The sequence below is a fragment of the Stigmatopora argus genome, chromosome 20 (assembly GCF_051989625.1).
Source record: "Stigmatopora argus isolate UIUO_Sarg chromosome 20, RoL_Sarg_1.0, whole genome shotgun sequence".
Classification (NCBI taxonomy): domain Eukaryota; kingdom Metazoa; phylum Chordata; class Actinopteri; order Syngnathiformes; family Syngnathidae; genus Stigmatopora; species Stigmatopora argus.
Window position 1 is genome coordinate 11457414 of NC_135406.1, and position 72089 is coordinate 11529502.

The 72089-nt window shown below is 39.8% G+C and overlaps 3 protein-coding genes, 2 non-coding genes and 1 pseudogene across 5 annotated transcripts in view; 4 read left to right on the plus strand and 2 right to left on the minus strand.

The window, feature by feature from the left end:
- Positions 1-4059, plus strand: part of LOC144065542 (uncharacterized) — a 4511-nt gene extending 452 nt beyond the window's left edge. Inside the window, exon 2 of the mRNA XM_077588498.1 lies at positions 1185-4059. Within this exon, the coding sequence (XP_077444624.1) occupies positions 1185-3001 (1817 nt within the window). The 3' untranslated portion in view covers positions 3002-4059. The remainder of the gene's footprint in view (positions 1-1184) is intronic.
- Positions 4060-21614: 17555 nt separating this feature from the next.
- Positions 21615-21696, minus strand: trnal-uag (transfer RNA leucine (anticodon UAG)). The gene has a single exon. It is a non-coding gene; the product is annotated as a tRNA-Leu (tRNA).
- A 1280-nt stretch (positions 21697-22976) lies between these two features.
- LOC144066375 (U2 spliceosomal RNA) lies at positions 22977-23167 on the plus strand. Its single transcript, XR_013297548.1, has one exon. It is a non-coding gene; the product is annotated as a U2 spliceosomal RNA (small nuclear RNA).
- Positions 23168-25459: 2292 nt separating this feature from the next.
- Positions 25460-42050, plus strand: LOC144065584 (uncharacterized). Its single transcript, XM_077588560.1, has 2 exons — positions 25460-26047; positions 27449-42050. The coding sequence occupies exons 1-2, from the start codon at positions 26045-26047 to the stop codon at positions 28982-28984; spliced, it is 1539 nt and encodes a 512-aa protein (XP_077444686.1). The 5' UTR covers positions 25460-26044; the 3' UTR covers positions 28985-42050.
- A 10805-nt stretch (positions 42051-52855) lies between these two features.
- On the plus strand, positions 52856-55762 carry LOC144065579 (uncharacterized). The gene is made up of 2 exons (XM_077588554.1): positions 52856-53173; positions 54130-55762. The coding sequence occupies exons 1-2, from the start codon at positions 53062-53064 to the stop codon at positions 55602-55604; spliced, it is 1587 nt and encodes a 528-aa protein (XP_077444680.1). The 5' UTR covers positions 52856-53061; the 3' UTR covers positions 55605-55762.
- Positions 55763-59681: 3919 nt separating this feature from the next.
- Positions 59682-61914, minus strand: LOC144066162 (uncharacterized; annotated as a pseudogene).
- Positions 61915-72089: the final 10175 nt, after the last annotated feature.

The following is a 72089-nucleotide window of genomic DNA, read 5'->3' on the forward strand; positions in this document are numbered from 1 at the left end:
CGCGGATTTTTTATGGGGAAAATGTTTTTTATTTTTTTAAATTATTTTTCAAGCGGAAGCAACTCCCATGTCTTCCGCTTTCTACTAGGACTCAACACTGAAGATTTTTATTTTATTTTAAGTTCTTAAAAATGTGAAAAGCGGCCCAGAGGAGCGAGTGGTTAGCGCGTCGGCCTCACAGCTCTGGGGTCCTGAGTTCAAATCCAGGTCAAGTCCAACTTTGTGGAGTTTTCATGTTCTCCCCAGGCCTGCGTGGGTTTCCTCCAGGTACACCGGTTTCCTCCCACACTCCAAAGACATGCATAGACTTTGCATAGTAAGGCTTTTTTTAATAATAAAAAATACCATGTATAGTAAAGCATTAGTTTCTTTAAAAATGACCATTTATAGAAAGGCTTTTTTTCAATTTTTTACCTTTTTATTTTGACGCGTGTGGGTTTTCTCCGGGTACTCCGGCTTCCTCCCACATTCTAAAGACATGGTAGGCTGATTGGACACTCTAAATTGCTCCTAGGTATGAGTGTGAGTGTGAATGGTTGTCTGTCTTGTTGTGCCCTGCGATTGGCTGGCCAACAATTCAGGGTGCCCCCCGCCTCTGGCCCAAAGTTAGCTGGGATAGGCTCCAGCACCCAACCCGACTCTGATGAGGATAAAGCGGTTCAGAAAATGAGATGAGATTAAAGAATCCTTTGGGTTTAATAAAACAAAACATTTTTAAACATTGAAATGTGTAGGTGTGCTCTTAATTGTACTTTAATTTTGAAGGTGAACTCTGTTTTCCTCAAACTGTTTCTTACAATGTGGGTCACCCGCAAGTGCTTTAATTATTCCTTATTAATAGAACATTTGCTGTGGCAGCCAGCATATTACAGGAATACCTTGACATACGAGTGTCCCAATTTACGGGAAATTTGAGAAACGAGCTAAATTCCGAGCATTTTTTTTCCTTGAGATATGAGACAAATGGAGATACAAGCTTATTGAGATGGTTCCATGTGGTCGAATATGTGTGGGTGTGTATAGTCATTTGAGTTGATTTCAGTTAAATTTCAAGTTAATTTCATGGTACGAGCCTAACCACCGCCGATATAAGTATAAGACTTTACATTCCCAGTCTAACCTAAAGGACTTCTCTTTGGATAGACAGATTATGAAACATATCATTTATTTTCGTGTCTTTGCAGGTTTCAGAGAATATCTTGGTCCTGATGGGAAAGAGTCTGCTGGCCTTAAAAAGGAACTCGAGCTCCCCCAAATCAAAGGGGAGGAGCCGGAGTTCTCTCAACAACAAATGAGAGTCAAGCGACTTCCAATCAAGAAGGAGGAAGATGATGTCACCTGGTCACTTGGTGAAATCCTGAAGAGGGAAGAGGATCTGGGCGTGACCAGCAGAGGGGCGGAGCCTGCACACACCTTAACCTTACCCCAAATTAAAGAGGAGGAGCCAGAGTTCCCTCAACAACAAATGAGAGACGAGCGACTTCCAATCAAGGAGGAAGATGATGTCACCTGGTCACTTGGTGAAATCCTGAAGAGGGAAGAGGATCTGGGCGTGACCAGCAGAGGGGCGGAGCCTGCACACACCTTAACATTACCCCAAATTAAAGAGGAGGAGCCAGAGTTCCCTCAACAGCAAATCAAAAAGGAGGAAGAAGATGTCACCGTGTCAACTGGTGAGCCTTTCAAGAGTGAAGATGATCTGGGCGTGGCCGGCAGAGGGGCGGAGACTCCGAACGGCAGCTCAGCAGAAGGGCAAGCAGACAATTTAATTGCTCCGTTATCAGAAAGCGAAGACTTGCTTTATGACAATGAAGGTCTTAAGGACGGCAAACTCTGGAAATGCTCTCAGTGTGGAAAAATCTTTGGGAAAAAGTCTACTTTGAAAACACATATGAGGAGCCACACCGGGGAGAAACCCTTATGTACAATTTGTGGTAAAACATTTACACAAAAGGGAAAGTTAAATATTCATGCAAGAACACACACTGGTGAAAAACCATTTTCGTGTTCAGTTTGCGGTAAAACCTTTTCTCAACAGCATTACTTAAAAACGCACACAAGAACACACTCGAGTGAAAAACCATTTTCGTGTTCAGTTTGCGGTCAAAGATTCACACGGAAGGAACACTTAAATAGTCATGCAAGAACACACACAGGTGAAAATACATTTTCGTGTTCAGTTTGCGGTAAAAGATTTACACAGAAAGGAAGCTTAAAAATCCACACAAGAACCCACACTGGTGAAAAACCATTTTCGTGTTCAGTTTGTGGTCAAAGATTTACACACAAGCAAAACTTAAAAAGACACACAAGAACACAAATGGGTGAAAACCCATTTTCGTGTTCAGTTTGTGGTCAAAGATTCACACAGAAAAGAGACTTAGATAGTCATGCAAGAACACACACGGGTGAAAAACCATTTTCGTGTTCAGTTTGTGGTCAAAGATTTACACAGAAGGGACTCTTAAAAACGCACACAAGAACCCACACTGGTGAAAAACCATTTTCGTGTTCAGTTTGTGGTAAAACATTTACAGAGAAGGGAAACTTAAAAAAGCACACAAGAATTTACACTGGTGAAAAAACATTTTCGTGTTCAGTTTGTGGTAAAAGATATACAGCGAAAGGAAGCTTAAAAATACACACAAGAATCCACACTGGTGAAAAACCATTTTCGTGTTCAGTTTGTGGTCAAAGATTTACACACAAGCAAAGCTTAAAAGTGCACACAAGAACCCACACAGGTGAAAAACCATTTTCGTGTTCAGTTTGTGGTAAAACATTTACACAGAAGGGAAGCTTAAATAATCATGCAAGAATACACTCGAGTGAAAAACCATTTTCGTGTTCAGTTTGTGGTCAAAGATTCACACAGAAGGGACACTTAAATAGTCATGCAAGAACCCACACTGGTGAAAAACCATTTTCGTGTTCACTTTGTGGTCAAACATTCACACGGAAGGATTACTTAATTAGTCATGCAAGAACACACACAGTTTAAAAGTCATTCTCGTGTGCAGTTTGCGGTAAAACATTTACAGATAAGGGAACGATAAAAACCCACATAAGAACCCACACTGGTGAAAAAACAATTTCCTTCTCAGTTTGTGGTCGAACATTTTCCCAAAGGAGAAGCTTAAAAGAACACTTATTAACCCACACAGGAGAACAATGTTTTCCTGCTCAGTCTGTGGCCACAGATTCGCTACAACAGCCTAATTAAAAAGCTACACAATTCAAAAACCTTTTCCAGGTGCAGTTAATGTTCCAACATTTTAACAGAAGGGAACCTGAAAAGAAGACTTAACAACCCGCAGTGGCGAAAAGCCCTTTCTTTGCTCAATTTTTGGTTCAACACGTTGGTTAAAAATACTTAATAATACATAATACTAAGTTTGTTGCCAAGGATTTATTCATAAGACTTAAAAGACACAAATGTGTGTGTGTGTATGTTATCTATTAATTGGCAAAAATGATGAGAATCCCTCGTGTCATTTTTGAATCATGTTGATAAAATTAGTCTGCTGTGAATTTGTGTCTGTTTGAAAAAGAGAAAAACAAGTCAAATGTTGTTTTATTTCATTTAATCTTCAGAATTTTCTATTAGCTTTGTAAACTACATTCTTTTCCTTTTTTAACTATAAGAACTTACTTTGGGTTCATTTTGGAGTAGTTTTCCTTTTTATATTTATCCAAACGGATTTGATCTGTATGTAAATAGACCTGGCAGTTGGTATATGAAGTGAAATTTGAATTGTTTTTTATTTTATTTTAATGTTGAACAAACCGATAATACTCAATATTCTTATGTATAATCATTAGTATGAAAAAAATATTGATGGCTTGAAACTTATCGTTGTGAAATGTACATTGCTTTCACCTGTGGTCACCTCCCCTGTGTGTCACCCACCTGTTTTCCATGTCTCGTTAACCCATGGCTTACTGCTTCCTGTGGCTTTTTGTTCATTTTAATTTTGGGGGGTGTAATTTTTGATTTTTGGCTCATGTTTTCAGTTTGCTCTTTGTGTTTTGAATTAAAACTCTTTATGTATACCGTAATGATTGTATTGACTCACTACGAGTGATGGGTTTGTGAGCATCACTTGTCGTTTCCATACAGTGACCCACTGCTTCGCAGAATACTGACACCTGGTGGACATTAAAAATCACTGCAGGAAACTTTAAACAAAAAACCCAAGGGTGCATTAACGCCAACTCGATGTCATGTGGGCCGGACTATTTTAGATATAATATTTATATATGTATATATATGTATATATATGTATGTATGTATATGTGTATATATATGTATGTATATACATGTATGTATATATGTATGTATATATATGTATATATACATATTTAAATATATATGTATATATATGTGTATATATATGTATATATATGTGTATATATATATATTTATATGTGTATATATATGTATATGTATGTATATATGTGTATGTATATATATATGTATATATATGTATATATATATGTATATATGTGTATATATATGTATATATATATGTATATATGTGTATATATATATGTATATATATATATATATGTATATGTGTATATATATGTATATATGTGTATATACAGACGCTACCCTACTTACGAACATTCAACTTACGAACAACGGTACATACGAACATGTCTGCAAATTGCGTTTAAGTCCAAAAATGTTCGCAAGTCCAATATTGTATTTCGCGTCTTTTTCGGTGTCAAAACTGGGTTGCCTCGACAATAATCTTCATACAGAGGAAGCAGCAAAACACGTGGTAGTTTTTAACTCCCGGCCGAATGGAGGTTATCTGGACAGGAGGCCCCATCTCGATGGCTCTCAAAATGGTCGCCGCCCGCTCCTCTCTCTTTGTTCTTGGCTAGCCCCCTTGGCTAGCCCCCACCCTTCCTAAGAAGGGGTCAGCGGACGGACAGAGCTAGCGTCCACCTCGAGGTCCCCCATCCAGATACGCCGTTCACTCGGTCGAGGATGGTATTTAATAGAAGTTTAGGCGGAGACAAACTTTAGGCGGGCACACAAAAGGGGTGGGTTATATACAAAGTGATGACAGGCCTTGACCTGTAGGTGTCAGTAAAAATTCTATTCTAGTAACTAAATTCATAAGAGTGCAAGATTAAATATAAGAATACAGTTCATATTTCACATTTCCCCCCTGTTGTGACTTGAAAGAATTTTCATTAAACATATCAATTTGTATCCCTCCCCTCCAGGTTCTAGAATACAAATATCATTGACAGTTACTCAACAGGGTATGGAAAATAACAAAATCACATGTCAAAGCAGAGGCGAGAAATGATGTAATCAGTGGTAAAAATTCCTCTACGTCCCTCTTAATGAGCGAACCCAATATTTAAATCAAGACAAACACATTTGCATAGAGGACTCGTCACACTTCGAAAGAATGCGATAATCTCCAGTATGGTCTGTCATGCGGGGATACTGTGTCACTATAAGCTACTAGTGTGTGCTGGATTGTGTTTTGAATCATAACTTTCATACGGGGGATTACACACATAGAAAAAATACAGAACAGTAGCAAAAACCGCAAGGTTGCAATTTTAAACAGAATTGAGAATCATGACCCGGTTATTAACCACGACCACAATGATACACCTACGGCTGAATGATCCTGGGCCATGGTGTTGACTAGGGCCTTTATTTCAGCTACGGCACGAGTAATGTACTGGTTTCATCTGGGATGAAGGTGCAGCAGTGTTCTCCCATCATGGCACACACATCTCCATCTTTGGCTGTTATCAGATCCAGGACTATCGGTCCTGCAACTTCCCTAAGGGCTTTTAAATCATCTGCTATACCCTGTAGGGCCTTGACAGTTTGGTTAATGAACACTCATGTAACAGCTCAATGTCTTTACACATGATTTTCTGGGGGGGGGGTGGACCACAACCTTTGGTCAACAGGAACATCATCGCCCCAGATTGAATCACGTGGTTTGAATTGCACTGATTTTGATATCTTACTGTTATGTTCACTCTCCTTAAAAGGAATGCATCTTAGACCATCTGCACGACTGCAGATTTAAATGTGACGCCTCGACCCAGTGAATTCAGGATGTCAGGATCTGTGGAAATGGGTATACGGCTACACACATAACAACTTTCATTCGCAACAATCAGTTTTTTCTGGAACACCATGAAATTATACCACACGTCTTCTTCATAGTAGTTCTCCAGATTGTTCTTTCATCTTGCTGTTGAGGGATCAAAGACCCTCCAGGGCCTTGGTTAAACTCCCGTCAGCTGCTGTGTTGTTCGGGATGAACGTGCAATTTGGTCAGCGAGCTTATACTCATCTGGTACGCTGCGGGGAACCCCGATGTTGATGTAGGTTGGGTCCCCATCCAAGAGCGGACCGCTTGGCTCTGCCTTTCCAGTGATGAGGCAGGACGTTTTCTGCACTTGTTTTCCAACTCGAGTCTCTGTGGGCGGGGCGTTCAGACACGCCCAGGCTGTCACTGACAATCCAGTCACTGTGATGTGGATGGCAACAGCTTTCACTGTGGCTTCTGTATAGAGGTGCAAAGTCTATGGGAGGTCAGGGTTAAGTGAGGGGTGCTCGTGGCTGGTGAGTAGACGTCAGATGAGTTTCTTCACGGACAAGGGTTTTGACACCGTCCGACTTAGTCCACTCAGAGTCACCTGTCTCGAACGACCTTGAATCGACCTTGGTGAATCGACTTTGACTTTTCAGTGATCTTTGCTGCTGTGGAGGTTGGTGAGTTGGGCCACGAATGGGTCTTCCCATCGTGGAGAGAACCAGGACTTCCTTTTATGACTCGGATCAGGATCCAGTCACCTGGCTTCACCACCTCCTGCAAGATAGACAAAAAAGATCACGGCAGCTTACATGTTCTTTGGATAAGTTTCTCTCCTTCCTTAGTCTCTCGTCATGGTTCATCTTCCCATAGAGGAAGTTGGAATGGTCTTCCATGAACTATCTCAAAAGGTGTTAATCCCGAGCTAGTTGGTACTATCTTCATATACGTTTTGGCCAGTGTTAGGCGTTCTGGCCATGGCTTATTTATCTCCCCCATGGTTTTCTTAAGCCTTGGTTTTATCGTACCATTTGTTCGCTCTACTTAGGTGTTTTGCCATGTTTTGCACTATGCTGTTTGCAAAATGAGCTCCATTGTTACTCCAGCTGATTCTGGAGATCCCATGTTCTTTACAGATCAATAAAATAACAAATTAAACAGTTCCTACAAAAATTTTAAAAGTAGGTATTTCGATGTCCATCATATCTTTTCCTCCCTTTTGAGACATTTATGGCTCAATTTTGGAATAAATTTTTGGTAGGCACGGTAGGCCTTTAGCTTTGTACAGTTCGTCTGCTGACTGTTCTTGAGATCGGCTCAGTTTTGTTGTTGTGTATGCTGTGCAGTAAGTGTTTGCGCTGCTGCTTTAGCTGCTGTGTTCTGTCGTTGTCTTCAACACGTGCTTAACATTTGCTTACGGCTATTTGGTTCGGCTTAATACCCCAATGAACAAAAATCGCAACAATCTTACTTATTCCATCACTATAGTTTGTGAAAATTTAAATGCCTTATCAGTCAAAATAAAAAATGCTAGCTGGTATTCTATTATGATCACTGCTTCCTTGTTAAGATCAAGAACCCTATTTGTCTTTCCCCTTCCTGTAATTACACAAATTAACTCATCATACTAAAAATAGGAAAAACACAAAAAGTAAACCAGGGTGCTTTCTCCCCAGGAAAACAGCTTTCCCGTTCTCTGTAACAGTTAAATTCACATCAATTAATATCCAGAAACAAAATGCACACATTTATAATTCTGAATATAATTGAACCCACTAAATTGTAATCACCCCTTGTTTGTCAAGGTTAATATTTTAGCATAATTGTATCCTTTAAAGCAATTAAAACTCATTACTTATAAAATGCATACTAATCAAGTCCCAATTCATTTAACAATGTGCATTGCGTTGCATATTAACTCAGTTGTTTGAAATTCAAAATATCCCAATCTAGTAGTCTTTTTATCAAATGTAACATCCCATTGTCTTTGGAGTTTGTCAATCATCTCCTATAAAACTTTCTTAATCAATATTTTTCAATAGTCAGGCATAAAATTAAAATCTAGTAACATTTCTATCCATTGTAGTTTATTTTCTCTCTAATTGTTTACTTTAAAAATCTGTAAGAAGATCTAGTCTTAATTGTTTACTTTAACTATCTGTAAGAAGATCTAGTCTCAATTGTTTACTTTAACTATCTGTAAGAAGGTTTAGTCTCAATTGAAACGCTTTCATTTTTTTTATGGAGACAATAAAACCAATATAAAAAATCCTCATGGCTTACAGCATTGCTCCCCGAGCAATAATCTTTCCAATCAATATTTGAGTGCTTGCCATTTCGTCTGATTACGTCAAAAAGTTTATCTTACCTGTCTCCTCATACTGTTTCAACTGAGAGAACCTTCTTACAGAGCACAAAATGGATCCCGCTATTTTCATGTCTGCTGGTTGGTCAGGAACGCGTGTGTTGAGCACCCAGGCTCCCGGGACCGCCGTTGGTCCAGTCTGTTTTCTGTTAGGAAGCACAGTCTCCTCCTGCTAACCCAAATTCAGTGTGTTCCTTTAAAGTTTTTTTTCTTTTATGCAGATAGCCAGATTAGCCTCATCCTCTAGTTCCAATCGTGTAGTGCAGGGGTCCCCAAACTTTTTCTTGTGAGGGCCACATAACTTTTCCCTTCTCTGATGGGGGGCCGGTGTCAGTTTGTAACAGAAAAAGTGTGACGATCGTAGGGGAGCTTAATTTTTTTTTATTGTTTTCCAGAAAGCCACACACAACCAAATAACCCTTTCCAGGTTCTTTACAGAAAAAAAGTCAGGAAACATATAATAACACTATTAATGAAATAAATAATAACTAAATAATCCTCTCTGAGTTCTTCACAGAAAAAACAGGAAATAAATAACACTATTTATGAAATAAATAATAACTAAATAACTCTCTCTGGGTTCTTCATAGAAAAAAAAGCCATGGAACATTAACTTTCTGTTGTGCCATGCACAATCTTCTCCCTTTGCTCTGAAGTTTATGCACGACACCACAACCGTCATTACAGAATCCCACGTCAACATTTTGCAGCACAGTGCTTGGTGGTGAATTTGGCAGTGGACTCGTAGCGGGGCGGTGAGACCCCTTTTTTCCAACTCCCGGTTCATGCGTCCCATTATTAGACCGCGAGTTTCGGCCACCATGCTAGGAGCCCCGTCAGTCGTGATGCTAGCTAGCTTTGACCAGTCCAGGTCCAACTTCTCCATGGTTTGGCACACTTTGTCAAAAATATCCTCTCCTGTTGTAGTCCCTTTGAGACTTTGGAGGGCTGCCAGATCCTCGCAAATCTCAAAGTTTGCGCTAACTCCACGAATAAAAATGAGCAGTTGCGCTGTGTCTTGCACGTCCGTGCTTTCATCCAGTGCTAATGAAAAAAAGTCAAATTCTTTCGTCTTCTGCTGCAGCTGGGCATATACATTACTCCCGATTTCTTCAACGCGTCTGGTCATTGTACTCACCGACAGACTTACGGCATTAAATGCATCTTTCTTCTCGGGACACACCTCCTCCGCGACAGTATTCATACATTTCTTAACAAACTCTCCGTCAGTGAAAGGCTTACCGCTGCTTGCTATCAATTTAGCAACCCAAAAGCTGGCCCGAACGGATGCCTGGTTCTGCTGAGATAGTAGTCCACTTTTTCGCTTTGAGAGTTTGTCTGCTCGTATTTGGCCTTGCAATCTATCGTACTTGTCTTTGTGACGGGATTCATAGTGTCGGCAAAGATTGTATTCTTTGAATACCGCCACCGTCTCTTGACAAATGAGACAAACAGCCTTTTCTTTGCATTGAACAAAAAAATAATCGTTTGTCCACTCCAGGTTAAATACCCTGCATTCTGAATCAATTTTTCTCTCACCTAACTTTTTCGCCATTATTCTGTTCTCAAACAGGTTGCAGTTTTAATATGCTTGAATAGTCCGCAATGGTCCCAGGGCTCCGCCCTCACCTGCGATCGTCCAGATGTCTCGGTAACACTGCTCGTGCATGCAACGGTGGACGTGCCCGCATGCATCAAAGGGAAACACTCTCCCCGCGCGTGTCACCAAAGAAGCAATGCAAAGCCCCGCTTTACTGGAATGATTTGTGGGCTCAGCAGGGGTGCAATGAACCAAACACAAGATTAAAATGTCCCAGTCTTCAAGGCCAAATAGGGAAAAAAAATCCGATAGCGTCTCTGGTATTGTTCAGAGGGCTGGTCCAAATGTGCCGGCGGGCCGCAAAAAAAAAAAAAAAAAAATCCGATAGCGTCTCTGGTATTGTTCAGAGGGCCGGTCCAAATGTGCCGGCGGGCCGTATCCGGCCCGCGGGCCGTAGTTTGGTGACCCCTGGTGTAGTGAATAATGGCGTTTGGTATGGTCTACTTAATAGGATGTCCATATTTTGTTGTCCGGTTGACCTCGTTATGTAGGCGCAATGACTTCATAACGAAATATGGAACCTTTTTTTCAATTCAGTCAATTATTCTGTTAACACAATTTGGATGCCATTATCACAATAAATCAATAGTACTTTGGAATTTCGTATCAAGCACTGTCTGTTTTTTGTTTTTCTCAGTGCTCCTAAATTTCGCATAGCAGATTTGTTTCTCCACTTCAAATTTCACATTTGGAGTACTGCTGCTTTTTCATTAAAAATTTCCTTGGACGAAATATTTTTCCATAATTTGGCGTTGCCATCCGTGAAACGGCTTATTGGCAAATTCCGAAATCGATTCCAATTTGCTAAATCATTTTCCACCTTGATACCTAACCGATTGATCATATCTCGGTGGTCGGCCAATCAAAAACACAAAAAGGACAAACAACCATTCACGCTCACTCATTTTCAGACATCCGTGGTCTGCAATTTTTTTTATCACTGGTGAAGAGCGCCATCCCCAGTCCTGGGGCTTCTTGGCAGCTAACCACCTTTCGCTGTGTCATGGCAAGTCATTCTAAAAGGAAATAGGTCAATGTTGTTTGGTTGGCATCAATTGTTCGATTCTAATGCAATTAATATTCTAATAGTCATTAATATGAACCACGCTAAAACATATTCCATCTGTTGATGGGCAAAACAATGAATTGTCATCCGTGCACTGATGACAAGCCATGATGTTTATTGCATCTCAGCGAAATTATGCCTATCCTAAATTAATTATTTAATCCAAACTTGCCAGCTACAATTTACCTAATAATTTGGATCAATGCCATTTCTGCATTGTCTTCATGTTTGATATCATTAATAATTTGGATGATTCCTAATCCTTAAGTCTAAATCGCAAATCCCTCTCTTTTTGCTAAAATAGCTAAATTGCACTTGTTGAATTGCTATTCTGCTCCAAGATTGTGTTTATTTAATATAAGAGCCATTTTTTGTAGCTCACTCTTACCACAATTAAAATTTAGAGAAACTAACCTTCTACTTAGCAATTTCTTAATCATTTCCTAATGATAAATTTCAGTGTTTATTAGAGGACCCATAATTTGTCACCAATATGTTATATTGTCAATTTTCTGTCTCTAACTGTCTTCTTTTCTTTCTATTACTCTCTCTGCTCATGTCTCCATCACTGCTCCTCCTTGCTCATCGTGTGGAATGTGAGATGTAACCTGAGATTTCTTGCATTCCAGTCTCCCAATCCCCCCCCTCGTGCTCCTGGCCCCTGCGAGTGGAACCTGGCACGAGGAGTGGGCTGAGCAAAGGGGGGGCACTGTTTCTCAACAGGCCTAATATATATATATATATATATATCTTCCTGGGTTAGTGGAACGTGGGCTGTGGAAGAAAGGCAGTTTTAACTTCAGTTGGCTCGCCGCCATCTTTTCCTTTGTCTCTGGGCTCGGCCATTTTTTCCTCTCACATGTGGTCTGCTTTTCAACCCCCCCCCATCCTGTCCCAATCCACCATCTCTTAAATACTTATTTTTATCAGTCTAAGTATTCTTTTTCGCCGATTAAACTCCTATTTTTTGCGGCAATCGTACTTATATCGTTTATGAACGCGTCATAGCGTACTTATATATATATCTATACATATGAAGATTACTTGCATGCGTTTATAGTTTTATTCTATTTCTTTTTTTTTCTTTATATCGAGCTCTTTCATTATCTTGGCACTGTATAACAATATATTTCTTCTATATTTTTAACACAACCCTCGAAGTCCCTTGGCGGGGAGGCGCTACCTCCACCTCTGTCTGCTTTCCAGGCAGATAGGCCGACACACAGCCTTTCATCGTGCTGTATACTATCAAACATAATTCCGACACACAGAAAAATGCCTTTCCGACACACAGAAAGAAGAATCTCCGACACACAGAGAAGAGTATACGCAACTTTTCTTTTTTACGAATGAAGCATTTCCCCTCCTCGAAGGGAAACGGGGACTTGGTGGGTTGGATTCTACAAATTAATTTTAAAAAGTGCCTTACCGTTTTTTGGTGCCTCCTCTGTATGAAAGGATAATTCGTAATCTGTTCCCGGGCCAGCAGGCCAGATCGCCCTCTCTCAAGGCTGGAGTAGCCGACGTCAAGCCATCCATCCTTCTGTCGATCTGCCGTGGCCGGAAAGCAGAGAAGAATCTCGGGTTTCAGGCACCAAAATGTCAAAGCTGAGTTGCCTCGACAATAATCTTCATACAGAGGAAGCAGCAAAACACGTGGTAGTTTTTAACTCCCGGCCGAATGGAGGTTATCTGGACAGGAGGCCCCATCTCGATGGCTCTCAAAATGGTCGCCGCCCGCTCCTCTCTCTTTGTTCTTGGCTAGCCCCCTTGGCTAGCCCCCACCCTTCCTAAGGGGTCAGCGGACGGACAGAGCTAGCGTCCACCTCGAGGTCCCCCATCCAGATACGCCGTTCACTCGGTCGAGGATGGTATTTAATAGAAGTTTAGGCAGAGACAAACTTTAGGCGGGCACACAAAAGGGGTGGGTTATATACAAAGTGATGACAGGCCTTGACCTGTAGGTGTCAGTAAAAATTCTATTCTAGTAACTAAATTCATAAGAGTGCAAGATTAAATATAAGAATACAGTTCATATTTCACATTCGGAGTAGTACTTCTTTCCGCCGCTAATACCGACGCCTGGCGCTGTGAGAGCTCAGCTCACCCAGCATCTACCTTCTTCGTTGCAATGCGGAAGTGCGTGAATGTATCTCCAGTGTGCAAAGAACCTTTTTCATTTGTATCATTAAATATCTCATGCATCCAATATTGAATATGGTTGGTAAAAAGCTAAAGGCTTCTATTGAGGGAGTTGCAAGGAAGAGGCAAGCCATTTCATTTGAAACGAGTGGCAATAATAAGGAAGCTTGATGCGCGTCAGAAAGTGGTGAGCGTTGCACATTCAGTACCATTTATAAACAGAAAGATCGAGCAGCAGGACCCAAATATTGAACGTTGCACAAAGTTTGCAAATCAATTGAATGATGCCATACAGTGCTACTGCATCATTTATGATGAAAAAAAGAAGAAAACTGTGCAATCGTCATTAGGTCGCTTCTTTTGGCCAGTTTCTAATACATAAATCTATCTCTCTCTCTACAGTACTGTACATATTCTCTCCATTTTATTAAATGTTTTTTTTTTCAGTACAAACCAATGCGTGTTACTTATACAAGCCTTAAACATACAAATGCACTTATATAAACCTTCAATATACTTATATAGGCCTTAAACATAAATTATAATACAAAATATAGCACTAAATCAACTTACAAACAAATTCAACTTATGAACAATCGCTCGGAACCAATTGCGTTCGTAAGTTGAGGAGTGTCTGTATATATACTCTCTCTCCAAATGGTCTGTTAGCTTCCTTTCATTGCTTTTCAATTGATTTTACTCACCAAAAATCGTTTTTACACAATATCCATCCTCCTTTCTTTCTTCCTTCTTTCCTATCGCCATCGAAGCTAATGATGAAAGTCGAGCCTGTCCTGTCATATTTCCGGCATAGTCCATTTTGAAAATAGCTTTAAATCAACACAACAATATACTATTTGCTTGTGGAGCTAAGTTAGCGCGCTGAAAGTGCCGCACACACCGTTTTCCCGGCTGTAACAGGCTTGCTAGCGTCGGAGTTGACCGCCCTTTCTTAATGATGTCCATTTTTTTCTGGAAAAGTCCGTCTGGAAAATAGCTTTGGGAGCAAACAGAATCCATTTGTTTTTGCTTCTGTCGGCCATTGTGGGTGGAGTTTGCGATCTCGGCTGCCTCGGGTACTGCTTTGTCCCGCCTACTAGCCAATCATAGTTTGAAAGATCATTGTGGGGTTGCCAACTCGAAATCTGATTGGTTAAAAGCAACAGTCTAGTTGAATGCAGCAGAGCCCGCAAGAACTGATTGTGAAGGCTTTGAGGCAGATCTGATCTGGCAACAAATAATGGCTGAAATGTGATTGGTTAAATGCTTCAATATGAAAACACACATCTGGAAGCAGTTTAACTAGGGGGAAAAGCAATGAAAGGAAGCTAACAGACCATTTGGAATAATAAGTATTGATGGACAAAATATAATATGATTCAGATATTTCTTAGGCCAGCAGAGAAGGCCTTGAAGGCCCTAACGGCCTGCCACTGATATATATATATATATATATATATATATATATCGAATATTTGTCCCAATATTATTGGGACAAATATTCGATTCATTGCCTAAAAAGAGGGGCTTTGCAAATAGCTGGGTCGTGAAGTGGGTCTCATATTGAAATGTGTATTTTGCCTGTTTCTAGTCATGACTCCATGAGTCTCAAGCTTCTCCTTTGTAGAGCTCTGTCCTGTAGCCAGATGTGTCCTTGAACACTTGCAACATTGTCGTTATCTTCTATTTGCCGGTTCATAACAAATGGCTTATCCTGGAAGACTTGCAACATTGTCGTTATCTTCTATTTGCCGGTTCATAACAAATAGCTTACTGTCTGAAGTAGGGGAAAATCCCATCCCTGTTCGCTTTCGGTACCACCCTCTTGAGAGAATAAAGGTGAATGAATGTAAATTGTCTGTCTCGGCGCATTTGTGGACGACAGCCTTGCCTGTGGTTCACCTGTGCTCAGAATATTCTGTAATAAAAGCTTTGAAGTCACTGTTTCTCGCCTCCAGCCTGTATTTGGACACCCAACATCTTCCACATCCGAAATTAATCGTACCCGAGAAGGAAGACAGAGTGCTCTTCCTTTAACAGTCGTTCACATCACTGCAAAGATGGTGCTACAGTAGCCTAATAAGGTGCTAGTTGCCAAACATGAAGTAGTAGGTGGGTGGCATTTTGCCCAGCAGAATTAAAAAGAACCAGTTTGTGGATCATTGAAAAAAAAACTCTTCTCTGATAATTCTGGATTATTTTTTCATCACGAGTATATTGTTAAACTACATTAATGGAGGTACATTGATTCTATTTGTAATTATTGTCTTATTATTCAATAAAAAGAAATCCCTTGGTCTAAATATTGATGTGCATTCAAACAATTCATAACCTCACTATAATAAAAAAAAACTCTTCAATCAAAGAAAAAAAATATTTGAATGCAAAATCATAGCTGAGATAAAAAAAAATGCACTATCATTTTGATCTAGCATGATCATCTGAAATGGTAGTTTATATATTTTCGCGAAAGCTATATCAAACATCAAACATCTGACATTCTGGTCAGCGAACTTTAATGTCAGTGATGACTGTGCAATTGAAGAACTCCTTCAAATACAACCCACTTCTTTGTCAGAGCGGGAGCAGCACATGCTTAAACAAGCAAAAACCACAGCACCAGATTTGAGTTTTTCCAAATATTTTCATCAAGATACATTTCCGGTAGGTGACAATGTTCGGACAAAAAATCTAAAGAGAACTTTTAACCCAGAGTCTGGAACCGTATTATCAATGAAAAAATGACTTCAACAGATGAATCCAGTGAAATTCACTAATTTAGCACTTTTTTCATGGTCCCAGTAGAGTCACCAAACTACGGCCCGCGGGTCGGATACGGCCCGTCAGCACATTTGGCCCAGCCTTCTGAACAATACCAGAGACGCTATCGGATTTTTGTTCCTATTTGGCCTTGAAGACTTGGAAGTTTTAATCTTGTGTTTGGTTCATTGCACCCCCATTGAGCCCACAAATCATCCCAGTGAAGCGGGGCTTCGCATTGCTTTTTGGTGACACGCGCGGGGAGAGTGTTTCCCTTTGATGCACGTGGGCAGGTCCACCGGTGCATGCGCGATGCATGCGCGAGCAGAGTGTTACCGAGACATCTGGACGATCGCAGGTGAGGGCGGAGCCCTGGGACCATCGCGGACTATTCAAGCATATAAAAACTGTGCAACCTGTTTGAGATTGTTCTGTTACAAACTGACACCGGCCCCCATCAGAGAAGGGAAAAGTTATGTGGCCCTCACAGGAAAAAGTTTGGGGACCCCTGCAGTAGAGTGTAAGACATAAGAGACAGGAAACGAATCAACAACGCGTTTATAATTTTAGGGGACAATAAGTGTTCAGTCTGACAGTTTAAAAAATTGGCTCTTTGTGTCTTGTTCGCCAGCCTTGCAATATCTTGTGAGGGTAGTTTTTATTACCGTAATTACTCGAATATAACACGCAGGTTTTTGCAAAATAATTAATTCCAATAGTTGGGGGTGCGTGTTATAATCAAAAACTAATTTTTTTTTTTTTTTTTTTTTTTTTTTTTGTCTTGTTACATGGCCCTTAGCCTGGTGCTTTTTCTTGCCAAATAAATTGAATTGAAATTGAATTGAATAAAATAAATTACAAATTTTCGATCGAAAAAAGCATTGTCAAACTCACTTTGACGCACGGATTTTACGTCATCTCGTAGAGCCGACGCACGGATTTTACGTCATCTCGTGAAGCCGACGCACGGATTTTACGTCATCTCGTAAAGCCGAGACCACCACTGCCCCCCTCTAGCCTCGTACCCGTCTCAGTTCACCCTCTCTCAGTTCAGTGTTATAATCAATAACTAAAATAAATTACAAATTTTCGATCGAAAAAAGCATTGTCAAACTCACTTTGACGCACGGATTTTACGTCATCTCGTAAAGCCAATCGGATGATGTGTTGTGGGAGGAAGAGGAAGTGGATGAAGGAAGCGTGGACGTTGATAGGATTCTCAACGAAGAGATGTATGAGAGGACAGACAAAGAGAGAGAGGAACTTTTCATTTGAAGGATTCTAATGAATAAATTTGTTTGAACAAAACAATCGTGAAACGAAGAAAAAAAGGTAAGATTTCTGATTTTCGTCAGCGGGAAATTTTAGGTGCGCACTATATTCGAGTACTGCGTTTTTCCAGATTTTTTTGGCCCAAAGTTATACCTGCGTGTTATTTTCGAGTGCGCGTTATATTCGAGTAATTACGGTATTTTACATTCGAGTAGACGCGGTTGGTTGTTACAATGATTGGATTTGCCTACACGTTTATGGAATGGTCGCATTTTTTGTTAAAAAGGGGATCGTTTTGATTACATGAGGAGGGTGTAAAAGATTCATTTGTTCATCTTCTGTATTGCTTATCCTCATGGGGGTCGTGTGGTTGTTGGGGCCTATCCCAGTTAGTTGTGAACAGGAGAAAAGGCGGTGGTCCTGACTAAGTTTGAACCCTGCAATGAAGATTCACATTTCACATTTTCTTATATTTAAAAAAGGCGATAGTATTTAAAAAATAAACAGAAAACACAAGTTCAAAAAGTGAAAATGAACGAAAATTAAATGGGAAAATATCTTATAATGTGTTTACTCTTGTTAGATCGCCATTTAACGTCACTGACGAGCTAAATCTGCTGAGCCAACACTCTTGGATTAGATAAAATCACACGCATAGGACTAAAAGTGGAAAACGTCCATTCAGTACATTCGTCCTGACTATGGTTTTTCACCTGTGTGGGTTCTTGTGTGTATTTTGAACCCATGACCTCGGAACTGTAAGGCCAACGTGCTAACCACTCGGTTAGTAAATGTAAATGTAACTAAATAATTATGAATGTTTATCAGACATTTATCAATACTTTCACTAAGTATTCAATATTGCAGAAGTGTATACTAAAACATGACTATGAGTCACAAATTACGGCCCGTTTTGGAAATTGTTTAAAAAGTCTCTTTTGGGTTATAGACACCTTCGAGAAATGTTTCATTTTCCAGTACGATTTATTTATTTCAAATGTGCATTTTCAGTAACTCATGATTGACAGTGACACATTGCAGTTGTTTTTCCCAATTGCTAAAAGAGAAAATCCAAGTCCCCAAACCAAAAGGACCCACACATTTAAAAGACATAGAATAAAACTACATTCCATTTGAAAATACCACAAGCCCATTTCACACACAGTCTCGATTCCCATATCACAACAATCCTCCTCTCTCATAAATCGAAACCTAGTCAATAAACTTCAAATGTTTTCACTGATTACTGTGGTGTTGAAGACGATGATTCTGTTTTGCATCAATGTATGTAACTTGTACCACAACTCCTCATCTGAAACTTCAGAAAAGGAGCCAAGAAAATACTGTTCAGTAAAAAAACTATTCTACATAAACTAAAACTACATTGATTATATGATTATTTATGATCATCATTTTCTGACATTCAATGTGAATGAGGCAGAGGGTACAGAAAATGAATGAATGAATTTGACATGAATGTAAAGAATTAAGGCTTTGTCATGGAGAAACATTGAAGCAGTTAAAGGATGTATAAAATCAAATTCCATCCAAAAAGCAAGAGCACCATGCATGCATGGTAAAGGCTCAGGGTATATACATGTAATCCAATAGGTCTGAAGTTGTCAATGACAGAATTTGGCAGAATAATCAGTTGGCAGTGGTGGGATTTGACCCCACACCCCTGAGAGACTCGAGCTTAATCAAGCACCTTGGGCCGCTCGGCCACACTAGACTCGGCGCTTGGAAGTTCTTAACCACAGAAATCTTAAAAGGTGAAAGAAAGATTTGTTTGATTTGAAGAGAAACAAGAGTAGTTTTCTAATAGTACAAGTTAAAGTAACTCAATGAAAAACTGAATCTATTGAACACAACAGTACTCATTGAACACAGGAAGCGTATTTACTGGGTTTTACTTTTTTTTAAAAACAGGATTATTATATGTGAATTGAGTTTTTGTGTGAAATTGATTTGTGGTATTGACAAATGGGAGCTACTTTTATTATGTGTTTTAAATGTGTGTGCTCTTTTGTCTTAGGGAGTTGGACTTTCTGCACATTTGAAATAAATAGTAATGGAAATTAAAAAAATCCTTGAAGGGGTCTATAATTTAGAAGGCACTTTTTAAACATAATTCCAACAACACACCTTAATTTACGATAGCTATAGAGCTATAGTTATATTTTGCAATATTAATTCCAATGATTGAAAATCTATAATTGCTTAATTATATTTAATTCCTTGCATTGTTGGTCATTTGCTTCAAATATTGCCCATGAAAAGTGACAATTGATTACATCAGCATGAAGTAAAAAGTATATTCTAGATTTGTATGCCTGCAGAGCAGATTTTTCAGCAGTATCAAAGTAATAAAAAAAGACAAGTAAAATAAAAAGTGAAAATAACAGTGATTTTTTTGACCGGGCATGCAGGAAGGCCTAGGATCGAGGCATGTAACTTCATAGGTGAATTAAATCTGGTGAAACAGTACTAATGAAAACAGTGTGGAGTCACATGGTGCCATGATTTTTTTTACCACGAATAGAATAGGAATAAGGTGTCTCACTAGTGTGACTACAAAACAAAAAAAGGTCTGAACAAAGGCACAACTCAAAATAATACTAGAATAAAATAGCACTTCTCTACAAATCACATTTTTATAATCTCTAACAAAATGATGCTTTGAAAATCTGAATACCAAATAGAATGGTTTTTTTTTTAAATACAAAGTTAAAAATGGGAAACAAACATCTGGAACCTGTTGACAGAAAAATCTCATCTTCAGAGTAATATAAGTTAAAACATTCATGAAATAAGCAGTGGGTTTATAATCAAGTGTTAATCGATCATTCAATTGACATATTACATGGTACTTCATCACTACTTCATTTAACAAAGTCAGATGTTTTTACCATGAAATGTGGCAATTGTTGCTCCCTTTAGAAATACACTGCAGGGCTGGTTGTGTTTGGAACAATCTGGGCCGCCGTGAACCAAGTGACCACCTGGCGGCGAGATCAGAGGGTGTCGTGTATGTGTACTAATATCAACATAAAAGCCGCACCTTCAAAGAATGGCTTTTATTAAAATTGGTTTTATATATTATGCACATATAAGGCGCAGTAGTAGTAGTAGTAGTAGTAGTGGTACTAGTAGTAGTGGTAGTAGTAGTAGTATTGGTAGTAGTAGTCTTAGTAGTAGTGGTAGTAGTAGTAGTAGTAGTAGTAGTAGTAGTAGTAGTAGTAGTAGTAGTAGTAGTGGTAGTAGTAGTAGTATTGGTAGTAGTAGTAGTATTAGTAGTAGTGGTAGTAGTAGTAGAAGTGGTAGTAGTAGTGGTAGTAGTGGTAGTAGTAGTAGTGGTGGTGGTAGTAGTAGTAGTGGTAGTAGTAGTAGTAGTAGTGGTGGTGGTGGTGGTAGTAGTAGTGGTAGTAGTAGTAGTGGTAGTAGTAGTAGTAGTAATGGTAGTAGTAGTAGTGGTAGTAGTAGTGGTAGTAGTAGTAGTAGTAGTAGTAGTAGTAGTAGTAGTGGTAGTAGTAGTAGTAGTAGTAGTAGTAGTAGTGGTAGTAGTAGTAGTAGTAGTAATAATGGTAGTAGTAGTGGTAGTAGTAGTAGTACTAGTAGTAGTAGTAGTGGTAGTAGTAGTGGTAGTAGTAGTGGTAGTAGTGGTAGTAGTTGTAGTAGTAGTAGTAGTAGTAGTGGTAGTAGTAGTAGTAGTAGTAGTAGTAGTGGTAGTGGTAGTAGTAGTAGTAGTAGTAGTAGTAGTAGTAGTAGTAGTGGTAGTAGTAGTAGTAGTAATGGTAGTAGTAGTGGTAGTAGTAGTAGTGGTAGTAGTAGTAGTACTAGTAGTAGTAGTAGTGGTAGTAGTAGTAGTGGTAGTAGTAGTGATAGTAGTGGTAGTAGTTGTAGTAGTAGTAGTAGTAGTAGTGGTAGTAGTAGTAGTAGTAGTAGTAGTGGTAGTGGTAGTAGTAGTAGTAGTAGTAGTAGTAGTAGTAGTAGTAGTAGTAGTAGTAGTAGTAGTAGTGCTGGTTGGGGTTGTGCTATACATCCACTAGATGGATCTAAGATAAAGGAATTTAATACCATGATAAACCAATGCAGTGTTACATCTACTTAAGAAAATATAATTGGTTCCAGAAGATGTTTCGTAACCTGAATTTTTCACAAGTAGAGCAGCAATTTGCACGATCATTCATTCATCTTCCATACCGCCTGAAGAGTAAAAGTCTGTTGATTGTTCAAAAAGTCAAATCAAAAGCCTTTATTGTCATCATACACAGCTGCGTATAACAAAATTAGTGAAAGGACAGAATTCAGCTCATGAGTTAATGGCAGTGGTGGGATTTGAACCCACACCTCCTGAGAGACTGGGGCCTAAATCCAGCAACTTGGACCACTCAGCCACACTGCCTTAGTATTAATCACTTGCATGTTTGTTCAAATTGTTCAAGAGCTAATTAATGGAAACAGGCAGAAATGTGACAACAACTCGTCGAGTTTAATAAACATAGCGCTATGTGACTGTCAATGCGATACAAATAATGGCTTCTATCTCATTGAGGGTCCAGATGGGAAGAAGAGAGTTTATCTATGGGAGGCTCAGGGTTATCTTCATGCTGTCACAACCCTGTAGACAGCTGGGGAGCCGCTGACGCTGTGGTTATCAGCAGTTTTGCACGCTGGCCAGAGTTCTTTCTGTAAGTGTTTTTATGGTACCAAACTTTCTTACGTTTCAAATGCACCCTTCAATCCCCCTTTTGGAATCGAAAGATTCCAACAAAAGGCCAGATTTGGGGTTCGCTGCGATGGAAGTTGGAGCCAAGGCTCTCCCGTTGAGGTGACAAATGAAAGTCTGGAATTCTTATGGGTGTGTCTGTGGTGGATGCAGGTGCAGTTCAAGGTGTTCTGGATCATCTTTGTTTAGTCCGCTCCAAGTAGTCCAAGGCGTTTGGCTTCTCTTTGTTTAGTCTAACTTAGGTTATCAGTAGCACAGCATTTATACATCATTTTACTTTAAGCAAATATAGCAAAGTAAGTTTAATGGTAAAGCAAAGCATATTCTTTGTTGCAAGCAAACTTATAATATGAAATAATCCTGACATTCCCCCTTTTTATAATATATTTGCACACAATCTAATTCCATTATGCCTAAATGTTAATAATTCCTTTTTATGACAAATATAATTCCACCAGGGGGGGTTGTGCAGGTTGGTATGAAAAAGAACAAACTCAATCTCGTCCAATTCGCTTTATGACAAGTGCAGCAATCCAGGTAACGTCCACCTGTGTGGAGTTTGCATGTTCTCCCTGTGTGGGTTTCCTCCCACATTCCGAAAAACATGCATGGTAGGCTGATTGGACACGCTAAATTGCCCCAAGGTATGGGTGTGAGAGTGCATGGTTGTCCGTCTCCTTGTGCCCTGCGATCGGCTGGCCACCGATTCAGGGTATCCTCCGCCTCTGGCCCGGAGACAGCTGGGATTGGCTCCCGCACCCCCTGCAAACCCTAATGAGGATAAAGCGGTTCAGAAAATGGGATGAGATGAGTTTCCCTGTTATCACACTAAACGTGTGTCATTGTAGTTTGTTGTATATGTAAATGTATGTTACTATTGACATCCGACGTGTGTTTCCACTACTTTAGGTTGAATTATCTGGAATGAAGTCGTCCTTCGCGCCTGTTTAAGGAATATCGCTTCTCGGCCTTTTGACTAAGATCAAGTGTAGTATCTGTTCTTATCTGTTTAATATCTGTTATGTCTCCTAAATAGGGACCATATATTAAATTGATATTTGGGACTAGGTGATGGAATAGGAGCTTGATCCTTCCACTCCACGCATCATCCTGGTATTGCAGTATCTCCATGAGAGATGCAACCCTCTCTATTTGTCAAAATACATATACTTACTCTTGAAATTCCAAAGTTTAATGATTGAAACGATAGAAGCGAATCTGAAATTTCATATATTATTCATGAGGATGAGGGTTGATTTAAATTAACAAATTAAAGCCTTTCTTTTGTAACAAAATCTAAGTTAAACAAGACTGTATAAACATTCATATTCTTATATAATAATATATCGGTTTGACGATCATCATTTTTGCCAGTACAGCTTGTTTAAATGCCTGCTCAGCGTCGAGGTGCCACTCTTTTTGCTGTAATATGAAAGCAAAGCGCCACATTGACTACATTCAGCATACATCTTTTTCCCCAAGATAGCGTAGTCACGCGGAAGCCAGTGACAGTAGCTCTGTATATTCTTATGTTTTTCGTGTTTTACAGCCCTTCTATCTTTTTTTAAATTACATTTTAATATTTATTAATACTACATTCGTCTTTACTTTACTTTGTACTTTATACTTTTTACATTAATGTTTTTACAACTTTCTTTGTTCTGTGAGCCTGGCTTCTTTCGGCTACTTCTTTTTTGGGAACCATTCAACCATACCTATGCTGTCATACACATGGGACTAGCTGTTACAATACGCAGCAGAAGGAGCAACACCTCAATACCGCAGGAAATTCGGAGCTGGGCAAAAGTGCCGGGAGAAGAAGCAACGCTTCTGACCAACCATTCCATCATGGGATAAGATGGAAGAGCTGTCGGCGCTTACCAGGCCGGAAACAGATTCGAGGAGTTCTACCCCACTACTGTTGTCTTCAGCTCCAGACTACTGAGGAACTGTGCGGATAAACTTGGAAGAGTGACTCTGCATATTCTCTACCTCGGTCACAGTCTGCAGAAGTTCCCCATCTTGTGGAAGACTTCCTGTGTGTGGTTCCAGTTTTTGTCCAACTTTACAACGTCTTTTTGAGTCTGTATCCGTTTTAGCTACCGCAACCAAGATGGCGCCGTTCAAGTGGCAGCCGGCGGCGGTAGCTCCGTCCACTCTTGCTCGTTTTGTGTTTTTGCTGCTTTTCTGTCTTAATGATCTGATTTGGTGATTCTTAATGATCCCATTTACTTTGATTTGCTTTGTACTTTGTGCTTTTGCTTTGTTGTACATATATAGATATATGTATGTACGTATGGTTGTATATAGGATTGGATAACTTAATACAAAAAAAGGGAAAAAACACAAAAGGAAAACCAATCTGGATTCTTTACAGGAGTTTAAAAACCACCTCTCCAGCCTGGCATAAACATATCTCTTGTTCCCTGCAATAGTTACATTCACATTCAGAAACAAATGAATAAATGTATATTTTTAAATAGAATTGAACCACCATCTCCCCCCTGTTCACAAGGATTAATATATTAAGCCTGTACCCTTTACAGCAATTAAGCCACATAAAATGCATGCTAATCAAGAACTCCAAATTCATTCAATAATGTGTATCGCGCAGTTGTTTGAAATGAATAATACCCCAATCTAGTAGTTTTTTGCAAACATTTAACATTACATTCCCTTTGTAGTTTGTCTATCATCTCCAATAAAACTGTCTTAATGTTTTTTTCTAATAGTTACACATAAAATAAAAATCTAGTTACATATCTACCAATTATCCCCTTCAACATCAAAGAGATAAAAACAATTTACCGTTAATTTCAGACATGAAGTTACCGTATTTTCACACTTGTAGAAAGAAAATCTTTTATATATGAATTTGTCAAATTGTTCAAATTAATATTTATTTTCCTCTTAGTTTTAAATCTTAGCAAATAACGCTTCTCTTTTTTGTCACCTTTGAATTTGGAAGGATATACCTTAGTGATGGGACGATGGTATCTCAAGGATTGTATTGACACATTGTGCCGGCACTGTATTGAAACCGTGTTGGTCATCCAATAGTGACCCCTGCAGTAGTTATAAATTTATTGCAGGTAAAAAAAATCCATGTTTTTTTTCAAATTCCAAACCGAGTTTATAAGTAAAATAAATCAAATTTGAGTTACATTTTTTAACTTATGTCAACATTTTTGTTAACTGGTAAATCATGTGAAATAAAAGTGATTTTTTCGTTTTGCCTCACACGATCAAAATGATTCCACACTGGGGAAAACTTCTTAGAGCGAGCCATATTTACGCCAAAGTCCGTCCAACAGACCCACGACACTTCAATACAGTTTATTTCTTTAAACTGTGTATTATCACACTTTGGCCAAACGATACATTTCCTGTTCCGGTCACGTGATTCTTTCTTAAAGCTTTACACGCCCCAATACGGGCTTTCTCTCTTGACCTATCGGCACAGTGCTGACGCACCAGCGTCGCTCGTTCCCTCGCTATTTATCAGCAAAACCTGCTTTTGCTTAGCGCAGCTAGCAGCTAGCAGCTAGCAAATAAACAAGTCTTTGACTAGCTTGTTTATACTTTAGCTTAATTTAGCTAGCAGCTATCAAAGGAACAAGTCGTCGAAGAGCTTGTTTATGCTTTAGCTTAGCTGGCAGCTATCAAAGGAACAAGTCGACGAATAACTCGTAGGTTTCCTGGCTATTTTAGCTCAGCATAGCTAGCAGATATCAAATAAATAAGTCGTTGAAGTGCTTGTTTATGCTTAAGCTTAGCTAGCAGCTATAATGGAAAGGGTCGACTAAGAACTCGTTGTAGGTTTCCTGGCTATTTTAGCTCAGCCTAGATAGCAGCTATCAAAGCCGCCGCCATCATCATCAGAATTCACGTGTGGAAATGTCGGCAAGAACACGACGCCCAAAGCTCCAGGAGGAACTTTTTGAGGTCAAACTGGAGCATTCAACTCACGAGCAATCGACAGTTTGCAACATAACGCACGAAAAAGTTGTTCTTCATAGACTAGATGGTGGGTATACTTTTTATTTCCATATATTCCCTTAAAGGTATTCTATTGACACCAACCTATAGTAGCGTACGTACATTTTCATGAATTTGCACTAGCACTATTCGAAGAAAGACGTAATAAATTCTATTTCTATTTAAATGTAACCACTCTAGGAGGGAAAGAATGAGTCTCAACGCGTGTTAATACTTAACAACAGCAATAAGCAGTAGCTTTCCTTTTATTGTATCCTTATCACAAACAAACAATGTATTTTTCAAATTACGCAAAGCGCGAGCGCCCCCCACAGGCGTTCAAGAGTCATTCCTGCTACTCGCCCTCCATTTTTCGCTACATGCTTGAGTGACATAACACTTACTTACATGCTGTAAATTTCAAATGCAAAAAATGAAAATGCAGATGCACTAAACGAGAGCAAAGGAGAGGTGTCAAAGTTGCGGCCCGAGGGCCAAATCTGGCCCACTGCCACTCCGTGGTGCGGCCTGCGAAAGTACTTCATATTTAATGCTAAAATTCAAATGCACCTTATATATAAATAGAATATTAACTATCATCAGAGATCATCACTACATCACTCCGCACAGACATTGAGGTATGGTCCTCCAAGGCAAGAGCGCTTCACCTCATAGAACTACCAGTACCATCAGAGGAGGGGATCGAGACCACCTTCGAGCGCAAGAAGGCCGAATACTTGAATCTGGCAGCCGAGTGCCAGAAAATTGTCTGGTAAAGCACCATCTACCCAGTCGAGGTTTGCTGCCGAGGCTACATAAGGCTTCTCCCACTGTTTTTAATTCCAACATTCATTCATTCATTTTCTGATATGCTAAATCTTGTAGAGGGGGTGCTGGAGCCTATCCCAGCTGCCTTCGTGCCAGAGGCGAGGAACTCCCTGAATCGGTGGCCAGCCAATCGCAGAGCACGAGGAGAAAAACAACCATTCACGCTCACACTCATACCTAGGGGCAATTTAGAGTGTCCACTCAGACTATACCTCAATTTCAATCTCATTAATCCCCCAGATAAAAATAGACCTGCTACTGAATAAAAGATGATGCTTTTTTAATGCCTCCCCTTTGGCGAAAGCATTTTAACTACATTAAAATCTAAAACATAAAAGAGTATGTTTACAATGAAAATGCTCCAAAAAAGATTTGACTAATTTTAAGGAGCTACATCACCAGTGAAGAAACTTTTCTGACCAATAGACCCTTACTTTGAAAAATGCACCTATAAACCGTTTTCAACTCATGTTGCTGTTGTCGAGAATACTACAGTAGTCAGTACTGCATTGTGACGATATGAATGTATGGCGCCTTCGGTTTGGTTTCATTTCCGTGAACAAGAAATTCAGTCATTTTATAATTGGAAAATGATTAATCATTTATCTTCGTGTCTTTGCAGGTTTCAGAAATGATCTTGATGCTGATGGGCAGGAGTCTGTTGACCTTGAAGGGGAAGTTGAGCTCCCCCAAATTAAAGAGGAGGAGCCAGAGTTCCCTCAAAAAACAAATGGGAGACGAGCAACATCCAATCAAAAGGGAGGAAGATCATTTCACCTGGTCATTTGGTGAATTTGTGAATAGGGAAGATGTTCTGGGCGTGGCCAGCGGAGAGGCGGAGCCTGCAAACACCAAGAAACACAAAGAGGAAGAGCCAGAGTTTCCTCAACACCAAATGAGAGAAGAGCAACCTCCAATCAAAAACGAGGAATGTGTCAAATGGTCAACTGGTGAGCCTTTCAAGAGTGAAGATGATCTGGGTGGGGCCAGCAGAGGGGCGCAGCCTCCGCATGGCAGCGGCTCAATAGAAGGATGGGAAGCAGAAAATTTAATTGCTCCTTTATCAGATAGCGACGACTTGCTTTTTGACGATGAAGGTGTTAAGAAAAATCCCAGTGGCGACAAACTCTGCAAATGCTTTCAGTGTGGGAAAACTTTTGGGAAAAAGTCTTCTTTGAAAACACATATGAGGAGCCACACTGGCAAAAAACCCTTTTCATGCTCAGTTTGTGGTCAAGCCTTTTCTCAAAAGCACCACCTAAAAACACACAAAAGAACCCACACTAGTAAAAAAACATTTTTGTGCTCATTTTGTGGCCGACGCTTCACAGAAAAAAAAGCTTTCAAAATACACATAAGAAGCCACACTGGTGAAAAACCATTTTTGTGCACAGTATGTGGTCAGGCGTTTGCACAAAAGGGAAATTTAAAAACCCACACAAGAACCCACACTGGTGAAAAGCCATTTTTGTGCTCAATTTGTGGTCAAACATTCACTCACAAGGAAGGCTTAATCGTCCACACAAGAACCCACACTGGTGAAAAACCATTTGCCTGCTCAAGTTGTGGTCAATCATTTACACAGAAGGGAAGCTTAAAAGTGCACACAAGAACCCACACTGGTGAAAAACCGTTTTCCTGCTCAATTTGTGGTCAAACATTCACACACAAAGTAAGCTTAAAAATCCACACGAGAACCCACACTGGTGAAAAACCCTTTTCGTGCTCGGTTTGTGGTCAAGCATTCACAGATAAAGGAAGTTTAAAAATACACACAAGATCCCACACGGGTGAAAAACCATTTTCGTGCTCATTTTGTAGCCAAACATTCACACACAAGGAAAGCTTAAAAACGCACACAAGAACACATACTGGTGAAAAACCTTTTTCCTGCTCAATTTGTGGTCTAACATTCACACACAAGGATAGCTTAACAACCCACACAAGAACCCACACTGGTGAAAAACCGTTTTCGTGCTCGGTTTGTGGTCAAGCATTTACACGGAAGGGAAACTTAAAAGTCCACACAATAACCCACACTGGTGAAAAACCATTTTTGTGCTCAGTTTGTGGTCAAGGCTTTTCTCGTCAGGAAAATGTAAAAACCCACATAAGAACCCACACTGGTGAAAAACCATTTTTTGTGCTTGATTTGTGATAAAGCTTTCTCGCTAAAGCACCATTTAAAAAGCCACATGAGAACCCACACTGCTGAGAATTTATTTCCTGCCCATTTAATCTTCGAACATTTTCACAGAGGGGAACCTGAAAAGAAGACTTAACAACCCGCATTGGCGAAAAGCTCTTTCTTTGCTCAATTTGTGGTTCAACATTACATCACAAGAATACCTAAAAAATACCCATAATAACCCCCATTGGTTAAAAATACTTAATAATACATAATACTAAGTTTGTTGCCAAGGATTTATTCATAAGACTTAAAAGACACAAATGTGTGTGTGTATTATCTATTAATTGGCAAAAATGACGAGAATCCTTCGTGTCATTTTTGAATCATGTTGATAAATATAGTCTGATGTGAATTTGTCTCAGTTTGAAAAAGAGAGAAAATCAAGTAAAATGTTGTTTTATATCATTTAATCTTCCAAATTTTCTATTAGGTTTGTAAACTAAATTCTTTACTTTTTTCATTTTGGAGTAGTTCTATTCCAATTTTATATTTATACAAACTGATTTGATTTGTATGTACAGTATTTTCACGACTATAAGGCCGTATTATTAGGCGCAGTCTCAGTAACGGGTGCTATTTCTGTATTTGACACATACACAAGGCGCACTGTATTTATTATTGGACCCAGCTAGGCATGGCAAAACATACGCCAGCTTAAACATACGAACACACGCTAAAAACGTTTTTAAAAAATCAACGGAAGCAAAATTGAGTTTGGTTGTACTTTATTTAGCCATTTTACATTGTACTCACGTTTTTTGATCAATCAGCACCCACAAATCCATCAGTCCTCGTTTTCTGTGTCCAAATTGAACAATTGTGCAAATGATTCATCAAAAACGCTGGGTTCCCTCTCGTCGTTGTCAGAGTCACTCATATTGTCATGTGCCTCCACAGAAATGATGCCGGCTTTGGCAATAGCTCGAACAACAGTGCAAGCAGACACGTTTGTCCAAGCGGCCACAATCCATTTGCAAATAGTGGCGTAACTAGCCCGGCGCGGCCTCCCACTCTTCATAAAGCTGTGTTCGCCATCTATCATCCAATGTTCCCATGCCGCTCGCAACTTTACTTTGAACGCCCGGTTGATGCCGATGTCCAGCAGTTGGAGTTCTTTAGTTAAACCTCCGGGAATGACGGCAAGCACGGAGTTCATTTGCTTGACTTGGTTTTTCACCTCTGCTGTGAGATGGGCACGCATGGAGTCGCAAATCAAGAGTGACGGCGAGGCTTGGAAAAAGCCATCCGGTCTCTTAACATACACCTCACTTAGCCAATCTCTCATTTTCTATCCAGCCCTTTTGGTTTGCTTTCACGATGACGCCGGCTGGAAACTTTTCTTTCGGCAGCATCTTTCGCTTCAAAATCACGATAGGTGGTAGTTTCTGACCATTAGCATGACAACCAAGAACGACTCTAAAAGCCGACTTCTCGTGCCCCATTGTGCGTATCGCTACCGTGCTGGTCCCCTTCTTCTCCACAGTGTGGTTCACCGGGATGTCAAAAGTCAGCCGGACCTTGTCCATGTTGGTTATGTGGTTAGGCTGTATACGTTTGTCGGTAATCTTACTGCAGTAGGTGCGGAAAATGGCTAGCTTTTCAATCGCTGGAAGTTGCTGCGCCATGGTTGTCCTCGCTCTAACGGATAGATGGTGTCGTTTCATAAAGCGAAAGCACCAAGACGGACCTCCTTGAAAATGTTCAATTTTCAATTCTTACGCTAGTGCTTTTGCCCTCAGTCGAATGGTGACTGTGGAGATGTTTCTCCCAACTGCACTTTGATCAAGAATCTACCGCTCCAGTTGGTCTTCCAAGTCGGGCCACCTTGGCTTGTTTCCACGGAAACTCAGCTTCGTCTTCTTGACTTGCCGAAACTCGTTCTCCCGCTTCCTCCATTTGCGAACCATGGATTTGTTGATCTTAAATTCCCTCGCGGCTGCTTGATTCCCATGTTCCTCTGCATATTTGATGGCTTGAAATTTGAACTGAGCTTCATAAGCGTGTCTCTTTGTCATTTTCGGGGGTCCTTAGAAACCAAACCGAAGTTGTTTTGCAATGATGCACATACCCACACTATATACTGGTACCTGCTAGGGGCGTGCCTTTAGCGTCTTCTTACACGCACACCCTTCACTCATTGGCAGATTCCGCATGCCTGTCGTCACCCATGTCTGCCTTTTCTCTATACAACCAGCGTGTCGGCCAGCAGTAATCTCAGTCAGGCTTTGGAACTCGGCGCATTCACAAGGCGCTCTGTCTATTTTGGAGAATATTGAAGACTTTTAAGTGCGCCTGATAGTCGTGAAAATACGGTAAATAGACCTGGCAGTTGGTATATGAAGTCAAATGTGATTTTTTTATTTTTTTTATTTTAATGTTGAACAAACTGCCGCAACCAAGATGGTGCCGTTCAAGTGGCAGCTGGTGGCGGTAGCTCCGCCCACTCTTGTTCGTTTTGTGTTTTTGCTGCTTTTCTGTCTTAGCGATTTGATTTGGTGATTCTTAATGATCCCATTTACTTTGATTTGCTTTGTACTTTGTGCTTTTGCTTTGTTGTTCTGCGGCCTTTGCGACTGTACTGTCTAACTTGTAACTGTGTTTTTTTCTGTATCTGCATTCCCCCTTCCTACTACTGTCACAATGAAATTTCCCGAATATGGGATGAATAAAGTTATCCAATCCAATCCAAACAGATAATACTCAATATTCTTATGTATAATCTGTGAGTGGATCTGCCTCGCCCTTAGTCTCTTGCCATGGTTCACCTTCCCATAGGGGAAGTTGGAATGGCCTTCCATGAACTAAAAGGTGTTAACCCCGAGCTAGTTGGTACTATCCTCATATATGTTTTGACCAGTAATAGGCATTCTGGCCATGGCTTCTTTGTCTCTTCCATGGTTTTCTTGAGCCTTAGTTTCATCATACCATTCGTTCTCTCTACCAGTCCTGCGCTTTGCGGATGGTACGAGCAGTGGTTTTTCAGACTTATTCCTAGATGTCTTGCCATGTGTTGTACTATGCTGTTTACAAAATGAGCTCCATTGTCACTCCAGATGATTCTGGGGATCCCATGCTCTGGGATTATGTGTTTAAAGATGGCTTTAGCCACCGTTAATGCGTCTGGTGATTTTGCAGGAACTATTTCAGTCCATTTTGAGTCTGAATCAATCAAGACAAAACAGTATTTATACTGGTTGCTTCTGGATAATTCAATGAAATCCATGTGTTTAATTTCAAATGGGTAGGTACCTGTTGGAATAATGATTAATACCCTTAAATCATTATTACTAATATTTAATTAGAATTGGAAGACATCTTTCACATATCTGGTTACAACTTGCAAAGAGCCACACTCATAATGCGCCTTTGTTCCTGAGCATTTCTGACGTGCAGTCTCCTCTTCTCTGTATTTAGTCGCACATAACTGAAAACATTTCAATGTAATCTGATTCAAAACAATTGCCATTATTAGATTGAAACCAAAACACCTGTGTAAGACTTTGCAGTATAAGCATAATAATTTCTTTATAAGGTAAACTGCCGGCGCCCCAGACAAAACAATTTATGAGTCCTTCGTAGATCATTGCGAACTTGCATCTGGGTGTCTGGGTTGCGAGGTCTATCTCCCAGTAACAGTCCTTGGAGGGTGAGTTGTTATGTCAACAAGCTGGAGCCAGCGGGGTGACCTCGAGTTTGTCACAGTCTCAAATTAAAGACACTCTTATACAAAATTAATTAAAATGCATACATCTATAACATCATCATAGCCTTATTACTTATTAAAAATGCTTACAAAACATATAGAAACATCCCATAATAAATCCAACAGTACCTTTTGGGCATTGGCCTCGTTTGGGCCTGAGGTTACCTTGCACATAATGTCTGCAACAAGTTAAACAGTTCCTACCAAATTTTTTTAAAGTAGGTATTTAGACCTGTTGGCACATGGAACACACGCTGTGCCATGTCCATCATCCCCCCTGTTGCGACATGAGACTTTCCATGGCTCAATTTTGCTACCATTCGGAATAAATTCTTTGGTAAGCACGGTAGGCCTTTTGCTGTGTATAGGCCGTCTGCAGACTGTTCTGCGCCTTCATGTATCCATGCATCTTTTTATTTCTGTGGTGCAATGTTTCGCATATCAAGTAATACTGTTTTTGGGATTGATTCATTTTTGTTGTTGTTGTGTATACTGTGAAGTAAGTGTTTGTGCTGCTGTATCTGCTCTATCATTTCCTCTACTGATTCTGTCGCTGCTTTTAGTATGTGCCTTACATTTGCATACAGCTCTGTGGCTGGGAAGCAGTACTGCGTTAAGTAATTTTTTTCAGCAGTTCGGCATGTTCTACTGATTTGCCTGTGGATGTTTTCATCCCTCTTCTATTCCATTGTGCAGCAAATACATGTAGCGTGGAGTGTGCATATTGTCTGTCTGTATAAATGGTGACCTTTAGACCTTTAAACAATGTGCACACCTTTGTTAATGCTATAATTTCTGCAGTTTGAGATGAGAGATTAGATGGCAGTTATTCTGCACATAGGACTTTGTTGTCTGTAACTGTCAAAGCTGGGTTGCCTCGACAATAATCTTCATACAGAGGAAGCAGCAAAAAACGTGGTAGTTTTTAACTCCCGGCCGAATGGAGGTTATCTGGAAAAGGGAGGCCGCTCGACCGCTCTCAAAATGGTCGCTGCTCGGTCCGCTTCCTTTGTTCTTGGCTAGCCCCCTTGGCTAGCCCCCACCCTTCCTAAGAAGGGGTCAGCGCTCGGACAGAGCCAAGCGTCCACCTCGAGGTTCCCCAACCAGATACGCCGTCCAGTCGGTCGGTGATAGTATTTAATAGAAGTTTAGGCGGAGACAAACTTTAGGCGGGACCAGAAAAAGGGGTGTGTATATACAAAGTGATGACAGGCCTTGACCTGTAGGTGTCAGTAAAAATTCTATTCTAGTAACTAAATTCATAAAAGTGCAGAAAGGTGCAAGATTAAATATAAGAATACAGTTCATATTTCACATTTCCCCCCTGTTGTAACTTGAAAGAATTTTCATTAAACATATCAATTTGTATCCCTCCCCTCCAGGTTCTAGAATACAAATATCATTGACAGTTACTCAACAGGGTATGGAAAATAACAAAATCACATGTCAAAGCAGAGGCGAGAAATGATGTAATCAGTGGTAAAAATTCCTCTACGTCCCTCTTAATGAGCGAACCCAATATTTAAATCAAGACAAACACATTTGCATAGAGGACTCGTCACACTTCGAAAGAATGCGATAATCTCCAGTATGGTCTGGTCATGCGGGGATACTGTGTCACTATAACCTACTAGCGTGTGCTGGATTGTGCTTTGAATCATAACTTTCATACAGGGGATTACACACATAGAAAAAATACAGAACAGTAACAAAAACCGCAAGGTTGCAATTTTAAACAGAATTGAGAATCATGACCCGGTTATTAACCACGACCACAATGATACACCTACGGCTGAATGATCCTGGGCCATGGTGTTGACTAGGGCCTTTATTTCAGCTACGGCACGAGTAATGTACTGGTTTCATCTGGGATGAAGGTGCAGCAGTGTTCTCCAATCATGGCACACACATCTCCATCTTTGGCTGTTATCAGATCCAGGACTATCGGTCCTGCAACTTCCCTAAGGGCTTTTAAATCATCTGCTATACCCTGTAGGGCCTTGACAGTTTGGTTAATGAACACTCATGTAACAGCTCAATGTCTTTACACATGATTTTCTGGGGGGGGGGTGGACCACAACCTTTGGTCAACAGGAACATCATCGCCCCAGATTGAATCACGTGGTTTGAATTGCACTGATTTTGCACTGATTTTGATATCTTACTGTTATGTTCACTCTCCTTAAAAGGAATGCATCTTAGACCATCTGCACGACTGCAGATTTAAATGTGACGCCTCGACCCAGTGAATTCAGGATGTCAGGATCTGTGGAAATGGGTATACGGCTACACACATAACAACTTTCATTCGCAACAATCAGTTTTTTCTGGAACACCATGATTTTATACCACACGTCTTCTTCATAGTAGTTCTCCAGATTGTTCTTTCATCTTGCTGTTGAGGTATCGAAGACCCTCCAGGGCCTTGGTTAAACTCCCGTCAGCTGCTGTGTTGTTCGGGATGAACGTGCAATTTGGTCAGCGAGCTTATACTCATCTGGTACGCTGCGGGGAACCCCGATGTTGATGTAGGTTGGGTCCCCATCCAAGAGCGGACCGCTTGGCTCTGCCTTTCCAGTGATGAGGCAGGACGTTTCCTGCACTTGTTTTCCAACTCGAGTCTCTGTGGGCGGGGCGTTCAGACACGCCCAGGCTGTCACTGACAGTCCAGTCACTGTGATGTGGATGGCAACAGCTTTCACTGTGGCTTCTGTATAGAGGTGCAAAGTCTATGGGAGGTCAGGGTTAAGTGAGGGGTGCTCGTGGCAGGTGAGTAGACGTCAGATGAGTTTCTTCACGGACAAGGGTTTTGACACCGTCCGACTTAGTCTACTCAAGAGTCACCTGTCTCGAACGACCTTGACCTGAATCGACTTTGACTTTTCAGCGATCTTTGCTGCTGTGGAGGTTGGTGAGTTGGGCCACGAATGGGTCTTCCCATCGTGGAGAGAACCAGGACTTCCTTTTATGACTCGGATCAGGATCCAGTCACCTGGCTTCACCACCTCCTGCAAGATAGACAAAAAGATCACGGCAGCTTACATGTTCTTTGGATAAGTTTCTCTCCTTCCTTAGTCTCTCGTCATGGTTACTCTTCCCATAGAGGAAGTTGGAATGGTCTTCCATGAACTATCTCAAAAAGGTGTTAATCCCGAGCTAGTTGGTACTATCTTCATATACGTTTTGGCCAGTGTTAGGCGTTCTGGCCATGGCTTATTTATCTCCCCCATGGTTTTCTTAAGCCTTGGTTTTATCCTACCATTTGTTCACTCTACTTAGGTGTTTTGCCATGTTTTGCACGATGCTGTTTGCAAAATGAGCTCCATTGTCACTCCAGCTGATTCTGGAGATCCCATGTTCTTTACAGATCAAAAAAATAACAAATTAAACAGTTCCTTCAAAAATTTTAAAAGTAGGTATTTCGATGTCCATCATATCTTTTCCTCCCTTTTGAGACATTTATGGCTCAATTTTGGAATAATTTTTGGTAGGCACGGTAGGCCTTTAGTTTTGTACAGTTCGTCTGCTGACTGTTCTTGAGATCGGCTCAGTTTTGTTGTTGTGTATGCTGCTGTGTAGTGTTTGCGCTGCTGCTTTAGCTGCTGTGTTCTGTCGTTGTCTTTAACACGTGCTTAACATTTGCTTACGGCTATTTTGTTCGGCTTAATACCCCAATGAACAAAAATTGCAACAATCTTACTTATTCCATCACTATAGTTTGTGAAAATTTAAATGCCTTATCAGTCAAAATCAAAAATGCTAGCTGGTATTCCATTATGATCACTGCTTCCTTGTTAAGATCAAGAACCATATTTGTTTTTCCCTTTCCTCTAATTACACAAATTAACTAATCATACTTAAAACTAGGAAAAACACAAAAAGCAAACCAGGGTGCTTTCTCCTCAGGAAAACAGCTTTCCCGTTCTCTGTAACAGTTAAATTCACGTCAATTAATATCCAGAAACAAAATGCACACATTTATCATTCTGAATATAATTGAACCCACTAAAAATTGTAATCACCCCTTGTTTGTCAAGGTTAATATTTTAGCATAATTGTATCCTTTAAAGCAATTAAAACTCATTACTTATAAAATGCATACTAATCAAGTCCCAATTCATTTAACAATGTGTATCGCGTTGCATATTAAACTCAGTTGTTTGAAATTCAAAATATCCCAATCTAGTAGTCTTTTTATCAAATGTAACATTCAATTGTCTTTGGAGTTTGTCAATCATCTCCTATAAAACTTTCTTAATCAATATTTTTCAATAGTCAGGCATAAAATTAAAATCTAGTTACATTTCTATCCATTGTAGTTTCTCTTCTCTCTAATTGTTTACTTTAAAAATCTGTAAGAAGATCTAGTCTCAATTGTTTACTTTAACTATCTGTAAGAAGGTTTGGTCTCAATTGAAACGCTTTCATTTTTTTTATGGAGACAATAAAACCAATATAAAAAGTTCCTTATGGCTTACAGCATCGCTCCCCGAGCAATAATCTTTCCAATCAATATTTGAGTGCTTGCCATTTCGTCTGATTACGTCAAAAAGTTTATCTTACCTGTCTCCTATAAACGTTTCAACTGAGAGAACCTTCTTATAGTGCACAAAATGGATCCCGCTATTTTCATGTTTGCTGGTTGGTCAGGAACACGTGTGTTGAGCACCCAGGCTCCCGGGACCGCCGTTGGTCCAGTCTGTTTTCTGTTAGGAAGCACAGTCTCCTCCTGCTAACCCAAATTCAGTGTGTTCCTTTAAAGTTTTTTCCTTTTATGCAGATAGCCAGATTAGCCTCATCCTCTAGTTCCAATCGTGTAGTGAACAATGGCGTTTGGTATGGTCTACTTCATAGGATGTCCATATTTTGTTGTCCGGTTGACCTCGTTATGTAGGCGCAATGACTTCATAACGAAATATGGAACCTTTTTTCAATTCAGTCAATTATTCTGTTAACACAATTTGGATGCCATTATCACAATAAATCAATAGTACTTTGGAATTTCGTATCAAGCACTGTCTGTTTTTTGTTTTTCTCAGTGCTCCTAAATTTCGCATAGCAGATTTGTTTTTCCACTTCAAATTTCACATTTGGAGTACTGCTGCTTTTTCATTAAAAATTTCCTTGGACGAAATATTTTTCCATAATTTGGCGTTGCCATCCGTGAAACGGCTTATTGGCAAATTCTGAAATCGATTCCAATTTGCTAAATCATTTTCCACCTTGATACCTAACCGATTGATCATATCTCGGTGGTCGGCCAATCAAAAACACAAAAAGACAAACAAACAATCATTCACGCTCACTCATTTTCAGACATCCGTGGTCTGCAAATTTTTCCTTTTTTTTATCACTGGTGAAGAGCGCCATCCCCAGTCCTGGGGCTTCTTGGCAGCTAACCACCTTTCGCTGTGTCATGGCAAGTCATTCTAAAAAGAAATAGGTCAATGTTGTTTGGTTGACATCAACTGTTTGATGCTAATGCAATTAATATTCTAATAGTCATTAATATGAACCACGCTAAAGCATACTTCACCTGTTCCGGGCAAAACAAGGAATGTCTTTCTGTGCACCGAAAAACATTTCATGCCTCTTCCGTCCTAGGGAAATTATGCCTATCCTAAATTAATTATTTTATCTAAACTTGCCAGCTACAATTTACCTAATAATTTGGATCAATGCCATTTCTGCATTGTCTTCATGTTTGATATCATTAATAATTTGGATGATTCCTAATCCTTAAGTCTAAATCGCAAATCCCTCTCTATTTGCTAAGATAGCTAAATTGCACTTGTTGAATTGCTGTTCTGCTCCAAGCACTATGCTTATTTAATATAAGACCCATTTTTTGTAGCTCACTCTTACCACAATTAAAATTTAGAGAAACTAACCTTCTACTTAGCAATTTCTTAATCATTTCCTAATGATAAATTTCAGTGTTTATTAGAGGACCCATAATTTGTCACCAATATGTTATATTGTCAATTTTCTGTCTCTAACTGTCTTCTTTTCTTTCTATTACTCTCTCTGCTCATGTCTCCATCACTGCTCCTCCTTGCTCATCGTGTGGAATGTGAGATGTAACCTGAGATTTCTTGCATTCCAGTCCCCCAATCCCCCCCCTCGTGCTCCTGGCCCCTGCGAGTGGAACCTGGCACGAGGAGTGGGCTGAGCAGAGGGGGGGGCACTGTTTCTCAACAGGCCTAATATATATATATATATCTTCCTGGGTTAGTGGAACGTGGGCTGGGGAAGAAAGGCAGTTTTAACTTCAGTTGGCTCGCCGCCATTTTTTCTCTTTGTCTGTGGGCTCGGCCATTTTTCCTCTCACATGTGGTCTGCTTTTCAACCCCCCCCACCATCCTGTCCCAATTCACCCTCTCTTAAATACTTATTTTTATCCGTCTAAGTATTCTTTTTCGCCGATTAAACTCCTATTTTTCGCGGCAATCATACTTATATCGTTTATGAACGCGTCATAGCGTACTTATATATATATCTATTCATATGAAGATTACTTGCATGCGTTTATAGTTTTATTCTATTTCTTTTTTTTTTCTTTATATCGGGCTCTTTCATTATCTTGGCATTGTATAACAATATATTTCTTCTATATTTTTAACACAACCCTCGAAGTCCCTTGGCGGGGAGGCGCTACCTCCACCTCTGTCTGCTTTCCAGGCAGATAGGCCGACACACAGCCTTTCATCGTGCTGTATACTATCAAACATAATTCCGACACAGAAAAATGCCTTTCCGACACACAGAAAGAAGAATCTCCGACACACAGAGAAGAGTATACGCAACTTTTCTTTTTTACGAATGAAGCATTCCCCCTCCTCGAAGGGAAACGGGGACTTATACTGGGTTAGATTCTACAAATTAATTTTAAAAAGTGCCTTACCGTTTTTTGGTGCCTCCTCTGTACGAAAGGATAATTCGTAATCTGTTCCCGGGCCAGCAGGCCAGATCGCCCTCTCTCAAGGCTGGAGTAGCCGACGTCAAGCCATCCATCCTTCTGTCGATCTGCCGTGGCCGGAAAGCAGAGAAGAATCTCGGGTTTCAGGCACCAAAATGTCAAAGCTGGATTGCCTCGACAATAATCTTCATACAGAGGAAGCAGCAAAACACGTGGTAGTTTTAAAGCTCCCGGCCGAAGGAGGTTATCTGGATAGGGAGGCCTCTCGAAAATGGTCGCTGCTCGGCCCTCTTCCTTTGTTCTTGGCTAGCCCCCTTGCCTAGCCCCCACCCTTCCTAAGAAGGGGTCAGCGCTCGGACAGAGCCAAGCGTCCACCTCGAGGTTCCCCAACCAGATACGCCGTCCAGTCGGTCGGTTATAGTATTTAATAGAAGTTTAGGCGGAGACAAACTTTAGGCGGGACCAGAAAAAGGGGTGTGTATATACAAAGTGATGACAGGCCTTGACCTGTAGGTGTCAGTAAAAATTCTATTCTAGTAACTAAATTCATAAAAGTGCAGAAAGGTGCAAGATTAAATATAAGAATACAGTTCATATTTCACAGACAGGTATGTAAGAAAGAATCTTGAAACATGGATAGTGGTAGTTGTGAGACAACCAATTGAATTGAATGTGTTTATTGTGATTATAGAAGATAGAATGAGAGCGATGAAATGAAAGCCTAGTAGAGGGTAGCAATGTTCTAAAGTGAGAATCAATGCATCCACGACAATATATATAATAAAAATGAACATAAGGAAATCCATTTTGGGGGATTTGGTAACCTGGATCTTCTTCATATATCTCGAGTCACTCATTTGCATATAATAATTTCATAACCTGAAAATTTCATACCTAGAGGCATTCGTAAGTAGAGGTATGACTGTATTTTATAAACTGTCAAATCCAACTAGAAATCCTTTAGGTTAGACTGGGACTCTAAAGTCTTATATTGGCAGTGGAATAATTTACTAATCTGCTGGTTGCCACAGTAATGAAATTAAACTGAAGAGGACACCATACATTCATGAGGTTGCCCACGTAGCACAAACAATCACAGTCAACAGTGAACTGTTTTTAGTGTGTTTTACTAAGAAAGGGACTATTGGTTAGTGAAGTATCCTCACAGGCCCTTAAAATTTTCCCAAATCCGTTTTGAGCCACCCGAGTGCAAATATTCTCTTGTATTTTTGAGATGTCTAGTTATTTAGAATCCTTTTATAAAAAGGGAATCACATTTTTATTTGAATCCTTTTTAACTTAAAAGGAAAACTGACAGCCAGTCTTTTTTATTGAGTGAAAAAAATTGTGAAGAGTCACCTTCAGTTTAATTTGTTTTCTAAATTAATATTTTTGGATTGAAACCCACGGACCCACGGACCCACGGACCCACGGACCCACTTGGGATATTTTCTTATGACCTTCATCATTATGAAGCACGTTGTCACCATCTGGTGGAGGAGTGATGACATTGTCTGCTTGCATTCCTTCTGCTGAGCTGCAGTTCACAGTCTGGGCCGCTCTGTTGGCCCCGGCCAGATTATCTTCAGTTCTTCCAGTTGACCCGGTGACATTTTGCTCCTCCTTTTTGATTGGAGGTTGCTCTTCTTTCTTGTGCTGTTGTTGAGGGAACTCTGGCTTCTCTTTGATTTGTGGGAGCTCAACTACCCCTTCAAGGTCAACAGACTCCTGGCCATCAGCACCAAGATCATTTCTGAAACCTGCAAAGACACAAAGATAAATGATTCACCATTTTCCAATTAAAAAATGACTGCATTTCTTGTTCACAGAAATGAAACCAAACGGAAGAGGGCACTGTTAGAATTATTATGTAATATTCTATATGTGTTGTAAGCATTTTTCAATAAGTAGTAAAGCTATAAATCAAGTCATGGGAAGATGGACTTTTTTCCTGCACAGTCCTCTCCTCAAGGGCAAAGAGGCCACGGCGTTACGGACACTTTTTCCCAGCAGGACCAAATGAGACTGTTATGTCGGGGCTCCGCCAGCAGATTTGAAAATACGGCTTTGTTGACATTATAATACTGCTTTGTTGACATTATAATCCTGCTTGGTTTACTTAAGAATGCTTTGTTTACCTTATAATGAAAATATTATGCACCATTGTTTTGGGGTTGTCACACCATTTCATTTTCAGACTGTTGTTTTTCTAAACCAGAAGGTGTTATTGTACTGATTACATAAACATGTTTTTCGAATGTCGCGATTAAATACAATGATTCAGTTACTAGAATTTAGAATGCACTGGGGACTAAGACGACGTCACATGGCATTTTCCTTGCAAGTGTAACCAGAAATGTTGAGAGATGTTTTTCCTTTTTTAATTAAATATTACTAATAATGATTTAAAAGGTTTGAATCATTATTCTAACAGGCACCATACATTCATTTCGTCACAATGCAGTACTTACTTCTGTAGTTTTCTCGTCAACAGCAACACGAGTTGAAAACTGTTTATAGGTGCATTTTTCAAAGTATGGCACTATTGGTCAGAAAAGTTTCTTCACTGGTGATGTAGCTCCTTAAAATTAGTCAAATCTTTTTTGTAGCCTTTTCATTGTAAACATTATTTTATGTTTTACATTTTAATCTAGTTAAAATGCTTTCACCAAAGGGGAGGCATTAAAAAAAGCATTATCTTTTATTCAATAGCAGGTCTATTATCATTTCTACATACAAGCACCTCTACATACGAGCAGCTCAAGATACGAGGAAAATTTCAAGCAAATAATTCTCTAGATAAGAGAAAAATTTTGAGATGCGAGAAAGCCAGGTGGCCAGGACATGAGAGGCTGTTTATCATTGTAGCGCACTGTCTTTTTTGCTGCATCTGTTTCGTGTATAACAGATATCTACGAGCACTGGCCAGAGCGTTGCATTTTTTTCAGTGTTTTTTTCCGTCACTCAGCGCAAATGCTGGAGTGATCGCTAATACGAGCAGTATAGTATATATTACTACTCGTTGGCTGCTCATAAGAACATCAGGGGCACTGGCTCTCTCCCCAGCAACTCCTCGTGTAATATCTCTGGTCGCAACTATCCCTCTTTGTAACGTCTCTGGGAGCACTGAGCGGAGCGTTGCATTTTTTCAGTGTTTTTCCCCCATTAGCCTGTTAGCTCCAGTTAACGGAGCGATCGCTAATTCAAGACTACTTCTCATTGGCAAGTGGTCGTGGGTTATCCTATTGTGAGGACATTTGTGTGCATCATTTTCGGAATATTTTGAAGGAAATACAACAGCAAACAGCCCATCGATAGCGAACATGAGGGTGGAGGCGTGGCAAACAGCTAACCCGGAGAACGAAGGTAAAAAAAAAAATTAAAAAATAGATTTCAGTTTTGTGTAGTTACATTAAACGTCTGTTTGAGTGTGTCTGTATATATTAATCCAAGTTAATTTAAATTTGTTTGTTCGGTTACGAGTGCGTTGCCGTGGAAAGTCCCTCCCCTATGTCCCTCTCTGTACCCTCCGCGAAATCTGTCTAATTTTAGTTTTATTAAACACATTTTATTACTATTAAAGCGCATTGCCATGCAAAAAGTATGTCTAATTTTACTACTATTAAACACATTTTAGTCCTATTAAACCACTAGTTATTTGTTACTTTGTTAATAGATGGCGAATTAGAACAAATAAAAATGTTTTTCCATCCAATATCCTGTTTTTGGTGTTTCTTTAGAGCAGGGGTCGGGAACCTTTTTGAAAGAGAGAGCCATAAACAATTCCCATTTTCAAATGTTATTCCTTCAGAGCCATACTCACAATTTAAAAGTCAAAATACATGAAAATGTGCGATTTTTTTTTTTGTCATTTTGCCACTTTTAAAGTACAAAAAGTCTCTGAATTATTTTGGCAACATTATTACGCTGTTGCCAATCAATGAATATCAATGAGTTCAATGAGTATCAGAGAATGAATGCAGAAGACTCAAATCAATGCCACAGTTCCGACGTAACATTCCTATTGTTGTAGGCTCCAGCACCCCCTATATGAGATTTACCATTTCAGAAAATGAATGAATGTTGGGATTAAAAACAGTGGGAGAAGCCCAACGTTGCCTCGGCAGCAAACCCCGACTGGGTGGATGGTGCATTTCCAGACGATTTTCTGGCACTCGGCTATCAGATTCAAGTATTCGGCCTTTCTAAGGTGGTCTCGATCCCCTCCTCTGATGGTACTGCTAGTTCTATGAGGTGAAGTGCTCTTGCCTTGGAGGACCATACCTCAATGTCTGTGCGGAGTGATGTAGTGATGATCTCTGATGATAGTTAATATTCTAATTATTTATAAGCTACATTTGAATTTTAGCATTAAATATGAAGTACTTTCACAGCTCTATTTTTTGAATTTTCAATTTAGAGCATGCAAATAATCTTTAAGGAAACGCATTGAATTTGGGTTAGCAGAAGGAGACTGCTTCTCAACAGGAAACAGACCAACGGTAGTGCTAGGAGCCCGGGTGCTCAACCTACAGTATAAAGAAGAAGCACTAGCACAACCCAAAGTGGGAACGTCCATAGCAAGTGTTGCTGACCTAACCATACCCGCCCAACGTTTTATTTGCATAAACTCTGTCCTACATCGCTGTCGTGTCACTGTTCAATGGATAGAGAGTTGCAAAGGACACCAGGCTGAGCGGTTCTCCACTGTTAGAGCTCCCTCTCCATCCTGCAGTCTGGTAATAAACCTATTTCCTTTAAATTGATCCCGCTCTTTTTGTGCCTGTTCCTAAAGTTGTATTACAGACCTAACAATAGCGATTCAAATGATTCAAATACAGTAATACCTTAAGATACGAGCTTACTGCGGGATCGAGCTATGTCAATTTACTCGTATCTCAAGTCAATCTTCCCATAGAAATGAACACAATACAAATGAATCAATTTCCATCCTATAAAAACCCACCAAAATTTGTTCTAATTTACTACCGACTCACAATTGGGAACCATCTGGAATGCTCATATCTCAAATTTGTCTTGTATCTCTAGGCAAAAAAATTGCTCAGAATTTTCCTCGTATCTCAAATTTCTCGTATGTTGGAACACTTATATGTCAAGGTATTGCTGTATAAGAAAATTGAGTGTCGTTGAAGATTTTACTTCACAATTCTATCCGAAATAGTAGAGCCTAAATTAGGAAATTACAAAGTAAATAATCAATAGTGTGATCTAAATAATATGGAAAATGTTTTCACAGTAAAGACATGCCTAAGAAATTTGAAAAAAATGCAGTTTTTGTCTATTGATTTGCTAGCAAATCCAATAAGAATAGTGTTATTCAAACAAGATACATTTTAATGAAAATAATTGATATATTGAATATAGGATCAAAGAAACATTAGTAGAAATATGGTGTGAAAGACAATGAATTTGCTCAAAATAAATAAGTAGTACAATGTCCTTATACTTTTGTCATATTATAAGATGAATCACTTTTTAAACCGATTTAACGGGTCATCTTTTTGGTAGTTCCAATAAAGCTCTCTTTTTGGTGAAAAATACTTTTTGGGTCTTTTTGTTGACAAAATTAGCCTTCCAAATTCAAAGGTGACACAAAAGAGAAGCGTTATTTGCTAAGATTTAAAACTAAGAGGAAAATGAATACATTAATTTGAACAGTTGGACAAATTAATTTATAAAAGATTGTTTTCTTTCTACAGGTGTGAAAATACGGTAACTTCATGTCTGAAATTAATGGTAAATTGTTTTTATCTTTTTGATGTTGAAGGGGATTATTGGTAGATTTTTATTTTATGTGTAACTATTGGAAAAACATTGAGTAAGAAAGTTTTATAGGAGATGATAGACAAACTACAAAGGGAATGTAATGTTAAATGTTTGCAAAAAAATACTAGATTGGGGTATTATTCATTTCAAACTACTACACAATACAAATTATTGACTGAATTTGGAGTTCTTGATTAGCATGCATTTTATGTGGCTTAATTGCTGTAGAGGGTACAGGCTTAATATATTAATGTCAGGTCCGCGCTTGACATTCAATAAAGTCGAACACAAGTAAGCACACTAAGGCAGTTGTAATGAGATTTTTAACCGCTTCTGCGGAAGGGGGGGGCACGAAGCAAAAGTAGAACGATCGGTCAATCTTCCTGCCCTCCCAAAGTGGTCTCCACCCTACCCCCTCTGCTCCGCGGGCTTTATTGAAACAAGATCACATGACATAGAAATAGGCGGTAACACAAAAGTAGATGACGCGCGCCTTAACCCATAGTTGTTACTGTAAAATCCTGTAGGCGGAGTTTCTGTAAAATTCTATTCTAGTGACTAAAATCTAAAAGAATACATTTCATATTTCACAATTAATCCTTGCAAACAGGGGGTAGATGGTCTCTGTCTGTTCAGACATAGGCTTTATCATCATCATCATCATCGAATCATCAAAAGCCTATTGTCATCATACCTAGCTGCGTATGACGAAATTGGTGGTGCTAATCCACAAAGTGTGCTTTCCCGGTAAAATACCAAAAATAAGTAATATAAAAATATAAGAGTCACATCCTGTTAAGGTAAATACAAAAAAAAAAGCCTAATCTAAGATAATATTACTACCCACAGAGATCCCGGTGGTTCATTGCAGGTTCGTTGGCAATCTGCCGTGATGGTTATATCGCATCTCCCTCCAAGAGCAACCAAATCCTGGCGACTGTAGAAAAAAGTTTGTCTCGCGGATGTTAGCAAACAACAAGACTGAGGAAACAAAACACCAAACTGGAGAGCAAGAGCCAGCTGCACCCATGCGCGCTGCCATCTTGGGTCATTTACCTCCTCACTTACCTTCAATCAGCCAGCAGGAGGCAGATCACCACCCAACGTCTTTCAGTTACCTGACCCCGAAGTTATTGCACAGAAGGGATTGTGTGTCGTGCTACTGCAAGTTCAGAGTCCTGATGGCTGTGGGAAAAAAACTGTCCTTAAGCCTATTTGTCCACACATTGTGAGACCTGTTGCGTCTGCCAGAGGGCAGCAGCTGGAACAGGTTGTGACCAGGGTGGTATGGGTCCCCCGACAATGTTCTCTGCTGAGGTAGTGCGGGCTGGCAATGTCTTCTAGTGTGGGCAGAGAGCAGCCGACAATCTTCTGGGCAGTGTTAATCACTCTCTACATGGCCTTTTTGTCTGCTGCCATGCTTCCAACAGACCACACTGCAATGCAGTATGCCAGGATGCTCTCCACAGTGGCTCTATAGAAGGTTACCAGAAGCTTAGTGTCCAAGTTGTTCCTCCTGAGTACCCTGAGGAAATTGAGTCGTTTCTGGGCCTTCTTCACTACTGCCATGGTATAAGTAGACCAGGAGAGCTTATCCGTGACGTGGACCCCCATGAATTTAAAGGACTGGACCCTGTCTAAACATACTCCATTCATGAGTCGGGCCAGATCTGTGTTGCATTTGCGAAAGTCCAGGATTTTCCAACTAGAAGTCATTTAAGCTAGAAAGGGAATTTAAAATCTTATACTTATATCGCAGTGGTTAGGCTGGAAAGAAAGGACTAATATGCTGGGCGCTACAGCAACAAAACTAAACAGGAGAGGATGCCATAAATTCATGACGTTGCCAACATAGCACTGCTGTAGTATTCTCATCAACTATAAAATGGGTTTAAAACTGTTTTTTTAAAGTGTATTTTAATAAGAAAATGATTTTTGGTCAGTGAAGTATCCCCACAGGCTCTTAAATTTTCCCCCAATCTTTGTTGAGCCTCCTCTTTGCAAATGGTCTCCTCCATTTGAGATTTTAATTTATTTAGAATCCTTTTATAAAAGGGTGATGAATCAAATATTAATGTTAATCCTTTTCAATTAAAATGGAAAAATGACAGGTATTCATTTTTGACGTTGAAAAAAAAAAAAAGTCAATATTCAATTTCATTAATTTATTTTTCAAAATTAATCATTTTGAAATAGTTTTGGATTGAAATAAGTGGGGGGAAAGCTGTTTTAGAGTTCTAAAACAAAATAAACATTAAATATTACCTTTTTATGATTTAATCGTTTGTTTGCATTGTTTTATTGTCTTGAAATCAAGCTTGTACCTTCTGTCGAATTGAGAAGTAAAATACTTGCAATTGCAGCGTACAAAAATAGCACTTCTACATACCTGTCAACTTGTACGTTTTATACGTATTTTATACGTTTTTTTACCATTTCAAATCATGTACGCCGTACACCGACTTTTGTACGGGGATTTTTTTTTTTTTTTTTTTAAATCGCCAATATTTATGAAAACCGATCTCAACAAGACCGTTTTGGCTAAAATCCAGATAGTCTCGTAGGCTGGTAGCCAACGACGCCACTGTCATCGATCGTTACTATTGTCACGGTATACCAGCAAAAATTATCCTCAATCGTATGTATTTTTTTAGCGGTGCGTACGGCAATATCGATAAAGGATGACATGCGTAGATATACATAGAGTAAATATCGTGGAAGCAAGCATGGAGGAGCCACCTAGTAAGAAACGAAGAACTCAAGGATCGGGTCGACACCAGAAAGAATGGGAGTTACTTCAAGGTGAATATGCTGGCTGGATTAAAGCATCGTTAAGAGGCACTCAATTCTCATTCTGTGTCCCTTGCAATAAAGACGTGAAAGTTGCTGCGAGTGGATTTTACGATCTGAAGAGCCACTTTAAAACTGCCGCACACGTGGAGAATGTGAAAAAACCCAATTCACATGTCCCATTAACCAAGCACTTCGTCTCTACCGCAAATCCTGCAGCATCCCACAAGACGACAAATGCGGAAATTCTCTTCTGCCATTTTCTTGCTGAGCACAACATTGCTTTCACAGCTGCGGACCACTTCTCGGATTTGGTGAAAGTTATGTTTCCGGATTCACAGACAGCTAAGGTAATTTATTATTATTATTATCATTCATATCTGTTTGTGCAAATGGAACATGTCAAATCTGCTGATAGCCTGCTGGCAGTTGATTATACAAACAGATGCCTGCAGCATGAAGATAGCAGGCTTGCTGTTGGCTTGGGCACCAGGGCCCTCTTCCAAGACACCAATGAGGAGGATGAAATCAGGCAAAGCATCACACCAGCCATGCAAGCAACTTTTTTTTCCCCTGTTCGCTCCTTCTACGAGGCTGTTGTAACTAAAATGATACAAACATTTTCATTTGAGAATACAACACTGAGTGACTTGGTGGTGTTGGACCCAAGAAAGAGAGAGATGTTGGATTACACAAGTATTGTTAAGCTTGCAAATAGGTTTACACCAGACTTTGATCAGGAACAATTAAAAGATGAATGGGAAGACTATCAACTAATACCTGATGATCTTCTCCCTCAGAAAAGTCAGGATGGACAACCAATTCGTCCAGAGACATTTTGGCCTCATGTGTTCAAAATGAAAAGTGGTTTGGGGCTGGATCGCTTTCCACTGATGAGAAAGATGTATCTAATTTTACTCAGCCTTCCTCACAGTAATGCTGATAGCGAGCGGGTTTTCAGCCATGTGAGGAAAATTCATACAGAGTACAGAAAGACAATGGGAACAGACACTCTTACTTCTTTATTACAGATGAAATTGAACTGTGACAACTGTTGTTCACAAGTGAGACCCTCATTAGAGCAGATAAAGTCTGCTAAATCATGCACATTGGCTTACAATAGGAAGCACTGAAGGCACAGTTTGTTGCATTGTAAACTTTTTAAATTGAATAAAAGACTGTATGCAAATTAGCTTTGTTATTTCTATTACACTGTCTGGTTACCGCGAGTAAACATGCGTCGTACGGTGTTTGTAAGGTTTTTTGGGGTTTGTAAGGGGAATCATAATCATTTATAAGGGCAGTTATCGGCAGAGGTTGACAGGTATGCGAATGACATTTATAAATTAAATGATTTCGTTATTATCTTGGTTGTATTGATTGTATGAGTTTTTAAAACGAAATGACTAAAAAAGATCAGTTGTTCTCGTTCGCATTTGAGTCTGACTACTGGAACGTACCACCAGCATAACATAACAGGAGAGGTGGGGGTCTTGAAACCCGAAACACGCTTTTCTTATTCAACTCCTGAATTCATTTTTAATCATTGTACATGTTCAAAAAATAATTGCAGACGCAAAATACTAAACCAAAAAAAAAAATAACGCACGATAAATAGCCCCTCTCCATTGAGCAATTTACCCGTACACGATGATGAATTTAATATTGAGGTGGATGCGTTCACTGTTTAAGTTCAAAAATGTGAATTTGTGCAGTTAACGGCTGTGCGTATAGCACAACGTGATATGCCAAATGTTGTTTTCGACTTGACGAAAGGAAATGATGAATATCAGTCGATTAAATGCGAAGCTGAAATGGCAGTTTTTAAAAAAGGTGAGCTGGAGATGGTGCTGTGCAATTCACATGGGAAAGACATTGACAGCTTGACCCACTGCATCACAGATTATATTACCTTCTGTGTTGAGAACATTGTACACCCCAAGAAGGTCCGTTGTTTCTCCAACAATAAGCCATGGGTCACCAGGGATCTAAGGGCCCTCCTGAACAACAAGAAGAGGACTTTTAGGTCTGGGGAGAAAGAGAGTCTGAAAATGGTCCAGAAGGAGCTGAAGAGAGAGATAAGGAAGGGAAAGACCATCTACAGGAGGAAGCTGGAGAACCAACTCCAGAGAGGCAACACCAAAGAGGTCTGGAGGAGCTTGAGGACCAACATCGGGCCATGGAGGCAACAGTGAGAGAGACCCGGAGTCCCGAGACAGGGAGTGGGCCAATGAACTGAATCAGTTCTTTAACAGATTCAGTCCTGCCCCCACTCCCCTGACCCCTCAGACCAGAAGCAACTCTCCCCCTCGTTCTCCTCCTCCTCTTCCTCCCCCTCTTCCACCGGTCTCTGCATTACTGTCGATCAGGTGATAAAACAGCTAAAGAAGATCGAGGCAAGGAAGGTGTCCAGACGGCCTCAGCTCCAGACTACTGAGAGAGTGTGCGGATCAGCTTGGCAAAGTGATTCTGCATATTTTCAACCTCAGCCTCGGTCTGCAGAAGGTCCCCACCTTGTGGAAAACTTCCTGCGTGGTCCCAGTTTCTAAGACTGCGTACCCCAGGGAGCCAAACCACATCAGGCCGGTAGCATTAACCTCTCACCTGATCAAGACATTGGAGAGGATCATCCTCTGATGAATGCAGAGCTGGACCCTCTGCAGTTCGCCTATCGTCCAGGCATTGGTGTGGAAGATGCTACCACCTACCTCATGCACAGGTCTCTTTCACACCTGGAGAACACGGGGAGCACGGTGGGAATGATGTTTTTTGACCTCTTCGGTGCGTTCAACACCATTCAGCCAGTCCTACTGAGAGGGAAACTGGAAGAGGCAGGAGTAAGGAACCACCTATCCGCATGGATCATCGACTTCCTCACTGACAGACCACAATATGTGAGACTCCGGGACTACGTCTGATGTGGTAGCTTGCAGCACGGGGGCCCCACAAGGCACAGTGCTCTCCCCACTCCTCTTCTCCCTCTACACATCAGAATTTCAAACATAATACAGACACCTGCCACCTCCAGAAGTTCTCTGACGACACCGCTATTGTTGGACGAGTGACGGACGGGAACGACTTGGAGTACAGGGGAGTCATCACAGCCTTTGTTGACTGGTGTAGGCAAAACCATCTCTACATCAACACCAGTAAGACAAAGGAAATGGTCATCGACTTTCGGAGGAATCCTCAACAGACCACTCAGGTGAACATCCAGGGTACAGACATTGAAATTGTGGAGAATTTGAAGTACCTGGGTGTTCACCTCAACAACAAACTAGACTGGTCCACAAACATACAAAAGGGGCCAGAGCCGCCTCTACCTACTGAGGATTCTACAGTCCTTTGGAGTGTGCAGGACACTGCTGAAGACTTTCTACGACACTGTGGTGGCATCTACATTGTTTTATGCAGTGCTTTGTTGGGGTCGCGGGAGCACGGAGAGGGACAGGAACAGGCTGAATAAGCTGATCAGGAGGGCCAGCTCTGTTTTGGGCTGTCCTTTGGACTCTGTGGAGGAAGTGGGAAAGCGGAAGATGCTGACCAGGATGATGTCCATCATGGACAGCGCCTCCCACCCCCTGCATGAGTCTGTGGAGTCTCTCCAAAGCCCTTTCAGCAATAGACTGCTGCACCCTCATTGCAGGAAGGAGCGCTTCCGCACATCCTTCATCCCATCAGCTGTCAGGCTCTTTAAGAAAAAAATTGCTGTGTGTTAAGACCTACCGTATGCATGCATGCACATCTATATGTATGTATATACGTGCTTATATATGTATATGTATATATATGTGTGTGTATATATATATATATACATATCTATCTATATATATATATATATACCTATTTTAATATAAGTAAGGGAAGATGTCTTTTAATCATATAATTTCAAAAGGAAACGAAATATGTTTTTATGTTCAAAATTAAAGTGGAAAACAGAAAATATTTTTATATAGTTATTTTTACATTTTACAAAATATTCATTGAACTAAAACACAAAAAGAAAAGAAAATGGATGGAAAAATTGCAAATATTCGTTAAAAATGGGAAAATCAAGAAATATAATTTACATCTAGTGGTTGGTGCGGATTAAGGGAATAATGTAAATAAAAGAAAAAACAAACTTTTCCTTTTGGGTTTAAGAGACCTTTGAGAAATTGCAAATTTTTTGATATATTTTCTTAAAATGCACTTCTTCAATAACTTGTGATTGACAGTGTCTTAATTATTGTGTACAATGTCCACGAATACTGAAATTAAAATTAAACAAATTTTCTCCTGACCTCGAGAGAGCGGCACCTAAATAAGAGACTGATTCCCGCGAGTTCAAACCGTTTCATTGAAGAACTACTTCTCCCGTGATGCCAATCGTCAAAACAGAACAGCTCCATTATCAAGGACGATTTTTTTCTGCGCATGCGCGTTTTGCGACGCCTCCTTTTGAGACGCGATCTTCAAGTGATTTATGTTTAATTTAATTTTCAGTTTAATTCAAACCTGAGCAAATATTTTTGCTCAAACCACATGTCAGACCATTTGAAGATTATTTATTTCCTATGTCCGACTCTTACATTTATAAACTTAATGCAACGAAGGAAGTGACGCTGCCACCGCGCATGCGCAGTTTTCGTCACCAAACTTAACCAATGGGTCCCCGTCGTGTCTAGCATAACCTATTTTATGACCTTAAATATCAGCCAAAATCATTTTCAAGACCTCGTTGAAGCTTTGCGGGCTACTTTAGCTCAGCCTGTTAGCATATATCAAAGGAACAAGTCTCTCACGTCGTCGAAGAGCTTTGAAGCTTTGCGGCCTACCTTAGCTTAGCCTAGCTAGCAGCTATCAATGGCGTCTCCATCAGAATTTACGTGTGGGAAAAGAGCAGCAACGTTCCACGAGGGAAACTCGATATTTTGCAAAATAATGCATGCAAAAGTTGTCCTTCACAGACTAGAAGGTGGGTCCATTTTTATATCTATATATTTCCTAAACCATTAAGGCTTAATGCTAATTGTAGAAGTGCTATATCTGTGCAATGCAATTGCAAATTCAAGTACAGTAATCCCTCAGCATTTCACTACATCGCGGATTTTTTCTGGGGAAAATGTTTTTTAAAAATGTGAAAAGTGGCCCAGAATTTACTTTTTTATTTTGACGTGTGTGGGTTTTCTCCGGGTACTCCGGCTTCCTCCCACATTCTAAAGACATGGTAGGCTGATTGGACACTCTAAATTGCTCCTAGGTATGAGTGTGAGTGTGAATGGTTGTGTGTCTTGTTGTGCCCTGCGAATGAATAAGGGTGCCCCGCCTCTGGCCTAAAGTCAGCTGGGAATGGCTACAGCACCCCACCCCCCACCCACAACCACTCTGATGAGGATAAAGCGGTTCAGAAAATGAGATGAGATTAAAGAATCCTTTGGGTTTAATAAAATAACACATTTTTATACATTGAAATGTGTTGGTGTGCTCTTAATTGTACTTTAATTTTGAAGGTGAACTCTTTTTTTCCTCAAACTGTTGATTACAATGCGGGTCACCCGCGAGTGCTATACTTATTCCTTGTTAATTAAACATTTGCTGTGGCAGCCAGCATATTTCAGGAATACCTTGACATACGAGTGTCCCAATTTACGGAAAATTTAAGAAACGAGCGAAATTCCGAGCATTTTTTTTCCTTGAGATATGAGACAAATTGGAGATACGAGCTTATTGAGATGGTTCCGGGTGGTCAAATATGTGTGGGTGTGTATAGTCATTTGAGTTGATTTCAGTTAAATTTCAAGTTAATGTCATGTTACAAGCCTAACCACCGCCAATATAAGTATAAGACTTTACATTCCCAGTCTAACCTAAATGACTTCTCGTTAGATAGACAGATTATGAAACATATCATTTATTTTCGTGTCTTTGCAGGTTTCAGAGAATATCTTGGTCCTGATGGGAAAGAGTCTGTTGGCCTTAAAAAGGAACTTGAGCTCCCACAAATTAAAGAGGAGGAGCCAGAGTTCCCTCAACAACAAATGAGAGACGAGCGACTTCCAATCAAGAAGGAAGATGATGTCACCTGGTCATTTGGTGAATTCCTGAAGAGGGAAGAGGATCTGGGCGTGACCAGCAGAGGGGCGGAGCCTGGACACACCTTAACGTTACCCCAAATTAAAGAGGAGGAGCCAGAGTTCCCTCAACAGCAAATCAAAAAGGAGGAAGAAGATGTCACTGTGTCAACTGGTGAGCCTTTCAAGAGTGAAGATGATCTGGGCGTGGCCGGCAGAGGGGCGGAGACTCCGAACGGCAGCTCAGCAGAAGGGCAAGCAGACAATTTAATTGCTCCGTTATCAGAAAGCGAAGACTTGCTTTATGAAAATGAAGGTCTTAAGGACGGCAAACTCTGGAAATGCTCTCAGTGTGGAAAAACCTTTGGGAAAAAGTCTACTTTGAAAACACATATGAGGAGCCACACTGGTGAAAAACCATTTTCGTGTTCTGTTTGTGGTCAAACATTCACACGGAAGGATCTATTAATTAGTCATGCAAGAACACACACAGGTGAAAAACCATTTTCGTGTTCAGTTTGCGGTAAAGCCTTTTCTCAACAGCATCACTTAAAAAGGCACACGAGAACACACTCGGGTGAAAAAACATTTTCGTGTTCAGTTTGTGGTCAAAGATTCACACAGACGGGACACTTAAATAGTCATACAAGAACACACACTGGTGAAAAACAATTTTCGTGTTCAGTTTGCGGTGAAGCCTTTTCTCATAAGCAAGTTTTACGAATACACACAAGAACCCACACTGGTGAAAAACCATTTTCGTGTTCAGTTTGCGGTGAAGCCTTTTCTCAACAGCATCACTTAAAAATGCACACGAGAACACACTCGAGTGAAAAACCATTTTCGTGTTCAGTTTCTGGTAAAAGCTTTACAGAGAAGGGACCCTTAAAAACGCACACAAGAACCCACACTGGTGAAAAACCATTTTCGTGTTCAGTTTGTGGTAAAAGATTTAAAGAGAAAGGAAGCTTAAAAATACACACAAGAACCCACACTGGTGAAAAACCATTTTCGTGTTCAGTTTGTGGTAAAAGATTTACAGCGAAGGGAACCTTAAAAACGCACACAAGAACCCACACTGGTGAAAAACCATTTTCGTGTTCAGTTTGTGGTAAAAGATTTAAAGAGAAAGGAACCTTAAAAACGCACACAAGAACCCACACTGGTGAAAAACCATTTTCGTGTTCAGTTTGTGGTAAAAGATTTAAAGAGAAAGGAACCTTAAAAATGCACACAAGAACCCACACAGGTGAAAAACCATTTTCGTGTTCAGTTTGTGGTCAAACATTCACACAGAAGGGAAACTTAACAATTCATGCAAGAACACACAGGTGAAAATACATTTTCGTGTTCACTTTGTGGTCAAACATTCACACGGAAGGATCACTTAATTAGTCATGCAAGAACACACACAGGTGACAAACCATTTTCATGCTCAGTTTGTGGTAAAAGATTTAAAGAGAAAGGAAGCTTAAAAATACACATAAGAACCCACACCGTTGTAAAACCATTTTCGTGTTCAGTTTGTGGAGAACAATGTTTTCCTGCTCAGTCTCTGGCCACAGATTCGCTACAACAGTCCAATTAAAAAGCTACACCATTCAAAAACCTTTTCCAGGTGCAGTTAATGTTCCAACATTTTCACAAAGGGAACCTGAAAAGAAGACTTAACAACCCGCAGTGGCGAAAAGCCCTTTCTTTGCTCAATTTGTGGTTCAACACATTGGTTAAAAATACTTAATAAAACATAATACTAAGTTTGTTGCCAAGGATTTATTTCAGTTAATCTTCAGAATTTTCTATTAGCTTTGTAAACTACATTCTTTTTCTTTTTAACTATAAGAACCGACTTTGGGTTTATTTTTGAGTAGTTCTTTTCGCTTTTCATATTTATCCAAACTGATTTGATTTGTATGTAAATAGACCTGGCAGTCGGTATATGAAGTCAAATGTGAATTGTTTTTTTAATTTTATTTTAATGTTGAACAAACAGATAATACTCAATATTCTTATGTATAATCATTAGTATGAATAAAAATATTGATGGCTTGAAACTTATCGTTGTGATTGTATATTGCTTTCGCCTGTGGTCGCCTCCCCTGTGTCACCCACCTGTTTTCCATGTCTCGTTAACCCATGCCTTACTGCGTCCTGCGGCTTTTGTTCATTTTAATTTTTTGGGGTGTAATTTTTTATTTTGGGCTCAGGTTTTCAGTTTGCTTTTTGTGTTTTTAATTAAAACTCTTTATGTATAACGTAATAATTGTATTGACACACTACTAGTGATGGGTTTGTGAGCATCACTTGTCGTTTCCATACAGTGACCTACTGCTTCGCAGAATACTTACACCTAGTGGACGTTAGAAATCACTGCAGGAAACGTTATACAAAAAGCCCAAGGGTGCATTAACGTCAACTCGAGTTCATGTGGGCCGGACTATTTTAGATATAATATTTATATTTATATATATATATATATATATATATATATATATATATATATATATATATATATATATATTATCAGTGGTGGGCCGGCAGGGCCTTCAAGGCCTTCTCTGCTGGCCTAAGAAATATCTGAATCATATATTATATTTTGTCCATCAATACTTATTATTCCAAATGGTCTGTTAGCTTCCTTACATTGCTTTTCCTCCTGGTTGCACTGCTTCCAGATGTGTGTTTACATATTGAAGCATTTAACCAATCACATTTCAGCCATTATTTGTTGCCAGATCAGATCTGCCTCAAAGCCTTCACAATCAATTCTGCGGGCTCTGCTGCATTAAACTAGACCAGGGGTAGGGAACCTATGGCTCGGGAGCCATATGTGGCTCTATTGATGGGTGTATATGGCTCTCCGCTAACCTATGGTAAAATATGGGAACCGCTGGTGAGAGAGCTAAGTCCCGAACACACCAATGGGAGCGTCACGCCGGCAATGTGGCGCCGACACCGATCTCTAGCACCTTTTTAATCATAATTTTCTTCATTAGACTCTTCAGCATGCATACTCTGATTGATACTCATTGATTAGCAACAGTTGAAAAAATGTACTCAAAAGAATTCAGAGATTTTTTTTTAACTTCCAAAGTGGTGAAATGATTAATAAATTGCACACATTTCATGTATTTTTACTTTTAAATTCTTAGTATGGCTCTCAAGGAATAATGTTTGAAAATATGAATTGTTTATGGCTCTCTTCGTCAAAAAGGTTCCCGACCCCTGAACTAGACTGTTGCTTTTAACCAATCAGATTTCGAGTTGGCAACCCCACAATGATTTTTCATAGGCGCTAGCATTTTGCTGGCTGGGACATGTCATTGCTTTCACAAACTATGATTGGCTAGTAGGCGGGCCAAAGCAGCCAGAGATCGCAAACTCCACCCACATGGCCGACTGGCAAAAACAAATGAATTCTGTAGCAGATTTCTCTCACAAAGCTATTTTCTAGACGGACTTTTCCAGAAAAAAATGGACATCATTAAGAAAGGGCGGTCAACTCCGAAGCTAGCAAGCCTGTTACAGCCGGGAAAATGGTGTGTGGGGCACTTTCAGTGTGCTAACTTAGCTCCACAAGCAAATAGTAAATTGTTGTTTTGATTTAAAGCCATTTTTAAAACGGACTATGCCAGAAATATGACAGGACAGGCTCGACTTTCATCATTAGCTTCGATGGCGATATGAAAGAAGGAAGAAAGAAAGGAGCATGGATATTGTGTACAGTTAAAAAGAATTTTTGGTGGGTATAATTACAAATATGGCTATATTCCTAAATAATATTTCAATTTTGGGCCAAGTTCTGATATCTGAAAAGCTCCAGTGTTTGTATTTAAGCTCCAATGTTTGTATTTAATCACAAAATGCTGCTAGGAAGTGGATTTTACCCCAGTTTAATTTTTGGCGTTTCACCATTGCATACCTGTCAACCTCTGCCGATAACTGCCCTTATAAATGATTATGATTCCCCTTACAAACACCGTACGACTCGTACGGTGTTTGTAAGGTTTTTTGGGGGATTGTAAGGGGAATCATAATCATTCATAAGGGCAGTTATCGGCAGAGGTTGACAGGTATGCCATTGACGTCCATCGCTGTCTTTTCCCGGGAAAAATCACCCCCCTGGCCTGATTGTAATGTCTCAAAAGCTCCAGTATTTGTATTCAATCAATAAATGATGCTAGGAAGTGGATTTTACCTAATTTTAGTATTTTAGTGCATTTTTTGTCATTTCACGTATGGACGTATCGACGTTCATCGCTGTCTTTTTACCGGGGAAATGATACTCCGGGCCCGGTTCTGATGTCTAAAAAGCTCCAGTATTTGTATTTAATCAATAAATGCTGTTTTCGGCTGGATTTTACCCCATTTTCGGGCAATGTTTTGACCGTAGGCCATTGACGTTCATCGCTGTCTTTTCCCGGGAAAAATCACCCCCTGGCCTGGTTTTAATGTCTGAAAAGCTCCAGTATTTGTATTTAATCATGAAATCCTGCTAGGAAGTGGATTTTACCCCATTTTTGTGCATTAATTTATTGATTATTTTTGTGTTGCAGCTGTAGCTGCAGTAGAGGTTTTATAGCCATAAAATAGTTTTGAGGGTTGGATTGATACGTTGAAGGCGCTACCAGAAAATGCACCGCCCGCCACTGGAAATAAATAATACCCCAATCTAGTAGTTTTTTGCAAACATTTAACATTACATTCGCATTCTAGTTTGTCTATCATCTCCTATAAAACTTTCTTACTCAGTTTTTCCAATAGTTACACATATAAATAAAAATCTAGTAACATTTCTACCAATTATCCTCTTCAACATCAAAAAGATAAAAACAATTTACCGTTAATTTCAGACATGAAGTTACCACACCTGTAGAAAGAAAACAATCTTTTATATATTAATTTGTCAAATTGTTCAAATTAATGTGTTCATTTTCCTCTTAGTTTTAAATCTTAGCAAATAATGCTTCTCTTTTTTGTCACCTTTGAATTTGGAAGGCTGATTTTGCCAACAAAAAGACCCCAAAAGTATTTTTCACCAAAAAGAGAGCTTTATTGGAACTACCAAAAAGATGACAAGTTAAATCGGTTTAAAAACGTGTATCATCTTATAATATGACAAAAGTATAAGGACATTGTACTACTTATTTATTTTGAGCAAATTCATTGTCTTTCACACCATATTTCTACTAATGATTCTTAGATCCTAGATTCAATATATCAATCATTTTCATTAAAATGTATCATGTTTGAATAACACTCAATATTCTTATTGGATTTGCTAGCAAATCAATAGACAAAAACTGCATTTTTTCAAATTTCTTAGGCATGTTTTTAACTGTGAAGACATATTTTCCATATTATTTACATCACATTATTGATTAATTACTTTGTAATTTCCTCATTTACGCTCTATTCTTTCGGATAGAATTGTGAAGTAAATAAAATCTTCAACGACACTCAATTTTCTTATACAGTTATACCTTGACATACAAGTATTCCAACATAGGAGAAATTTGAGATACGAGGAAAATGCTGAGCAATTTTTTTTCCTTGAGATCCGAGACAAATTTGAGATATGAGCACACCAGATGGTTTCCGATTGTGAGTCAGTGGAAAATTAGAACAATAAAGATGTTTTTTTCCGTTGTAACATCCTGTTTTTTTTTTTTTAGGATGGAAACGGATTAATTTGTATTTTGTTCATTTCTATGGGAAGAATTGACTTGAGATACGAGTAAATTGACAAACTAGCTCGATCATGCAGTAAGCTCGTATCTTAAGCTATTACTGTATTTGAATCGTGTGGATCGATATTACACATTAAAAAGTGTAAACAAGATTTTCAGAATGCAAAATACAATTATACTTTGATTACAATGATCTTTCATATGGAAATTGATAAAGCAAGCCAAGCCGTGATTGGCCACTGCTTATCAGACCACATTTGCATCTTTTAAGTCTGTCATTACGACTAAATCTCTGGCAAGAAGCTAAGCAGGAAAAGGGTCTGTGACCGATGTTGGTAATTGTGTTTTTAAGATATTCCTGCCACAACTTTTCTCCTGTGCGGGTTGTTAAGTCTTTTCAGGTTCCCTTATTTTAAAATGTTGGAACATTAACTGCGCCTGGAGAAGGTTTTTGAATTGTGTAGCTTTTTAATTGGGCTGTTGTAGCGAATCTGTGGCCACAGACTGAGCAGGAAAACATTGTTCTCCAGAGTGGGTTAATAAGTGTTCTTTTAAGCTTCTCCTTTGGGAAAATGTTTGACCACAACCTGAGCAGGAAAATAGTTTTTGGCCAGTGTGGTTTCTTGTGTGGCCTTCTAAGTGGTGCTTTTGAGAAAAGGCTTTACCGCAAACCGAACACGAAAATGGTTTTTCAACAGTGTGGGTTCTTGTGTGGGTTTTTAAGCTTTTCTTGTGTGCAAATGATTGACCACAAACTGAACACGAAAATGGTTTTTCACCAGTGTGGGTTCTTGTGTGTATTTGTAAATCTTGCTTTTGAGAAAAGGCTTTACCGCAAATTGAACACGGAAATGGTTTTTGACCAGTGTGAGTTCTTGTGTCTTTTTAAATTTCCGTTCTCAGTAAATGTTTTACCACAAACTGAGCACGAAAATGGTTTTTCACCTGTGTGTTCTTGTGTGCCTTTTTAAGGGTTGCTGTTGAGAAAAGGCATGACCACAAATTGAGCAGGAAAATGGTTTTTCACCAGTGTGTATTCTTGCATGTCTATTTAAGTGTTCCTTCTGTGTGAATGCTTGACCACAAACTGAGCAGGAAAATGGTTTGTCACCAGTGTGGGTTCTTGCGTGGGATTCTAAGCTTTTTTTGTGTGTGAACGCTTGACCCCAAACTGAACAAGAAAATGGTTTTTCACCAGTGTGGGTTCTTATGTGGGTTTTTAAGCTTTCCTTGTGTGTGAATCTTCGACCACAAACTGAACAAGAAAATGGTCTTTCACCAGTGTGGGTTTTTAAGCTTTCCTTGTGTGTGAATCTTTGACCACAAACTGAACAAGAAAATGGTTTTTCACCAGTGTGGGTTCTTATGTGGGTTTTTAAGCTTTCCTTGTGTGTGAATGTGCGACCACAAACTGAACTTGAACATGTTTGTTCACCAGTGTGAATTCTTGCATGACTCTTTAAGTTTCCCATCTTTGTGAATGCTTGACCACAAACTGAGCAGGAAAATGGTTTTTCAACCGTGTGGGTTTTTGTGTGGGATTTTAAGCTCTTTTTTGTGTGTGAATGCTTGACCGCAAACTGAAAAAGAAAAAGGTTTTTCACCAGTGTGGGTTCTTGTGTGTGCTTGTAAATCTTGCTTTTGAGAAAAGGCTTTACCGCAAATTGAACACGAAAATGGTTTTTCACCAGTGTGGGTTCTTGTGTGTCTTTTTAAATTTCTCTTCTCAGTAAATGTTTTACCACAAACTGAGCATGAAAATGGTTTTTCATCAGTGTGTGTCTTATGTGGGTTTTTAAGCTTCTTTTGTATGTGAATCTTCGACTACAAACTGCACAAGAAAATGGTTTTTCACCAGTGTGTGTTATTGTGTGCATTTTAAAATGTCCCTTGTGTGTAAATGTTTTACCACAAACTGTACAAGATAAGGATTTCTCCCCAGTGTGGCTCCTCATGTCTGTTCAAATTAGACTTTTTCCCAAAAGTTTTCCCACAGTGAAAGCATTTGCAGAGTTTGTCGCCCCTGGGATTTTCCTTGACATCTCAACATCATCATTGTCAAAAAGCAAGTCGTTGTCATCTGATAAAGGAGCAATGAAATTTTCTGCTCGCCATCCTTCTGTTGAGCTGCCACTCAGAAGCTCCGCCCCTCTGTTGGCCACACCCAGATCATCTTCACTCTTGAAAGGCTCAACAGTTGACCATTTGACACATTCCTCGTTTTTGATTGGAGGTTGCTCTTCTCTTTTGCACTGTTGAGGGAACTCTGGCTCCTCCTCCTCTAAGATTTGGGGCCAAGTTGAGGCGTTTTCAGGCTCCACGCCTACGCTGGCCTCTTCCAGATCATCCCACTTCACGGACACACCAGGTGACCAGGTGACATAATCTTCCTTATTTTTGATTGGAAGTTGCTCATCTATCATTGTTTGTTGAGAGAACTCTGGCTCCTCCTCTTTAATTTTAGGCCATGATGAGGTGTTTGTAGGCTCCGCCCCTCTGCTGGCCTCGCCCAGATCATCTTGCCTTGTCAAGGCCTCACCAGGTGACCAGGTGACATCATCTTCCTCCTTTTGGATTGGAAGTTGCTCTTCTCTCATTTGTTGTTGAGGGAATTCTGGCTCCTCCCCTTTGATTTGGGGGAGCTCTTTAAATCCAAAAAACTCCTGCCCATCAGGAATAAGATTTTCCCTGAAACCTGCAAAGACAAAAAGAAATGTATCACTACATGTACCGTATTTTCACGACTATAAGGCGCACATAAAAGTCTTAAATTTTCTCCAAAATAGACAGGGCGCCTAATAATCCAGTGCGCTTTATATATGGACCAATACTAAAATTGTTATCATGATAAAATAAAATGAATCAGTTGATAGGGGACCCCGACTCTACTATTTTCCCATAGACAAAGTACTGCGCAGTGACTGCTGGGATATGTAGTAGTTCTTTTGTCAATACACCCAATGGATTGTGGCCTGTATACATCAAGATCAATACAGCTTGACAAAGCATGGAAAGCACTGTTGGAAAAGTTACGCTAGCTACTATTTACGAATGGAATGTGGCCTGTATACATCGACATCAATACAGCTTGACAAAGCATGGAAAGCACTGTTGGATAAGTTACGGCAGCTACCAGCTAGCTACTATTTACGAATGGATTGTGGCCTGTATCCATCGACATCAATACAGCTTGACAAAGCATGGAAAGCACCGTTGGAAAAAGTACGCTAGCTACCAGCTAGCTACTATTTACGAATGGATTGTGGCCTGTATACATGGACATCAATACAGCTTGACAAAGCATGGAAAGCACCGTTGGAAAAGTTACGCTAGCTACCAGCTAGCTACTATTTACGAATGGATTGTGGCCTGTATACATCGACATCAATACAGCTTGACAAAGCATGGAAAGCACCAGTGGAAAAGTTACGCTAGCTACCAGCTAGCTACTATTGGCGAATGGATTGTGGCCGCCTGGACAAACGTATAAAACTCAGTGTTTTCGATGACTCGTTTGGACAATTTTTCAATTCATACACAGAAAATGAGGACTTTGATGGATTTGTGTGTGATGATGACGTGAGTAAGTTGTAAAATGGCTAAATAAAGTACAACCGAACTCAGTTTTCCTTCCGTTGCCTTATTAAAAAAAATGTTTTTAGCGTGTAGGTGTAGCGTGCAAGAACTATATATCCCAGCAGTCACTGCGCACCAGAAACCGGAAAAAGAGTCTGGGGCTGCTTCCGGCAGCCAGCGCTATTGCGGTTAGATATTCATATTTAATATATAACATATGCGTCTAAAAAAACGGTGCGTCCTTTGTGTGTTTAAAATAATGAAATAGCACTCGTTACTGACACTGCGGCTAAAAATACGAGGCGCCATATAGTCGTGAAAATACGATAGTCAAAATGGGAAGTATTAATTAGGTGTGATCCAGTCATCCGGTACACAATTTAAAGACAAAATAGTGGTGACATTCAGATCACAAAATGATGCGGCGGGCCAGATTTGGCCCCCGGGCCACCACTTTGACACGTGGTTTAAATAGAAATCATCTGCAACGTTTTAAGGCCACTTTTTTATCATTTCTGGCTGCTACTGACGCCGATATTTGTCCAATCCGCTTGGACTGTGAGGACTCATTCCAGCGGGCTTTTAAAGCTCCTGTTTTGGCACCATTGTTGTCATCGGTAAATCAATTCCAGCATCCACTGCTTTGGGAGCAGATCATTCCACAATCAATCGGACACAATCTGCAGAAGTCTTGGCCGTGACTAATTGACCGTTGGTGCTCATTTTCACACAACACGGCGGAAACACACGCCCAATCATTCCGTCAATGGTGGTGCCACAATCTGAACGCAAAACATTAAATGGAGTCGGACTGAGGCGGCTGCAAATGAAGTGAAATACGGAAAAACTATTCCATATTAGTTAGCATTGGGACTGAGAGAGAATAATCTTTAAAAAAAAATAGTGGCGACACAGTGAAGTCAAAGTTTCCGAGCCATTGGCAGCGATAGAGCGAAAAGGCTAAAAGGATCAAAAGAAGCGGGTGATTTGACAACGAATTCGTCACGAGTAGGCGTCCAATCGGTTTGAAACGGATTGGCCATCAATGGCGGTTGAATCCCTCAATGCCAGCCTTCCCGCTTCAAATGGATATAATGTCTATACTGCAATCCATAAACTAGGCTTGACTTTCAAATATTTTTTTTCTTGTTCTATTTGCATTGAATCTGTGATTTTAAAATGTCTGCAAACAAAAGCAAAAGGTGGATTTAGAGGTGTTTGAAAAAGCAAAATGGCGAAAACACCAAACGCCTGAGCTGCTCTCAAAACCTTTCTTCTTATCAGCCTGTAAAATGGATCACCAAAAGCTGTGCTTTGACACGCACACACAAAAAAAATCTCTATTTAACAAGCGTATCACTCTTTTAAGGGTTTCTCATCCCTTAGCTGGAATGAATTCCAATTCTACAAACACTCTCATTGTTTACGCCAATAATTTATCGGGACGGGCGGTGAGACGAATCACATGATGACTATCAGCAAAAAACAAAACTAAACGATTGACTTCAGAGGGAACAAAAAGCAAAGAGGGCCTACCGTAATTACTCGAATATAACACGCAGATTTTTGCTATATAATTAATTCCAATAGTTGGGGGTGCGTGTTATAATCAATAACTAAAATAAATTACAAATTTTCGATCGAAAAAAGCATTGTCAAACTCACTTTGACGCACGGATTTTACGTCATCTCGTAGAGCCGACGCACGGATTTTACGTCATCTCGTAAAGCCAATCGGATGATGTGTTGTGGGAGGAAGAGGAAGTTGACGCATACCGGCTGTAGCCAATCCATTGATTGCTTTCGTTTCCTGTATTTAAGTAGCGACGCGTCATCACACGTCGCCGGATCGTTCACTATCGTTGACTATCATTGACTGTTGTTAGCGGTTGCTAGCGGTCGCTAGCTGTCGTTATTCTGTTGCCTCTGTCCGTATGCGCGCCGCATGCGGCCACGTTTGTTTCCACGCCTTGGTTGATTCAATAAAGGACTCCGTATCACGCTGAATGCCTCGTCCTCTCCTGCTTCCTGCATTTGGGTCTACCTACATCCACGGTCGCGTCGCACAACGCGGCGCGACCGTAACAGATGCCCCCGATCGCGCTGCGACGACCCAGCGACGCGGCGCGATCATAATAAGAGGACAGACAAAGAGAGAGAGGAACTCTTCATTTGAAGGATTCTAATGAATAAATTTGTTTGAACAAAACAATCGTGAAACGAAGAAAAAAAGGTAAGATTTCTGATTTTCGTCAGCGGGAAATTTTAGGTGCGCACTATATTCGATTACTGCGTTTTTCCAGATATTTTTGGCCCGAAATTACCTGCGTGTTATTTTCGAGTGCGCGTTATATTCGAGTAATTACGGTAATTGCAGTTTACAAGCCACTGGGATGAAGACGAGATATTTAAGTAATAAACACAGGCTAGCTTGGATAATTACTTTTGAAATGGACTCATTTATCTTCATCTGAAAGGAGTGCGGTTAAGACAGCTGTGTAAATCGGCTGCGTCATTCCTCTTAAGTTACAGGTGACATTGAAAGGATGTTTGGGTGTGTTTTAAAAACCTGAAAAGACTCATCCGGGGGGGGGCTTTGGTGGCCGATCCATTTGAAGTCCAATTGCTTCTGGTTGGTCTGGTTGGATGCACGTAGCATGCTAGCAGACTGGCAACATTTGGGGTGTGATGTCATCTTTGGTTTGGAGATTTTTTGTGGGTGGAGCCGAGGGATCTGAGTAAAAAAACATTAGAAATTATTATCATTATTAGCAATGATTAGCATTATTAGAAATGATTAGCATGATTAGAAATTATTAGAATTATTAGAAATGATTAGCATTATTAGAAATGATTAACATTATTAGAAAGCATAGCATTATTAGAAATGATTAGCATTATTAGAAATGATTAGCATTATTAGAAATGATTAGCATTATTAGAAATGATTAGCATTATTAGAAAAATTTAGCATGATTAGAAATGATTAGCATGATTAGAAATGATTAGCATGATTAGAAATGATTAGCATGATTAGAAATGAATAGCATTATTAGAAATGATTTGCATTATTAGAAATTATTAGCATTATTAGAAACCATAGCATTATTAGAAATGATTAACATTATTAGAAATGATTAGCATTATTAGAAATGATTAGCATGATTAGAAATGATTAGCATTATTAGAAATCTCATCTCATTTTCTCAACCGCTTTATCCACATTAGGATCGCGGGGGTGCTAGAGCTAATCCCAGCGGTCTCCGGGTCACAGGTGGGGGCACCCTGAATCAATGACCAGCCCATCGCAGGGCACGAGGAGACAAAGGACAACCATACCTAGGGGCAATTTAGAGTGTCCAATTAGCCTACCATGCATGTCTTTGGAATGTGGGAGGAAACCGGAGTACCCGGAGGGAACCCACGCAGGTCCGGGAGAACATACAAACTCCACACAACCTGGATTTGAACCCAAAACCCCAGGACTGTGAGGCCGACGCGCTAACCACTTGCGCCACTGGGCAATTTATGTCATTGTGTCTGTGGACTCATCTTGTCTGGGACATGCTAGCATGCTAGCAGACTGGCAAATTTTACAGTGCATTCTGGTTGTGATGTCATCTTCTGTTTGGAGATTGTTTTTGTGGGTGGGGCCAAGGCAGCTGAGAAAGGAAGCCAACTTAGAAAGCAATTTCATTCATTTCTGTCATTTTTTGGAACGGATTTGTGTACAAAATATGCTCTCTGACCATTTTAACCCTTTGGCTGCCCGATGCTGGGAGGATTTACTTCTATATTAATAGTCTTTTGCATCATTTTCTGATGTTGTGGAGATCATTTCCCAGCCAATTATACCAATATTAGCTTTCATATATTTATTATAAATATTTTTTTCTTGAAAACTGAACACTTTACAGAGTTTAAAAGCCAAAAAAAGTCCAGTAAAATGTGTGTCCGCACTCATCTTTTGTTTAAGTCCGCATCAAAGGAAAAATAAAAATAAAAACTAAAGCTAGAGTTGACGATCAAAGAATAGAAGGAACTGTGTGTGTTTCAAAGTGAAATAAATATACATTTGGTGATGTATTTTTCGATATCACTGACGCAATTGTCTCTTGATGAGAGATGGGAATGAGCCGCTGCGCTTGGCGTCGCCATGACGACCACCGAGTGGGAACCCTGACAGAAATCACCGGCGGCCTATAGTTGTATATGCCAGTGAATGAGTTATGAAAATCAACTCATGATATTTTGAGATGATTTTGGTTGACTCCGCCCAAGTATGACTTTATCACGCGCTGAGATCAATTTGTTGGTTGAGTGAGTGGCAATTGAAAGGTCTCCAATTTTTGAAAACATCTCCACTCAATCATTCTGTTCACATCGGCAAAAAAATGAGTTCATCTCTGTCAAGTGGCTCGGAATCTTCATTTGAGAGAGGCTTACCGTTGTGGAAGGAAAAGTACAACGAGAAAAAATTGAAATGAAATTGAAATAAACGGAGATTAGAATTTCAAGAAATGACATCGAGCGGAATTTTCTGTTCATAAAATTAAGAAGTTGCTGTTACTTTTCTTTTCTGATCCCACAGAAACGTTTTCACATGCATCAAAAGGACTCAATTGAAAATAACAGATCTTTTTCAAAGAGGCTTTACAGTTAAAACAAACGAGAAAAAGGGCAAAATAAATAAAAGACGAAAACAAAAACGTAGAATTAAGGATGGCATTTTAGAATATGTTAAAATATGTTATCTTTTGTTCAGCATTTTTTTTGTATCCTTGTACCCGGCAAATAATCCAAATTAGAAAAAAAAAAATCAAACTAATACACTCAAAGTAATTTCATTTCGGGAAAAAGGAAAACTAACAAAAATGAGAAAACCCACTTTAAAGTGTTATATTAAAGTAAATATAATATAACGAAAAAATGTAACCTGAATAAAGCAAAATTCAATTCAATTCTGGCGAATGTAGGCGAAAGGTTAAACTATTTTTTTTTTTACAGTTGTGTTGCTATGACTTCCAGTGGCACCTGATTAAAAAGTCAAAACAAGCAATCAATTGAAAAATAAAATCCAGCGATAAAGCTCTTCAAAAGGCGGAGCTTGAACTCATAAACATGCTTCGCTGCTACGCCATTCTCTTGATATTAATTAAAATCCCAGCTAAGCTCAAGAACCGCACGTATAGATTCACTTCACACAACTCAATTGAATTCGCTAACCACGGTTGTCTTGCTCATGTCTGCCAATACCCACTTGAAAATTCCCGTTTTTTTCCCCTGGACAATAAACGACTGGAGACAAAAGACTGAACTATAAAGGACTAAATTCACGTTGCAAAGTTGCACTTGCCAACAGTTCGGATGAACTCATTTGAATTCGGTGAGCATGGTGTGGAGCGTTGGCTTGCTCATGTCTGCCAATACCCGCTTGAAAATTCCCGTTTTTTCCCTGGACTATAAACGACTGGAGACAAAAGACTAAACTATAAAGAATTAAATTCACGTTGCAAAATTGCACTCGCCAAGAGTTCGGACAAACTCAATTGAATTTGGCGGCTCATGTCTGCCAATACCCGCTCGAAAATTCCCGTTTTTTCCCCCTGGACTATAAACGACTGGAGACAAAAGACTGAACAATAAAGAACTAAATTCACATTGCAAAGTTGCACTTGCCAACAGTTCGGACGAACTCATTTGAATTCGGCGAGCACGGTTGGGAACGTTGGCTTGCTCATGTCTGCCAATACCTGCTTGAAAATTCCAGTTTTTCCCCTGGACTATAAACGACTAGAGACTATAAACGACTGGAGACAAAACACTGAACTATAAAGGACTAAATTCACGTTGCTAAATTGCACTCGCCAACAGTTCGGGCAAACTCAATTGAATTTGGCGTCTCATGTCTGCCAATACCCGCTTGAAAATTCCCTTTTTTTCCTGGACTATAAACGACTGGAGACAAAATACTAAACTATAAAGAACTAAACTCCCGTTGCAAAATTGCACTCGCCAAGAGTTCGGACAAACTCAATTGAATTCAGCGGCTCATGTCTGCCAATACCCGCTCGAAAATTCCCATTTTTTCCCCTTGGACAATAAATGACTGGAGACAAAAGACTGAACTATAAAGGACTAAATTCACGTTGCAAAGTTGCACTTGCCAACAGTTCGGACGAACTCAATTGAATTCGGCGAGCACGGATGGGAGCGTTGGCTTGCTCATGTCTGCCAATACCCGCTTGAAAATTCCCGTTTTTTTCCCTGGACTCTAAACGACTGGAGACAAAAGACTAAACTATAAAGAACTAAATTCACGTTGCAAAATTGCACTCGCCAACAGTTCGGGCAAACTCAATTGAATTCGGCGGCTCATGTCTGCCAATACCCGCTTGAAAATTCCCGTTTTTTTTCCCTGGACTATAAACGACTGGAGACAAAAGACTAAACTATAAAGAACTAAATTCACGTTGCAAAATTGCACTCGCCAAGAGTTCGGACAAACTCAATTGAATTCGGCGGCTCATGTCTGCCAATACCCGCTCGAAAATTCCCGTTTTTTCCCCTTGGACAATAAATGACTGGAGACAAAAGACTGAATTATAAAGGACTAAATTCACGTTGCAAAGTTGCACTTGCCAACAGTTCGGACGAACTCAATTGAATTCGGCGAGCACGGATGGGAGCGTTGGCTTGCTCATGTCTGCCAATACCTGCTTGAAAATTCCCGTTTTTTCCTTGGACAATAAACGACTGGAGACAAAAGACTAAACTATAAAGAACTAAATTCACGTTGCAAAATTGCACTCGCCAAGAGTTCGGACAAACTCAGTTGAATTTGGCGGCTCATGTCTGCCAATACCCGCTCGAAAATTCCCTTTTTTTGCAGTCTTCCTGAACTAAAAATAACTGGAGACGAGAATCATCCTGTTTCAAAGCAGACCTGGGGAGAAGGCGCTGGAGAAAAGGGATCGCAAACCAATTTGTCAACGCCACAGCGTTCAATAGGGATGTTTGCGTCAAGTTGTCAGGAGAAAAAAAATTGACCATCATTCTGGTAACTGCCGCTCCTTGGTGACATCCAGCGAGCAGCTCAAGGCCATAAAGTACTCATAGATCTCATTTCCTTTGTCAAATTTCTCACCAGAGACACAGCATCACCATCATGGCCTTCTATCGATACTGGGATATTTATACCGCCTTAAGTATCTTCGGGCTCATTTGTCTTCCTCCCGGCCAATGAATGTGACGTGAATATCTGATGAGAGAATTCAAGACATCTATTTTAGCTCAACTTTTATCGCTTCAACCTTTGCCACTGACTTCAGCGCCATCTTTCAAACTTGCCGGATCGTGGATCGCTAATTAACTCCAATAAATAGGGATGTCCCGACCCCATCTTTTTGCGTGGGACTGATTAGGGGACTCTGTCGATATCGATTGCCGGGAAATGTACAAAGTAGGGAACACCCACCTCCTAGATGTGTGTGTTTTTTTGTCCTGCATCTTTTCCTGACTTTAATCCTGTAAATGGTGAAACATGACTCTGAAACGAAGACACCTTTTAACTCAATACCTTGCTTTTGACCAGCAATTACAGGGAGATTTTCGCAATTAGCTCCGTCCACTCTTGCTCGTTTTGTGTTTTTGCTGCTTTTCTGTCTTAATGATTTGATTTGGTGATTCTTAATGATCCCATTTACTTTGATTTGCTTTGTACTTTGTGCTTTTGCTTTGTTGTTCTGTCTTATCACCCTCTGCTACTGTCACAATGAAATTTCCCGAATAATACGGGATGAATAAAGTTATCCAATCCAATTAGGGTGGTCAAAAGATTCCAAAAATATTGAAGTATCTTTACTGGAATGTTGTATCCTGATCAACACTATATGATACCTAGGGGTGTCACCGTACTTTAAAAAAAAAAATCTCCCCTCGCCCGACCACGCCCCCTTTTTGCCTACAAACCAAACAATTGCTTAGTTTTCAATATCGATGATGTTTAAACACAAAATAGCACAAAGGCCACTACTAAAAATACTGGGTTTGATTTCCATTTCAGATCTAGGTGCTCTCACCAGTGGTGGTCTGGATCAGAAAAAAATAACAATATGAGTCATAGTACTATTGATGTTGCTTTTTGAACGTTCACACATAAAGCGAGATAATATAGAAGAGACATTAAAACAAAAAAATATGTATACCACTGCAGTAGATAATTGTAGTGGTAAAAATGTCCTGAGAGCTGTTATGGTGCCGCTTACTGACCGGCGGTCAAGTAGCTCTCTGTGATGAATTAATTAGGGTCATGAGCTCAGAATCATGTTTAATGGTCTTGCATTAAAGTTTCTCTTAAATCACTGTGGTGGAAGGAATCCATCCCATAGAGCTTTATGAACAAAAAATAATAATGATATGATCAATACTTTGTGGTTCGCAACCACCGGGCCACAGAACGAGAATATAAAAAATAAATTACATTACTTTCATTTTTTTTTGAAGAATCTGAAAAAATCTTATTTTGAAAAATGGCCAGAAAATTCTTTGTGAC

Coding starts and splice junctions, on each gene's coding strand:
- LOC144065579 (XM_077588554.1), top strand. CDS start 53,062: ATGGCGTCTCCATCAGAATTTACGTGTGGGAAAAGAGCAGCAACGTTC. Junction 53,174..54,129: donor TGTCCTTCACAGACTAGAAG/GTGGGTCCATTT, acceptor GTGTCTTTGCAG/GTTTCAGAGAATATCTTGGT.